The following is a 72089-nucleotide window of genomic DNA, read 5'->3' on the forward strand; positions in this document are numbered from 1 at the left end:
TTTGTGCTCAGCGAGGGAAAGAAAAAATGTACAGTAGCCTCTATTCCTCTATTTATTCTACTTGGTTTTGCCAAGGGAAGGAAGGGCAAGTGCGGCCGCACAATTCATGTGCGGTCCGCACTCTGTTACCTGATGACCTTAACTCAACACCTCGTCTGCGGTTCACAGATTTCATATTGCGGCCGCAGATTTCCTTTTTTGTAGTCGCACATCAACCTTTTCTCGGACAGACTAAACTTCAGAGAGTTGACATTTTTCACCTTCCATTTGTGCGATCCGCAAGATAATTATGCGGCCGCATTGCACTTTTGCTGCAACAACCATAAATGTGCGGTCCACACTTCTTTCAACACTTGGCCATATTTTTGTCCACAGCTCCTGTAAGTCACACTCAGCCCTGTAGCACACTTCAAATCAAGTTAGAACAAAAATAACACCTATCTACCAAAGGGAAAAGAAAAGAAACATGGGTTGCCTCCCAAAAAGTGTCTGATTTAACGTCGCGGCATGACACAAAATACCATTAATTGAAATGAATGACCGCCACGATGTGGCTATCTCCAACTTTTCTCAAGTCACCATTAATTGAAATGAATGACCGCCACGATGTGGCTATCTCCAACTTTTCTCAAGTAGTGCTTCACCCGGTGACTATTGACTCGGAATACTTCATTGTTTTTATTCTTCAAGTCCAATGCACCAAAAGGTGTCACACCCATAATTTCAAAAGGGCAACTCCATTTAGACTTTAGCTTCCCAGGAAACATCCTCAAAGTTAAACAACAATACAAGATCGCCCACCTTGAACTCTTTATTCCAAATGTACTTGTCATGAAGATATTTCAATTTTTCTTTGAAAATGGACGAATTTGCATAAGCATGGTACCAGAACTCATCCAATTCATTCAAATGTGCAACCTTCAAGTTTGCGGCTATATCCCAATCAAGATTCAACTTCTTTAGAGCCCACATGGTCTTGTGCTCAAGTTCTACCTGAAGGTGACAAGCTTTCCCAAACACCAACTGATATGGTGACATTCCGATAGGTGTTTATAGGCCGTCCGATAAGCCCATAGTGCATCATCAAGCTTCTTGGCCCAATCCATCCGATTAGCATTCACCATTTTGGACAAAATATTCTTTATCTCCCAGTTGGAAACTTCCCCTTGACTGCTAGCTTGTGGATGATAGGGAGTCGTGAGTTTATGAGTAACACCATAGTTGCTAAGTAAAGTATGGAAAGCCTTGTTGAAAAAATGTGACCCCACATCGCTTATAATTGCCCGCGGAGTACCAAACTTTGTGAAAACATTCATTTTCAAGAACGCCACCACACTTTTCGCCTCATTGTTGGGTAGAGCAACGGCCTTAACCCATTTGGACACATAATCTACCACGACCAAGATGTAGGTATTTCCACAAGAACTCACAAAAGGACCCATGAAGTCAATACCCCACACATCAAAAATATCAATCTCCAAAATATTAGTGAGAGGCATTTCATTTTTCTTTGAGATTCCACCGGCCCGTTGACATTCATCACATCTTTTCACTAGCTCACTAGCATCCTTGTAAAGAGTGTGCCAATAAAAACCGCAACTCAGCATTTTGGCTGCCATTCTTGCACCACCATGATGTCCACCACATGGTGAAGAATGACAAGCCCCGAGAATTTCACCTTCCATTTCTTCCGGTACACATCTTCTAATCACCCCATCCGTACAAATTCGTAAGAGGTATGGTTCATCCCAATAATAATCTTGACAATCCCGTTTGAGCTTTTTCCTTTGGATTGAAGAGAACTCATCAGGGATAATTCCACACAAAAGGAAATTTGCTAAATACGCGAACCATGACACCTCTTTCATTGAAATAGCCAAGAGCTGCTCATCGGGAATGAGTCATTGATTTCAAGTCCATCATGCGGCCTCCCTTACTCCTCAAAATGAGACAAGTGGTCTGTCACTTGATTTTCACTCCCTTTTCTATCTTGGACATGAATATCAAACTCTTGCAACAAAAGCACTCATCTTATCAACCGAGCTTTGAAGTCCTTCTTTCTCATAAGATAACGAAGTGTCACATGATCCGTGTGGCCAATGACCTTTGCACCCATCAAGTACGGGAGAAACTTCTCAATTGCAAACACAATGGCAATGAGATCTTTCTCCGTAACGTTGTAGTTGACATGTGCAATATTCATGGTGTTACTAGCATATTAGACCGGATGAAAAATCTTGTTGATGCGTTGCCCCAAAACAGCCGCAACCGCTATGTCACTTGCATCACACATAAGTTCAAAAGGGACACTCCAATTTGGAGTGGTGATGATGGGAGTAGTTGTCAACTTGAACTTCAACAATTCAAAAGCTCTCATGCAATCATCATTGAAGTTGAACTTAGCATCTTTCTCAAGAAGCTTGCACAACGGATTCACCACCTTAGAGAAATCTTTGATGAAGCGCCGGTAGAAACCCGCGTGGCCTAAGAGACTCCGCACACTATTTACCGAAGTTGGAGGTGGAAGTTTAGAAATCACCTCAATATTTGCCTTGTCAACTTCAATTCTATTCTTTGAGATTTTGTGGCCAAGGACAATGCCTTCCTCGACCATGAAATGACACTTCTCCCAATTGAGCACCAAATTTGTTTCTTCACATCTTGCCAACACTTTATCCAAATTTGCAAGACAATCATCAAAAGAATCTCCAACTACCAAGAAGTCATCCATGAAAATTTTAAGGTAGTCCTCCACCATGTCCGTGAAAATAGCCATCATACACCTTTGAAAAGTCATCGGTGCATTACACAAACCAAATGGCATCCGCTTGAAGGCGAAAGTATCATAGGGACATGTAAAGGTAATTTTCTCTTGATCCTGAGGAGCAATAAGAATTTGGTTGTAGCCCGAATACCCATCAAGAAAGCAATAGAAAGCACGACCGACTAATCTATCAAGCATTTAATCTAAGAAAGGAAGTGGAAAATGATCCTTCCTTGTGACTTTGTTGAGCTTGCGATAGTCCATACACACCCTCCATCCGGTCACCGTTCTTGTAAGAATCAACTCGTTCTTGTCATTGGTGACCACCGTCATGCCCCTTTCTTTGGGACACATTGAACTAGAGAAGTCCACGAACTATCGGAGATGGGGTAGACAACCCCGACATCTAACCACTTGACAATCTCCTTCTTGACAACTTCTTGCATAGCCTCATTGAGTCTCGTTTGATGTTCAATAGATGGTTTGGTGCCTTCCTCCAAGTTGATCTTATGCATGCAAAATGCGGGACTTATCCCCTGAATATCCTCCAAAGTCCACCCAATAGCCTTCTTCCTCTTTTGTAGCACTACCAAAGTGGAGTCTACCTGCACGTTAGTCAAACAAGAGGAAAGAATAGCTGGTAAGGTAGACCAAGGACCAAGAAATTTATACCAAAGTTGTGGAGACAATGGCTTCAAATCCAAGGTAGGAGGCCCTTCAATAGAAGGCTTTGTAGGAGGAGTTGTCCTATTTTCAAGATCCAAGGATAATTTTCGAAGTGGATAGTTGTATGACCCTATTCCTTGCTAAAAGTTCACACATTTCATGAAGCCATCCATCTCGTCATCATCAAAGTTGAGCAAGACGACCTCCAACATATCACCAACATTGATCATAGCACTTGATTCATCAACAATAACATCGGTCACCAAGTCTACAAAAAAGCACACCTCATTGCTATTTGGTTGCCGCATGGACTTACACACATGGAAAACCACTTTTTCATCACAAGCCCGGAATGTAAGTTCTCTAGTTTCAACATCACAAAGAGCCTTCCCCGTAACAAGGAAAGATCTTCCAAGAATAATCGACACCTCATAATCAACTTCACAATCTAGAATGACAAAATCCGTCGAAAGAATGAATTAATCAACACGAACCAAGACATCTTCAATCTCTCCCAAAGGTCTTCATAGTATGATCGGCCATTTGCAATCTCATAGAGGTGGGTCTTGGTTTCCCAATTCCCAAGATCTTGAAAACCAAATAGGGCATCAAATTGATACTTGCCCCAAGACCACAAAGAGCTTTTGCAAACTCGGCACTTCCAACTGTACAAGGAATCGTGAAAGTGGCGGGATCTTCCAACTTATGAGCCATTGAGTGCACAATTGCACTCACTTGATGAGTGACTTTGATAGTTTTAAAATTCATTGACCGCTTCTTTGTCACGATATCTTTCATAAACTTTACATAGCCGGACATTTGTTCCAAAGCTTCAACTAATGGCACATTGATTGAGAGACTCTTCATCATTTGAATGAACTTCTTGAATTGATTCTCGCCATTTTGCTTGGCAAGTCTTTGAGGGTATGGACGTGGAGTCTTAGGCAATGGTGCCTTAGCCTTTTGCACTACCGGCTTAGGTATGCCAATAATGTGATCCCTAGACGGGTTTACCTCCTATTGAGTCTCTTCCACACTATCATCAATATAAATTCGAACTTCATCATTTGATTGAACCACATTGTTCGGGACCTCTTCTTCTTGTACCATTTGCTCATCATCCACGAGTTGCCTTTGACTTGAGGTGGGTGCATTCCCACCTCTTTCACTTCTTGTAGTAACGGCCATGGCACGCCCCATGTTGTTTCCACCCTTTGGGTTTACTACCGTGTCACTTGGTAATGCCCCCTTAGCACAAGAATTTAGAGTTTGAGAGATTTGCCCCATTTGCACTTCTAAATTGCGAATCGATGTGTTGTGTGAGGCAAGTTGGGCGTCCAAATCGACATTATTTTTCATCATTTGCTTGAACATATTCTCAATACGCCCCATCGCATTGTTTGAAGAACTTGGACCATGGGAAGGATAAAGAGGTGGGTTGTTCAGTTGTTGATACATCGGGGGCCTTTGAAAACCCAACCCTCGGTTGCCTTGATTATTGTTCCATCCACCTTGATTGTTACCCCCCTCCCCCCCAATTTCCTTGATTATTGCCAATTTCCTTGATAGTTATTGTTATGCTAATTCCCTTGATTGTTTCCACCACTCCAATTTAATTCCAATTGCCTTGGTTGTTTTGAGGTCGTCATTGTTGTTGGTTGGGGCCTTGAAAGTTGTTTTTTTGCCCTTGAAAGTTGTTCACATATTGCACCTCCTCTTCTTGTTCATTATAAGAATCTTGTTGATCAAAACCACTATCTTCTTGCACATAATTATCCACTCGATTTTGCACTTGTGGACCTTTAGTCCTTTTGTTTACTAACATGTTCACCGCCTCCATGGTATTGACTTGCTTAGGATTTTGCACTTGTTGAAGTTGAGCCTTTGCTAGTTGATTCATGGTGGTATTCAATTCGGCATTGGCTTGCCAATGGTCATGCAACTCTTTATGAAGGTGGATCACGTTCGGATTACCTTGTGGAACATTAGCCCGAGATTGCCACGCCGATGATATTTCCGCCATTTCATCCAAAATCTCACACGCCTCCACATACGGCGTAGTCATAAAGTTACTACCGGCAAGTTGATTCACTACACATTGGTTGGTTGTGTTAATCCCACGATAGAAGGTTTGTTGAATCATGTTTTACGCCATATCGTTGTTGGGACATTCCTTGACCATTGTTCTATACCGCTCCCAAATCTCATGTAGTAGTTCATTCGGCTCTTGCTTGAATGCCAAAATCTCATCTCAAAGTGTAGCCATGTACCCGGGAGAGAAGAACTTAGAAATGAACTTTTCCGCCAACTCATCCCAAATACGAATGGAATGGTTCGACAATTGTTCTAACCAATCTAAGGCTTTCCCCCCATAGAGATAAGGGAAAAAGACTTAGCCTCAATACATCCTCGGAGACATTTATTTGTTTGATCCCCCAACAAGTGTCCACAAACTCCTTCAAATGTTTGTATGCATTTTGACTTAGAGCACCGGTGAAGAAACCTCGTTGCTCTAGCAAAGTGAGCATCACATTGGTGATTTGAAAGTTACCCGCCCTAATACTGGAAGGGACTATTGCACTAGCATATCTTTCATTCAGTAACACCTGGTGTGGAGCCGCTCGTGGTGGAAGTGGGGGTGGAGCGGGGACATTGTCATGAGGCACTCGGCCTCTTCTATTGGCTTGAGGTTCAAGAGGAACCCCATCAACTTGCTCATCCTCAAAGTCTACATCCCCAAAGGAAAATTTCCGTGCTCATTGTTCGCCATGGTTGTACCTACGATTTCTCAAACAAGTTAGTAACACAGAAAGAAAATAAGGTATTCCAAAAACACACCCAAATATATAGCTAACACCGTTTTAACCCCCGGCAACGGTGCCAAAAATTGATCACGTCCACAACACACCTCAATAAGAGATATAACACGGTCGTATACAATAATAATTACCCAACTAGGAGTCGGAATCGAATCCACTGGGAGTTATGATGGGAGTTGGGAGTATATATTTGAAACAAATAAATGGGTTAATCTAAGATTGTACTTCCACAACAAAATTTTGTTTTCTATTTCTACTGTTACTCTAATGAATGCAAGATAAAGAAAATAGATTATAAATAAATATTTTTAGGTTTTTCCAATTGAATTAAAGGCCTAGGGCTGTGACCATAACCTAAGTGTTTGCCTAATGGGATAAAGACATTAATGCTTATTTTGTTGATTGGGATGTCTTATAACTCTCAACTCTACATTACCCACTCAATACCTCTCGGTAAGAGAGTGATTTTACCCAATTTGGCTTTCTCAAGTCCAAATGGGTATCAACCAAAACAGCTGATAAGAGCTCAAGTCGGGTTATTACTATCTCTAAGATGAACCCTTTAATTAGGTTAATCAATCTCTCAATTAACCTAATTGCTTGTTAGCTAAGTTATCCTAGACTAGGTCTCTCTTTCTCAAGTAAAGACTAAGTCAAATAGGCATGAATCAATGTTTGCAATCATTAATTCTAAAATTGAAGCATGAACTAAGCTAAATAATCAACACCCAATTAAACTCATAATGGAAGATTAAAATGATGAAATCTAATGTTAAAACACCAAAATAATGTAAACTTCCTAAAGTAGTAAAGAAAAATGGCTACACCGGCTTCAAATGTTAAAAACATGACTTAATTTTGTGAAACTCGTCTATTTATACAGGGCTAAAAATTTCGAACATAAATGCCCCTTGGGAGGTTCTGCGGCCACACAATTCCATGTGTGGTCCGCAGATTTCTTCAGCTAGCAAGAAGTGGAGTTCTACAGCAGCATATTTATGAACTGCGGCCGCGAGGCAAACATTTCTGGACTGCGGCCGCGAGGCAAACATTTCTGCGACCGCACATTTCTGGTATGCGGCCGCGATGCAATTCACAAAGGCTCCTGGACTTGGTATTTTTGCATATTCTCTGATCTTCGACTCTTAACCCATTTCTGTCGTGCGGTCCGCACATTGCTGAAAGTTCTGCAAAAGTTTTCATCCTGGTTTGTGGCCGCAGATGGAATTTTGCGACTCGCAATTTCTTCAGCGGACCGCACATTTGTGCTTCTGCGCCTTTTATTGCCTTGTATTTCGGAACACTCCTTTTTGAGTCGGATTTCATCTCGGGAGACCAAACTTCCAGCATTCCTGCAATTTTGCATGATTTTATTAGTTCCGGGAACACAATTCAATACTTTCGAACTAAAACAAAAGCTAAAAGGTGCTATAAGTATTCAAAAGCCACACTTATCACCAACAATGATCATGTTGATGGTATGAGCTGGTGAAGGGGACTTTGGTGGGCCTGGGCATTCTCGACCCATAGTTAAAGTGTTCTTGCCTTTGTCGCAGAGTAATTCTTTGAGGTGTCCTTGCTGCAACAAATTTGCTACTTCTAGTCTTAGAGTGTGGCAATCTTCCGTTTTATGTCCACGTTCTTAGCGGAACTCGCATAGGGCGTCAGACTTCCTGGTGCTCCAGTCAGACCTCATCTTTGGTGGCCACTTCACCTTCGTTCTGACCTTCTCAAGGGCATAGACCACCTCTGTAAGTGACACACAAAGTTGTGAGCACATAGTAAGGGGGCATACCTCGATCATTCATGTGACTGCTTGATCTCGGCCTAGAGGGGACAACTTCGTAGCGGAAGGAGGGGACGGGTTCCCTGCCTGGCCGCGATAATGGATGGTCTCTCCTCGTGTTGTCCCTGCATTCCTTTCTAGGTTCGAATTGTATCAAGATGAGTCGTCGAGTTGGCCCATAAAGGTCTTTGTTGTCTACCCTGGCCTCGGCACAGTAGGCATTGTGGATCTCGTCCCAAGTCGCCGGTGGGTACTTCATTAACCGACTCAGTAGCTTTATGGTCCCCCTCGAACCTTCTCTGCTCAACCAATTCAGAAAGGCTGGTACAACCATCCCTTTAGTGATGTTTGGTGAGGTCATCATCACCCTGTTAAATCGGGCGAGGAAGTCCCTCCCCTTGGGATTGCTTGGTGGCAAAGATGTCGTTCACCCTCGTTTCAGCTTTCTTGGCCCTGACATGCGCCGTTACGAACTTGTCGTCCATCTCTTCGAATATTTCTATGGAATAGGCTGGTAGCTGTGAATACCACATCAACGCCCCTCTAGTGAGAGTTTCACCAAATTGTTTCAACAAGATGGAGGACACTTGCTCTTTAGTAAGGTTGTTGACTTTTACGGCGGTGACGCAATGAGTTATATGATCTTGGGGATCGGTCGTTCCGTTGTAGATTCTGAGATATAGAGGTGTCTTAAAGGTTTTTAGTATGGCATGAGGAGCCACTTCTTCACTATATGGCTGTTCCACAAACCTACCGACGTCTCTTTTTGGTAACAATTTGGGGGCACATGGTATTTTGTCTACCTGTTCCTGGTGCTCCTTCATTTGTTCCTTGAGCGCCTTGTTCCCATTTTCCATTTCTTTCATTCTTTTCAACACGGCGACTAAGACGTTGTCACCTGCACTATCAAAAGTCGCGTGAGTGTTACCTCAAATACGAGGATTCGGTTGGTCTTGTTCATTCCTACGTTGTGCTGCATTGTCCCTCGTGTTTTCTGTGGTCGTGCACAGGGCTTGTTTACTAATCAGGCTGACTAGAGTGTAAGTCAACCATGCTTCGAGGAACTTTTTCATAGCGGGTGGCGCCCCTCTCCCGTGGACGTAGAGGCCCCCTTCCCATTTGGTTTGGTTGTGCTGTAGAAAGGTGTGGGCGACTTCCCTAGTTTGGGGGATGCCATGGGAGTCACCTTCTCATCATGGGTGTTGTACCCTTCATCTGTGGCACTCATGAGGTTGAGCGTGACATATTCCGTCGCTTTTGTTCTGTTTCCCTGGTTACCTGCCATGGAGTTTTTATATACACACAAAGAAAAAAAGGATAACCTTTGTGATTTGTTAGATTAGCAAATCACGTGAGTTATAGATCTGATGGAAACTAAAAATTTGACTAAGAAATACCCATAGACGGTGCCACACTGTATGACCCAAAATTTAGATCTAGGTTTTAATATAGCTAAATTTGTAGTGAAAAGGGTTAATCCAAATCAATATTAATACTCAAATGATATATCTGGTATATTTATAAAGAATACCACACGTGTTCTATTGGATAGTAATAAATAAGGGCAATAATGGAGTAATGAATGATTCAAGAATATGAAAGAAAGCAATAAATGATAATAAATGGCATTTGAGTAAATAAATGGATAAAGGTCACCCGAAAGTAAGGGTGGGCGTTTGGTACGGTATTTGAAAACTATGCTTCGGTACTTCGGTATTCGGCATATCAATTGTGCATACCAAAATACTGTACCAAAGTAGTTTGGTACGGTTCGATATCTTCTTGTATGGTCCGGTATGATTTCGGTATCGTACCAAGTCTTTGTAAACGAAACGTTGATGAACTACTGAACCCTAACTCATTAGAAAATTTCTAATAACATGATAAATGAGCATAGCAACAACAGAATATGAGCAGTTCCTTCTAATAATTTCTAATAAAAATCACGACATGAGCATAGCAACAGAATATGTCCTTTGATTCTAATAAATTTATAACAAAAATCACATCATTATTTATTTTTTCGAGCACTTAGTAATTGAATTTTGCATCACAATTAGGCATAGGGGGCCTTCCAGTGTGCTGCCGAAAGCAATCAGCTAAATTCCAAGAAAGCCTAAACTATCATTAGGTTGGGGTGTTAGGCTTAGTTTTAGTGGGCTACTGGCTAGGGGTAAGAACTAATAAGTTGAAATTTTGGGCTGGAAATTGATAGTTTGGGCTAGGTAGTGAAAGAAGGTGCACTTGTATAAATCGGTATTTCGGTATATCGAAATATCGAAACCTTCATACCGAGAACCATACCGAAATACCAAAGAACCGAAATTCATATACTGAAATACCGAACTAATTCGGTTCGGTTCAGAATTCGATTTTTTGGATTTTATGCCCACCCCTACCCGAAAGGTGTGGGGTTTCCCCAATGATTCTTCTGACTATGATGGAATAAGCTTTGGAATATTCTGATTCTTCTTGGATCGGGGAAGAAAAGATAGATATAGATGTAAAAAGGCAAGCTTTGTATGTGTCACACCCCCTTTGTTTTTTTTACCTTAACCCTCTTTAAAAGAGATAAGTATTCAGTAAAAGCTCACAGGGTTTTTAATTCTAAAAGTGACAAAAATATAGTGTTTCAAAAGAATTTTTAAGAGTTGTCACTTTACATTTATTTCGATGTGTCAAGTCACCATTTTTGTTGAAAAATGATTCTCTTTTAAAACATATTGATACTCCAAAACCTAATCTACACCAGAAATTTCAAGTAAGGGGGTTGACTCGGAGAGAAGGTATTAGGCATTCCCCGAGTCCCGTTAAAATCACGGTTGCGTACATGATCTAATTGGCTTTAAGAGTACTCTAATTGAGGTAAAAACACACATATGCAAAATAAACACCAAAAGGGGATCGAGGTCGTCCCCACCTAAATAAATAAAAAATTAAAAGAAAAGAAAATTAAAGTTCTAAAAAAAACCTACGCTAGCCTATGTTAATGCTTCTTCCATGATGATGTCGCCGCAACCTCCTTTTACATTTACTTTGGGGCATCCCCGGATAAAGAGTATAAAAGTATATATATATACAAGCTATACGGGCATTCCCCTGATGAATTATTTAACTAAGAGGTGACCTCTCACCTCGAAATCAAAACCAAAATAAAAAAATCTTAAGATTGTCTATACAAGTGTGGTCAGCCTAAACATGCTACTAGCGAATACTATAATAAAATAAAGTAAATAAAAAGAATTAAATAAAAGAAAAATTCTAAATCATGCTCATGTTCTTTTAACTTTTTTATTTTTTATTTATTTAGACCGAGCCCAATTCCTAAGCATGCAACTAAAGTTTAATAGCTAACGGGCTCGATCTTTCCCATCTCCCACGGCCTCATATTCATCATAACAAATTTAAACTAAATACAATAATCATCCAAAACAAATATAAGGTCCAAAGCACATAGGAATAGTGAATGAAAGAAACTAATAGTAATGGATAAAGTAAAAGAAAGTGGATAAAAATATAATGAGATCCATTCAAGATTAATCTAACCAACTCTACGTGTGTTGTAATGCGACCTTTATGAATACCTTACTCCTAAACGACACTCTTTATTCACCTAAATACATCTAAGTGATCCCTGAAAATGGAACTGACTAAAACTATAATGCCAAAAAAAAAAAAAAAGAATCCCCTCTACACTCTAATAGGTCAATGGAAACTCACAACGAACAGCAAAGAAATTAAGAAAACTTTCTTGTGCAATGGATGATGCAAGCAATTACTTACTCATAATTAAACTGGGTTCTAATGTGTCGAGGAAATTTTCAGCAGTATATATTAAAATATAACATGCTAACAATATATTTACAATAGATATCTCATAGTACCATGCTAATCCTAATTTCAATCCAAATACGTGATGACAAGATTGAATTACCCCACAAAGTTATATACAACTAAGATTTTCCAAAAAATAAAACAAATACTGTTTTTCAAGAACGAACAGAACGAGAACAAAAGAAACAAGTAGTAGGAAAAGATATCTTAAAAACGAAACATTTAGAATCAGTTATATGACAAGATATGTGGCAAACATTAAGATTAATTAACCAAACACGGACTCATGGGAATCGCGCAATCATCAGAAACACATATTACTCATAATAGCTTTGAATGTATTGAACATATATTAAACATTCAGAGCCAAAACCTGTCAGATTCAGATCACACTAAACCAAAGTGAATGTGCTCTAAACAAATATATATTAAGAAAGTGACACCAATGGAATTTACGAACTATGATATTATTTTAGAAATCTTTATTCTTTCTGTTTTCAACAAAGAATTTGACTCAGAAGCTCATGTTCCTTCTATGAGTATAAAATTAATAACCCCGACCCTATCTTAAACGGCTCTCACCATATTTTAATCACACTATCATAAATCAATATCGAAGAGAGAGAGATGAGATGAACCTGTTGAAAAAGAAAATCTTTGATAACAAAATATGAAAAAAGCTGGCTACAGAGCTTCGAATCCAAAATCCAAGTGAGAAAAAAGTAATAATTGCACCAAGAACTGCGTGCTCCATCGTCGGACGGCAACTCGGATTGGCTTCAAATCTCAACTAAACTCCATTGTTGAACAAAAATTTCAAGAAGAAACCAAGATCTTTTTGTATTTTTCAGTTTATCAAATGAAATAAAACTGATTTTTTTTTCCTTCTGAAAATTTTGCGAAGAGCTTGAAATTAGAACCAAAAGGGGAAGAAAGACCCTAGCACTCCAAATCCTAGAACCTTTCTACCTCTCACTCCTCTTCAATTTTTTTCCTCTAAAACCCTCGCAAAAATCTGAAATTAACCTTCCTATATACTCACCTCTTGAAACTTTTATGCTTCTGCTCCAAGAAAACTATGTGGGGACCCTCTCCAAATGAAATCCGAAAATTCTACCAAAATCCAAAAATTACTTGAATTGGCGAGATAAGACAGATGGAGGGAGTAGATCGAGTGTAACTCGATCCTACGCACTCCATTTTTCCTACTTTCACGAAAAATACACATATCCGAAAAGGAAATAAGAGAAAACGCGTGAATGAGGGATAACGAGGCTCGTGTGTGTGTCAGGCCACGTGGAGGGAAGAGAAGGGAAGTAGGGGAGCATGAGAGAGCTAGGGCTGACGTAGATCGCCTGTTTTGATAATTTCCGGCTGGTTTGAGGCGGCTGGCGGCAACATGGGCGAGAAGAAGGGGCTGATAGGTTTAGGATTAGGGTTTTTGTAGTATTAGCGTTTATATGGGGTAGCGAATTCACTATGGCCTTTAGATTTAGTGGGAATGGAGGGCTGAGATTAAAAACAAAAAAAAGGGTCTGGCGGGTCTATAGGTCTTGGGGCGGGTCAATTGGGTAAAAGGGGTCATGGACTTGGCCGAATTGGGCCTCTGATGGTTCAATTTTGGGACTTCTCTATTGGATCTATGATTTAGGCAAGAACTTAAGAAAGACTTGGCCCCAAACCAAATATTCTTGGGATTTTTTCATTGCTATACATGTTTTGGTATTTATCCGACATAAATAATTTTAGTTATAAAATATATAAAATTCACCTCACAGTACATTATTTGTGCCTTTAATCAAGGAATTTAGTTACACCCTTTTCATTTTTTCTCTCCTCTCTCCCCTCTTCTCTCTAGATTTACAGTGTCTATTGTTTCCTTTTCTTTTAACATTTTTCCATTCCTTTTAATTTCTCGAACTGGATGTTTAATTCATAGAAGATTTTCTTCTTTGGGTTGATACTGAAGTTGCTGTATTTTGTGAATGAAATAAACTCGTTTTTATAAGCAGCAACTCTTACTAGGACCTATAATGGAGATTTATGTATTTGTATAACAGTAGGATAGCAATTAATTATCTTAATGCCTTGCAAGTTTAAGGGGAGTTAACAGTATCTTTCAAATTGACCCGAAAACTGAACGTCTCCCTATTTATGCTGCTTCAATCTGGAAATTTATACAATTCACATATAATCCATTTACCCAACTCGTCACCAATACATCCACCGAAGACAAGAGAAAACTTTATCTGGGCAATCATAATTTGGATATAAGCATATACTTAATTAGACTAACACGTACAAACAGAACAAGAGATACCTATTAGTACAATTTTATAAAGCAATTGTGAGATAAGTAAATTTCTTTTGTATATTTTGTATTTGATTTATACATAATAATTATATATTATACAACTTATTTACAATTTATCTACAACTTTCATACATTATTTCTACTCAGTTAAATATAACTACAATATCATACAACTTAAATACAACTTTTATACAAATTTTATACAATATGTCTTTTGTATATTTTGTATCCGGTTTATACATAGTAAAAACAAATTTCATACAACTAATTATATATTATACAACTTATCTACAACTTTTATACATTATTTCTACCGAGATATATACAACTATGATATCATACAACTTAAATACAAATTTTATACAACATTACTGGAATTAGGGATTGAGAGATAGAGAGACGTAGAGAGAGAGAGAGAGAGAGAGAGAGAGAGAGAGAGAGAGAGAGAGTAGGAGGGAGAGAGAATAAGAATGAGAAATTGTAACGACTCGGTCGGTCGTTTTGAGATTTAGAGCCCCAAACCCCTATTAACTTCTTTCCCCATATCTATTTCTGCTATTGTGACTTGCCGGGATGATTGGTTTTGAGTTTCGGAAGTGTTTTGGGACACTTAGTCCCTAAATGAGAGCTTAAATCTTAGAATTTGGACCGTAGTCGGAATTATGTGAAGACGGATCCAGAATGGAATTTAGTCGACTTTGTTAGCTCCGTTGAGTGATTTTGAGCTTAAGAGCGCGTCCGGAATGTGTTTTGGAGGTCTATAGTAGTTTTAGGCTTGAATTGGCGAAAGTTAGATTTTCGGAGATTTCGGCCGATAGTGAAAATTTTGATATTGAGCTCGGAATGGAATTTCCGAAAGTGATTGTAGGTTTGTAATGTCATTTGTGATCTGTGTGTAAAATTTGAGGTAATTCGGAATAGATTTGACGTGGTTCGGCGTCGTTTGTAGAATTTGGAAAATTATAAGTTCTTAGGCTTGAATTCGGGCTTAATTCATGATTTTGGGTGTTGTTTGATGTGGTTTGAAGGCTCGACTAAGTTCGCATGGTGTTATAGGATTGGTTGAGGACCCGGGGGGCTCGGGTGTGTTTCTGATGCTTAACGGAATGAAATTGGACTTAGGAAAATCTGGTGCTTTTGTAGGTTCTGCTGTAATCGCACATGTGCAAGGCTGCCCACAGGTGCGAGCAAATTGGCGCAGAAGCGGGAAAATGGAGGAGTGCCGGGGGTCGCTGGTGCGAGGTGATTTTCGCATCCGCGATGCCCGCAGATGCGTTAGGGGTCTTCGCAGGTGCGCAAGGTCCGCAGAAGCGGAAGGGAATTCCGCAGGCGCGCACGCGCAGATGCGGGCCTTTCATCGCAAGTGCGAAGGCAGAGGGGGATAAGTGATTTGCGCAGATGCGCACATTTTTTCGCACAAGCGTACCCGCAGGTGCAAGCCCAGGCTCCGCAAGTACGGAAATACCTGGGCAGTGGTTAAAACCGAAGGGTTTCGCGATTTTTATCATTTTTGGACTTTGCAACTCGGTTTAAGGCGATTTTTGAGAGCATTTTCGAGGGATTTCTTGAGGTAAGTCCCTTGTGCTTATTTTTGATCAATAATCATGCTTTTTCATGTATTTTTCCACGTAGTTAGTGTGTATTTAAGGTGGAAATTAGAAATTGGAGGCTAAAGATTTGGGAGTTTGAATTTTAGATTTGGAAGACCATTTGGTGTCGTATTTTAGTAAAATTAAAATGGTTAGACTCGTGAGTGAATAGACTTTCGGATTTTGTAACTTTTACCTGATTCTGCGACGTGGGACCCACAGGTAATTTTGAGTTAATTTCGGAATTTTTGTTAAAGTATTGATTTAATTAATTAGATGAGTCTATCATGGTTATAATTATGATATGTAATTGCTTTTGACTAGATTTGGGTCATTCAGAGCCGGATATTCGTGGAAAGGGCATTCTTACGCATTGATTGAGCTTGACTCGAGGTAAGTGGCTTGCCTAACTTTGTGTGGGGAAATCCTTTTAAGATTTAGAACTATTATGATATGTGAGCCGTATACGTAAGGTGACGAGTACGTACACGGGCTAGTTGTGGAAAACCCGATTTTCTTACTCAGCAGCAACATGTTTTTCCTGTTATTTTGAGTTATACCATTTTAATGAGTACTAATCTATTTTCATTCTTAATTGAGTTATTCCAATATGTGGCGCTATCATGTTTAGTTTAATACAACATGTCTACGCGTCTTAATTGTTTATATGAATTATGTGCAGCATGCTTAATGAATTTCCTGCTTCTTCCCTAACTAGTACCTAGTCTAAATTGTAAGAATTTCGTGATGTAGTTGCATTTCTATCATTCGCGCTGCATATTTACTTTGGGACTACGGAACGGTATTCCGGGAGATCCCCTTGTCTTGCATATTTATTTTGAGACTACGGAACGGTATTCCGGGAGATCCCCATGCACATTTATTTTGGGACCACGTAATGGTATTCCGGGAGATCTCCCATGCACATTTATTTTGGGACTACAGAACGGTATTCCTAGAGATCCCCCTGCACATTTATGTTTGGGACTACGGGACGGTATCTCGGGAGATCCCGTGTTGTGTTTCTATGTACTAAACTGTTACCTTCTATGATTTCATTGTTGTTAAATTTCAGCCTTTATTTTATTGCGGTATTACACTCTGTATTATTTTATTACATACTTACCAGTAAGGCCATGACCTGACCTCGTCACTACTCGACCGAGGTTAGGCTTGGCACTTACTAGGTACCGATTATGGTATACTCCGGCTACTCTCTGCACATGTTTTTCGTGTGCAGATCCAGGTGTACCTTATTAGCCATACTGTCAGTGAGCCGGGACAGCTTTGGAGACTTCAAGCTATATCTGTCACGTCCGCAGATCTCGGAGTTCCCTTCTACTCTTTCTCATGCCCATTATCTTCTGTATTTTTTCTTGTTAGACTCTGATATGTAGAGACACTAGATTTTTCTTCTATAGTTTGTGATTCACGATGTTCCGGGGGTTGGGATTTGTTGTGTATTTTTGAATAATTGGTTAAATTTATATTTTTATTTAATTATTTCGCAAAATATTAGGCTTACCTAGTTGTACAGACTAGGTATCATCACGATGTCACACGGAGGGGAAATTGGGTCGTGATAAGTTGGTATCAGAGCTCTAGGTTCGTAGGTGTCGTGAGTCATAAACCGATTTATTAGAGTCTCGCATATCGGTACGGAGACGCATGTACTTATCTTCGGGAGGCTATGGAACTGTTAGAAAAATTTCACTACTTTGATTCCTTGTCGTTTGAAAATTGTTGACTTCAGAGATTCTAAATTTCTGTATTCTATTCTCTCACAGATAGTGAGGATACGTACAAGCGGATCTGATGGCCAGGCACCCGTGCCCCTGATAGAGCCGCGAGAGGCCGATGCCGGGGATGGGGTAGAGGCTGAGGACGTCTACGTGGTGCAGCCAGAGCACCCGCACGAGCTGCTACAGAGGAGCTCCCAGTAGCTCAAGCTGGAGGGCAGGCACCTGATATACCTGTTGCTGCACCAGCCCTCCAGGAGACTCCAGCCCAGTTTCTAGGCATATTTAGCACCTTAGCTCAGGCTGGATTGATTTCACTTGCTCCTGCCACATCTCAGGCAGGGGGAGGAGCACCGACTCCCATCGCCGGTACTCCAGAGCAGCGGGTTCAGGTCGACCAGGTTCCAGAGATTGTACCAATGCAGCCGGTAGCTCCAACTCAGCTCGAGGTTAGGGCAGCAGCTTCTGAGGCGGAGCAGCTCAGACTTGAGAGGTACAAAAAGTACCACCCACCTACTTTTAGCGGATTGGCTACAGATGACACTCAGGGTTTTCTGGAGGAGTGTCATCGTATTCTCCGTACTATGGGCGTAGCGGAGACAAGCGGTTTTTTTTAAACCACATTCCAGCTTAGAGGAGCAGCCTATCAGTGGTGGCGTGCTTATGAGTTGCGTAGTCCGGCTGAGGCAGCTTCACTTATATGGACTCAGTTCTCGGACATGTTTTTGAGAGAGTATGTCCCTTAGAGCCTCAGGGACTCATGGCGTGTGGAGTTTGAGCAGCTGCGCCAGGGTGCTATGACTGTGTCAGAGTATGCAGTTTGCTTCAGTGATTTGGCCCGACATGCACCGGCCTTAGTTGCCACAGTTCGAGAGAGGGTTCAACGGTTTATTGAGGGACTCCATCCCAGCATCCGGAGTAGTATAGCGAGGGAGTTGGAGATGGATATTTCTTTTTAACAGGTTGTGAGTATTGCCAGGAGATTTGAGGGCATGGTTGCTCGGGATAGAGAAGAGAGGGAGGCCAAGAGGTCTCGAGAGACTGGTTATTATTCTAGAGCTCTTGTCCCGGTAGCTCGCCATGGTAGGGGTTATATGAGTCGCCCCGTTCATTCAGCTCTTCTAGCCGCCAGCGGTGTTCCATCTCCTTTTAGACCCTAGGAGCCTTATTATGCACTGCTAGTATCTAGTGTGGCTCTTGCACGGGGTTTTCCTAGCGGCCAGTCCAACAGACCTGGACCGATCCAGTCATAACAGCCACGCCCTCCCAGAGCTTGTTTTGAGTGTGGCGACACTCGCCACATGGTGGGGGATTGCCCCAGGATTAGGAGGGATGCACCTCCACAGACTTTTCATCCACATCGTGCTCCACCGGTTCCTCAATCTATGACTACAGCACCAGTTACCACCCCACCTGCTCAACCAGCTCGAGGTGGAGGTCGGGGAGGTAGAGGTCGCCCTAGAGGGGGAGGCCAGGCCAGATATTATGCACTTCCTGCTCGTACAGAGGCAGTTGCTTTTGATTATGTCATTACAGGTATTGTTCCGGTCTGTCATAGAGATGCATCAGTATTATTTGACCCAGGCTTTACATATTCCTATGTGTCCTCTTATTTTGCTCCGTATTTGGGCGTATCTCAGGATTCTTTGCGTTCCCCTATTTATGTATCCACTCCTGTGAGAGATTCTCTTGTTGTGGACCGCGTGTATCGGTCGTGTTTGATTGCTCTTAGTGGTTTTGAGACCAAAGCCGATTTATTATTGCTCAGCATGGTGGACTTTGATATTATTTTGAACATGGACTGATTGTCGCCCCATGATGTTATTCTTGATTGTCACGCTAAAACCGTGACGCTAGCTATGCCAGGTTTACAGCGATTAGAGTGGAGAGGTACCTTAGAGTATACTCCCAGCAGAGTTATTTTTTTTCTTAAAGCTCAACGAATGGTTGAGAAGGGGTGTGACGTGTATCTAGCTTATGTGAGAGATGTCAGTATTGATACCCCTACAGTTGAGTCAGTTCCAATAGTGAGGGACTTTCCAGGTGTGTTTCCAGCTGATCTTCCGGGCATACCGCCTAACAGAGATATTGATTTTGGCATTGATTTATTGTCGGGCACTCAGCCCATCTCTATTCCTCCATATCGTATGGCTCCTCCTGAATTGAAGGAGTTGAAAGAGCAGATACATGAATTGCTTGATAAGGGCTTTATTCGGCCCAGTGTGTCACCTTGGGGGTGCTCCTATCTTAATTGTGAAGAAGAATGATGGTTCTATGCGAATGTGTATTGATTATCGCCAGTTGAACAAAGTCATAGTGAAGAACAGGTATCCAATGCCACGTATTGATGACTTATTTGATCAGTTATAGGGTGCCAGAGTATTTTCCAAGATTGACTTACGTTCAGGTTATCATCAGTTAAAGATTCGGGAGCCGGATATCCCGAAAACTACTTTCAGGACCAGATATGTGACCTGTGTATAAAATTTGAGGTAATTCGAACTAGATTTGACGTGGTTCGGCGTCGTTTGTAGAATTTGGAAAATTCTAAGTTCTTAGGCTTGAATCCGTGCTTAATTCTTGATTTTTGGTGTTATTCAATGTGGTTTGAAGGCTCGACTAAGTTCGTATGGTATTATAGGATTGGTTGGTAGGTTTGGTTGAGGTCCCGATGGCCTCGGGTGTCTTTCGGATGCTTAACATAATGAAATTGGACTTAGAAAAATCTGGTGCTTTTGCTGGTTCTGCTGTAATCACGCTTGTGCAAGGCTGCCCGCAGGTGCGAGCAAATTGGCGCAGAAGCGGGAAAATGGAGGAGTGCCCGGGGTCGCAGGTGCGAGGTGATTTTCACATCTGCGATGCCCGCATATGCGTTAGGGGTCTTCGCAGGTACGCAAGGTCCGCAGAAGCGGAAGGGAATTCCGCAAGCGCGCACGTGCAGATACGGCCCTTTCATTGCAAGTGCGAAGGTAGAGGGGGGTAAGTGATTTGCGCAGATGCGCACATTTTTCCACACAAGCGCACCCGCAGGTGCGAGCCCAGGCTCCGCAGGTGCGGTAATGCCTAGGCAGTGGTTAAAACTGAAGGGCTTCGCGATTTTTATCATTTTTGGACTTTGCAACTCGGTTTAGGGCAATTTTTGAGAGCATTTTTGATGGATTTCTTAAGGTAAGTCCCTTGTGCTTATTTTGGATCAATAATCATGCTTCCCCGTGTATATTCCCATCTAGTTAGTGTGTATTTAAGGTAAAAATTGGAAGTTGGAGGCTAAGAATTTGGGAGTTTGAATTGTGGATTTGGAGGACCATTTGGTGTCGGATTTTAGTAAAATTAATATGGTTAGACTTGTGAGTGAATAATCTTTCGGATTTTATAACTTTTACTCGATTTCGAGACGTGGTCCCCATGGGCGATTTTGAGTTAATTTCGGAATTTTTGTTAAAGTATTAATTTAATTAATTAGATGAGTCTATTATGGTTGCAATTATGATATGTAATTGCTTTTGGCTAGATTTGGGTCATTTAGAGCCGGATATTCGTGGAAAGGGCATTTTTACGGATTAATTGAGCTTAACTCGAGGTAAGTGGCTTGCCTAACTTTGTGTAGGGGAAATCCCCTTAAGATTTGGAACTATTGTGATATGTGAGCCGTGTACGTAAGGTGACGAGTACGTACACGGGCTAGTTGTGGAAAATCTGATTTTCTTACTGAGCAGCAACATATTTTTCCTGTTATTTTGAGTTATACCATTTTAATGAGTACTAATCTATTTTCATTCTTAATTGAGTTATTCCAATAAATGGCGCTATCATGTTTAGTCTAATACAACATGTCTACGTATCTTAATTGTTTATGTGAATTATGTGCCGCATGCTTAATGAATTTCCTGCTTCTTCCCTGACTAGTACTTAGTCTAAATTGTATGAATTTCGTGATGTAGTTGTATTTCTATCATTCGCGCTACATATTTACTTTGGGACTACGGAACGGTATTTTGGGAGATCCCCATGTCATGCATAGTTACTTTGGGACTACGGAACAGTATTCCGGGAGATCTCCATGCATATTTATTTTGGGACTACGGAACGGTATTTGCGGGAGATCCCCCTACACATTTATTTTGGGACTACGAAATGGTATTCCGGGAGATCCCCCTGCATATTTATTTTGGGACTACGGAACGGTATTCCGGGAGATCCCTCTACACATTTACGTTTGGGATTATGGGACGATATCTCGAGAGATCCCGTATTGTGTTTCTGTGTACTAAACTGTTACCTTCTATGATTTCATTGTTGTTAAATTTCAGCCTTTATTTTATTGCGGTATTACACTCTATATTATTTTATTTCATACTTACCAGTAGGGCCTTGACCTGACCTCGTCACTACTCGATCGAGGTTAGGCTTGGCACTTACTGGATACCGATTGTGGTGTACTCAGGCTACTCTTTGCACATGTTTTTCGTGTGCAGATCCAGGTGTACCTTATCAGCCGCACTGTTAGTGAGCGGTACAGCTTTGGAGACTTCAAGGTATATCTGCCGCGTCCGCAGACCTCAGAGTCCCCTTCTACTCTTTTTCATGCCAATTTATCTTTAGTATTTTTCCTTGTTAGACTCTGATGTATAGAGACACTAGATTTTCCTTCTGTAGTTTGTGATTCACGATGTTTCGGGTTTTGAAATTTGTTGTGTATTTTTGAATAATTGGTTAAATTTATATTTTATTTTATTATTCCGCAAAATGTTAGGCTTACCTAGTTGTAGAGACTAGGTACCGTCACGATGTCACACGGAGGGGAAATTGGGTCGTGACCGAAATAATTGATTCCTAATATAAAGGGATACTCATTTAATTCCTAAAGTGTATATAATTGGTAAATTTATATATATGATGTAATTAAATTAAAACTTGAGTAAGGAGGGTAATAAAGTTTCAAATAGTCTATAGGAATGTAAAAATTTTAATATTCTTTTCCTTCTTTTAAACAAAGTAAAGATATTACAAATCAAAAATAATAATAAATATCTAGCCAAAATATTTAAATAAAGTATATCATAAAGCAAAACTATTTTGGCATTTTCTAAAGATTGTAAAAATAAAAATAGAAGTAGACGAAACAATATTTACTAAAATCAAAATTAACACAATAGTACAAAAATACTATAAAAATATTATAAAGATGAAATTATTTTTTGTATTTTTTGATATTTTAAATACTAAAATAATAAAATTAAATACTACACTAGAGTCCTAGAAAAATTAGCATAAACTCAAATAAATAAATATATATATATATATATATATATATATATATATATATATATATATATATATATATATAGCTCAAAAATATGACATGTAAAAAATTATGTGCTTACAGTATGTATACGATAAAAGAGAGAATCTTGAGAGAATGTCAATATTGTTGTTTACAAAAGGTGTCCAAATCCCTTCTATAACTACATATCTTCATATTCATAAGGGTACATGGACCACAAAACCCTAGATAGTACAACCGGGATGAATATTCACTAGAATATTCTCTAGGGGATATAAATCCTGGAACTAGCCGTTGTTGCACGCCGAAAAAAGGTGCTCGTCCTCGTCCTTATCTTCGTCTTTATCGAACTACCTCGACTTCGTCGACGACCTGTCATCTTCTCGTGACGTCGATCTTTTGAAATCAAGTTAACATGTCATATCGACGACACGTGGCAACCTCCAAAAATTTTATTTCCGATGACTTAGTCAACATATGATATGAAGTTTTTTACCATAAAATCTGCTCTTTCAAGGAATTGACAGAGAAAGAATTGGACGGGGAAAAAGAGAGGAAATAAATTCGTATCATATAAAATCTACAATCTTCATATTTCATTTCACCACTTCAATGATCTAAATTTGCAATTATAAGAAAAAATCAAAACAAATTAAACCAATGCGCATCCATTTATTAACAGTATTATTTGGGATTATTTTTCAAAACTTTGACAATCTCAGTTGATTTTTTGCAACAACCCATGGAATTAACTTCCATTCTTGGACAAACTGTGTATTATGGTTGATGATCTCAAGAATGATGCAATGGAAAGGTGGTTGAGAGTTGAGACTTATAATATGATTTCACTCAAAAAGTCTCATGCAATATTAGTGAAAGAATAAAAGATACAAGTTGTTAATTAATTAAGAACTTAACCCTTCATTGGCTTCTATTGACCAAATCACTAGCATAAACAGTGCAAAATGATGTAATACATTATACGACCTAAGATCTTGTTGGTAATCAAGAAACACTTGTATATGTCTACCTTTCTTTTTTAAGTTAGGGAATATATAAGAATTAGAATAAACAAATTTAAGTCATTTTCATTTGTAATTGTAGCATATAAAAAATGTAAAGAGCATGTCGATGTCATTTCAGAAAGATTACAAGATTGCATGTTGTCATCACGAAGCATGGAATCAAGTTTTGAAGAAAAGAAAAAACGCGAAATTTTTGTTTATGTCAATAATAAAAATAAAATTATTATTATTATTATTATTATTATTTTAAACTATACATGTGAGTACATGAAAATTTGACACAAATCACATCAACGTTTACGTCATTGAATTAGTGAACTACAAAGTGTAACTTAATTATAGGTTAACGATATTAATACTTATCCCAAAAGCCTAAGTCATCCTCCTCCTCCTTTTGTTTCTAGTTTAACATATGATATTTGGAATTTACCTGCACGACTATGTAATTCGTGTTAGGTAAAGCTTATTTAAGAGGGAAGTATTTTCTATTACCACGGTTTAAACTCGAAATTTTTAATTAAAGAAGAAAAGATCTCATTCATCCGACTATATCTATTTTTGATATGAGTTACCCTTCTTATTCCATGACACGTTTATCTTAAAGCAAAAGTACAACTCCTCTCCACCACCAAATTAGTCCTCCACCTAACTTGACAAAAACAAATTACTTTTACTATATAAAATTATTATTAAATGCCTTTTTCCTAACGTTGAAGTGCATAAGCAAACATAGTGAGAAGAAAAAGTGAATCAAGTACGTAATAAAGCATGCTAGAAAAATTAAGTGTCACATTTTGATTAGCTAGCTCTAACTAATAGAAAAGTTCTAATCAAGAATGGGATGCGCTAAGTGACATTATTTGCAGCTTTAATGTAAAGTTCTTTAACTGAAAATACAAGTTTGCTCTATCATTGACCATTTGAGGCGGCCCCTTATGCCCAATAAGAGCCGTATATATATTTTTTATTCAAGATAACTCCCCCTTAAATTAATATTAATACTATGATCTTTTTCATTGGTGAGGTCATGAGGAAGGATTTAGGAAGCATCAAAACATCATATTCCTCATGATCACCAACAATAATTTTCTTTCTTATTGTTTTTGTTTTCTTTTGCATAATTCTTGTTTGTATTTCTTAAGTGAAATTTTTTCCCCCTAATTCCTAAAAGTTCATGATGTAAAGTGAAATTTACTTTAAACTCATTGATTTCGTCCTCGTCCATTATTATTGGTGATTGGCCTTGGGGCATTTCAATTGAACATAGAGTTGGTCAGGAAGCTATTATGGGTCAAACAATATGAAGAATTTGGGTGTCGGTGTTGTTTATTCGGGGCTTTTGTGCGCGATTTTGGGGTTATAATTGAAGTTGTGCCCACTTTGCAAAATTATTTACAAGCCTATTCATTTTATGATCAACTTCAGATTTATCGGGTCTGAAGTTAAAAAAAATTAGTCTGAAGTGCAATGCCCTTAAGGTCAATTAAGTCTAAAGTGCAAAAATTACACTTAAGATGCACTTAAGGCCAAATAGGTATGAAAGTCAACCAATGATTTCATGCACTTAAGGCCAAATAAGTCTAAAGTGAAAAAATTGCACTTCAGATGCATTTAATGCCAAATAGGCCTGAAGTTGCAAATTGCCAAAATATAAATTTGTTCTTCGAATTTTAACAATCCAATATATGATTTAACACCTACATCTACTCCAAATGAGCTCAAATTTGAAACATAACCTTCATAAAAAATAAACTCTCAGTCATCAGTTTGACAAAACAACAATAAATCTAGCAAACTCATTTTGCAATTAAGAAAAAGAAGAATAATAAGATGAAGAAACCCTAAACAATAGTAAAAAATAAAGCGTCGCAGCAACTCACCATTGTAAAACATCATAAACTACCTTAAAATATGTTCACAGATATTATATAAAATCACTGTCACCGGAAAAGAAGAAGGAGGAGGAGGAGAAAAAATTCTGAAATTATTTAAACTTTGGGTACTAGTTAAAAAAATTCTAAAAAGTTGATACAGGTTAAATAGTCATATTAAGGATACTTTTCTTTGAACAAAATGATTTTAAATTATATTTACTATAGAGTAAAAAATATATATATAATCATTTGTTCATTTAAAAGACAATTGCAAATTATTCTATTTAATAAGTATTACTAGTTCTAGTTGATAATCTAAAATAAATATAAGTAATCTATAATGTTACAACAATAATAACATACCCAGTATAATTTCATATTATGGAGTCTAAGAAGGGTACAATGTATATCTTGCTCCTACCTCGAGAATAAAAAGACTATTTTCGAAAGGTCCCGACTAAAAAAGTAATTTTTAGCAAGTTTGAACAAGTAATCTATAATGTTAGCGTATGTAATTTAAATCGGATCAAAATATTAGACAAGACATTATGTTTTTGTTGTAAAGATGTCGACATTTCTAAAGGATATATTTTATTTGTCAATTTGCAGGCATTGCATATACGTGTGAGGCATTCTCTATGCTTCTTCTTTGTCAGTCTCCTTTATGGTTCTATTACGTACTTCCTAGTCCCTACTTCCCTGTGAATTTTGGTTGCAGACAACATTAATAAAACAATAGATCGTAACGTTAGGCTGATAAATCAATGGTTTAATAAATTAATGGAAAACATTTTCCTTTGAAGAAATACTAATTACCAAGTTCAATATCAGACACCCTACTGAATCGAATATATAGTTTTCTTCTTTATCACCCACGCTAGTTTTCGTTTTCTATGTTTTTGAACACTAAAAGCTGAAGCTGCATTACTATCTAATTTGACACAGTCTTGCTATATTTGACTTGTTAATTCGTAAGACTTTATTAATGAGTCTATTGCATTTTCTTAATAATTATTTTAATGGTGCATGAATACTTTATTTGAATGATTGTAGTAGAAATGAGAAGTTACTACAAGGCAATTTGACATGGATGCTTTTTTTTTTGTGAGAAGAACGAAGAAGCTCAACTTATCGGCTCAAAATCGAAATATTCAATTCGATTAATCCAAAATTTAACTTTAAAAATTTGATCCAATCGGATCTTACTAGGATTGATTTTAAATTATAAATTCTTTAATTCGAAAATCAAAAATTCAAACCGAAATTTTCATATCGAATCCAAAGCAACTAAACGCCCACCCTTACATGACATAGAGGATCCTCGCATGACAGACTTCCATAATCCACCGTCAACTCTTCCCCAACCATCCAATATCCTATGGCCTATCTGATGATGTCTTCCATTGTTTTCTTGCCTGGCCATAATTTATGTTACAATTACTTTTCACATGGTTTGTCTTTCTTCCTTTCTTTATTGTTTTCTTTCTTTCATTTTCTTGGAAATAACGGTCGTGGACTACTTCTCTTTATTATTTTTTTGTTTTTTTTAAATTTTATATTACATCCGGTTCATAATAAGTAACATTTTGGCATTTGACACATCCCTTAAAGAAAATACTAACTCCTAGAAAAAGTCAAAAGGTCACTTATTATGAACTGGAGGGAACACTTATAGAGGCATTTTTATATATACCCACTTTTGGGGATACCATTGAAATTATACTCGCATTGCATAATATTTTGCAAAATGTATCCGTTCGGATATGAAGTAGTTCGATCTTTTCAATACAACTTCAGAAATCAAATCTGAAGTTCTTCTATATTTCAAAAGCAACTGCAGAAATTCGAATCTGAAGTAGTTCAATCTCTTCAGTGCCACTTTAGAAATCAAATATGAAGTTCTTCTATCTTTCAAATGCAACTTCAGAAATTCGAATCTTAAGTAGTTCATTGAATGCAACATAAACTTATTCTGAAACATAAACTTATTCTTCGAATTTCAACAATCAAATACATGATCCAATGCCCAAATCTACTCCAAATGAGCTCAAATTTGAAACGTAACTTTCAAATATGATAAAGAACAAATCTCAATCATTAAAATGATAAAACAACAACAAATTTAACAAACTCATTTTGCAATTAATAAGAAGATGAAACTCTAAGCATAAAAAAAGAAGAAAACAACAATAATAATAATGAAGAAGAGAAAAAGTGTATATATCTGAAGTTATCCAAAAGTAGGATATCAATTAAACTTTTTAAAAACTGTGTACAAATTCAATGGGTGGCGCAAACTATACGCCACATGAAAATTTTACTTGCTTATACTAAACTTACTTGACCGGGTAATCATGAATAAACTCAACCAAAGGGAGGGGGGAGGTAACACGCTCCCTCGTCTCAGATGATAATGATCAACTACTATCCAACGGTTTCTTGCCAATAGCCAACCAAAAATAAAGAAAGCATAACGTCCAAGCATGTCCACAACATAAAGTATGCAATAATATTGTAGGAAAAAAGAATTCACATAAATAATTCCAAACAAATATAATTTAAAAAATGAACATGTATAATGGGCTAATGGACAGTGGAGCTCCTGACCTAATAAAAATTAACCAATCATATATAATGCTGACAAGATTAATTTTTAGATTCTGGTTTCCAAAGATAAAATGCAGGTTGCCCACTCCTATATGGTTATATCGTTTATCCAATTGCCCAATCTGATTCAGTTGGTTAGTTGGCAGTTGCCCATGCTATCTGGCCTTGACTTTGTCCAACAATATATTGACAAGTTTTGTTTTGATTTTGAGGCTAGGGTTAATTTCTCAATATTTTTTCACAAATGGGATCTTGGGAGTTCCTTTGATTCTATTTTCAAACTGTGGTCACTTTCTTTTCTGAATAGAAGTGATAAAACGAGTAATAACATGCCAAACATGAGAAAATAACATATTCATTGGAACAAATGAGACAAGTTAAAGGTATGACGACGAAGGCAGTGTTATTATGATCGAAATAATCAGGTGTCATACGGAAAATAACGAAACATTCTTTTAATGACAATAAATTAAATAACAAAAGATAAATATATGAAAAGAAATACAAATATTTAACGTGATCCGGTCAAGTGACCTACATCCAGTGGGGAAGGCAGAATTTCTGTTAAGGGGGTTCAAAAAAGAAAAAAAATGAAACTCAAAAGAAATCGTAGAAAGTGAGAATTGAAACACAAAGGTTTTGAACCCCCTTGATCATTAAGCTATGTTTTTGGGTTGTGTCAAGGGGATTCAAAACATAATATATAGAGGTAAAAAACGGATTTTACCTTATACATACAGTATAATTTTTCGGCGAAAGGGGTTAGGGTGAACCCCCTTTTGTCCCCCTAAATCCGCCTCTGCCTACATCTAGAGGCAGCTATGAACATTTCACTATATAAAAGAGAGTACAAAATATCAAAAGAATAACCTTACAAAGAGGCACGCACGAGTGACATGCTAATACTTGTCTCAAAAGATTTCCCCTTGAATAAGACTCAACCCGCTTATAGCTACATTGTGGATGCTGTTAAATGATAAGGGATGCTCCTCAATTTATAGAAATCCAAAACATTTTCCTCCAAGAAAAAAGATTAGTCAAATATGGAAGAATTATATTTTTCTTTTCGTAAAAGGTAAAATTAATTATGGTAAATATGTTATCATTCCTTAGACATAAGAAAATCAAGACAAACACCTAACAAATAGATGATTGGCACGTCACTAGTTTTAAAATATTAGAACCAAAAGAACTCTGAGCTTGTTTTTGATGATCTTGGGTGACATAAATAGCGCCTAGTTTATTTTTGTGTGCTAAATTTTGATATAACATAACACATCTAGTGTACATATTTGATATCAATGCCAAGATGTCTAGGACATAAATACATATATTTTGTTTTTGGGAGTTAATATACGATGTAGGGATCTATCAAAGATGAAAAAGATGAATGCTCTAGCAATGATAGAAGACACGCTAGGAATAAGCTTAAAATTAAGTGTATTATGTTATTTTTTTGGTCCGTTTTAATTGATTTTTTAGTTTTTTTTTTTAGATATTAAGAAGGGATTAACTTCTTTTTTTCAAAATTACTTTTGGAGTAAAGAACCTAGAAATATTTGCTATATTTTCAATGAATAAATTAAGATTAATAGAGTCAATTTTATTATTAATTAATGTTAAAAAATGAATTCTTTAATAAAGTGTAAAAATACGAAAAAGAAAATCAATTAAAATAGATGAGGTGTAATGCATGTGCCTGTAACACGCGCACACACTTTTGTGTTTGGTTTCTTACATGCAATGATGGAATTTAAAATCTGTCATTCAAGTGGTATAATAAGACTTTCTTAATACTCGTCTATGCCCAGGCTTCATAACTCAAAATTTCAATAATAAGCATTAAAAATTTTAATGTTCATAATTTGGGCGGTAATATAACAAAAAACTAGAATTAAACTTAATGCAAATACTAATTCCAAAATTTAATTAGAAGAAGAATTCAAATAAAGACAGGAGTTAGGACACACTTGTCCAAAATCCTAAAGATTGGAGTAAGGACACACTTAGTCCAAAATACTAACTTCTATCGTAACTAACCCTTATAGGTCGTTTGGTTGCTAAAGAAGTTATATCATTAGTAATTATTTTGGAGTTAGTTATTCTGGGGTTAATTATTTCACCATATCATAAGGATAAAAATATTATAATCTTTTAATAACTAATCCCGAGATTAGTTATATCACAATTTTATTCTAACCAAACATGGGATAAACTTATCTCAAATTTAATCCCAGAATAAATTATCCATAGTCCCTAGTACCAAACGAGACCTTATTATTTATTTATTTTTTTGCCTGGATCCTTTTTCTCTCTCCTCAAAAAAGAAAAAAGAAAGACAAAGTTGCTTCATAGTTTGCACACTTTGACTAAACAATGGGGTAATTGCAATAATTGGCATTTCTTTAAATGACCATAAGGACAAATAAATAATAAGAATGTGGCATGAGCTGTGTGGTCATTAAAGAATAGAAAGACTTGCATACCAACCTGTACATGTGAATTATATTGAATTCTTATTTTTCTAATGTTTTTAATATTTTATATTAGTAATAATTAGAACCAAAGGCAGGCTGATTATTTTGGTAAGATAATTAGTGGAGGGCCGTAGCCTTTAGGAACTCTAAAAAGTGGCTATTTAATTCAAACACGCACAATTAATAAAATCAATTACTCTTAATTAGGTATTCGAAAACGACTTTTGGAAAATCGTTAGTAGATTATTTCATATTTGTCTTTGATTTTAACGAGCTCCACGTCTCAAGATAATTCGAAAAAAATATTCAAATTTATCCCTCTACTTTGAATATGATAAAAAAATTTCCCTTTATTATATATCAATTTGGAGCTTTGTTAGAATTAAGGACAAATGCGAGAGGACTTAATAACGACAATAGCATGAATGAGCCTAAAGTATAACAGATGCTAAAATTAAAATATTTCATAAAATAAAAAAGTATTGTTAATATTTGACCAAAAAATATAGACTTTTGATTAAACTAATTAATTTAGTATGATGAAGGGCTAAACCTAGTCAATGATAATAACTTCAGATCTATAATCGATTAACATAAATAGCGCAAGAACAATGTTGAGAGAAGATTAAATGTGATATACATTCAATGTACATAGATCATTAATGATGGGGGATATCAAGCAATAAATAATCGATAAATGGCATTAAAGTAAATAAGAAGAATGATTCACCCAATATTGAATGAGATGGATGATTCCTCCTTCTCACAATGATGAATGATAGACAAATACTAGAATGTTGGGATTCTTCGCAGATCTAACAGAAAAAGTATGGAATAGTAGACAATCGAATCTCTTTAGAAAGGTAGTGATTGTCTTTAATCTAAGAGAAAGTCTGTTTTTCCAAGAATGTACTTATTAGAGAATAATACATACCTCTCCCCCTATCTCTTTTTCTATTTATATGAGACATTCCCCAATCAACCCTAAAAGTACAAACACCAAGAATATTCAATAGAATATTCTCCTGAATATTTTATTACAAAAACTAGTCATTAGCACTGCCATTGATACTCGACCTCGGCCGTTATTGACTACTCGCCTAAGAGCCTCGTTATCTACTAATCGACCTCGACTATATCGCTTTCCATGATACTGCTTCATGCTAAATCCCACTGAGATAGATTTTGACCCATACAGTTAGTCCATCCGCTTATTGATATTGACCCTGGGCGACCTTGATGAGCGGACTCTGTCAATTAAGGTCATATTTTGTGCAAGCAGGTCGAGTAGTAGCGGTTCGGACGGGAAGGAAATGTGGCATTCCGTGAGCCACAACCTAGGGTCACGTCGTTTCAGAGTGACGTCATGTCATCATACGTAATTATTACGCATTTTTACGATACCCTGTATCGTTTCCCTCGCCTCTGCCATTTCGATTCTTGAGCTGGGTAAGTGTGGTTTGCTTCCTCGATATTGATGCCCTAACTCTTATAAATGGGGATACTTAATCCTTCGACTCACTCTTTGCCTTCTAAGAATCGGATTTCCATATCTTCTTCTTCCTCAATCAGAATTTTTGCTTTCTTGGTGGTTCCTGCTACTCGGCTCTTCTGCATTTACATCCCCTTTATTCATAAACCGAAATGGTTAATGTGTCTTCCAGTTCTGGGGGGTACTTGACCCTGTTCATTTGGCAGTGTGCATGCCTTCCCATGAAGGTGAGGTTGCCATTATTGCAGAAGATGAAAGCTTTCCTACGGTATAGGAAATAATTCCCCGTAGCGAGAAGGCTAGAACTGACTTCTCAAAGCTCGAGGATTACCCTGAGGCCGTAGAGTCTGAGATGGATACGACGACCCTTGCTAATTTCAGAGCGAAGTTTAAAATTCCAGTTCACATCGATCTGCTCCCGGCTGGACGCGATGTGGTGCAGATTCATCGCCCTAGATATAGCGCGTTCTACGCATATCCATTCTACGTGGGCTACTCTTTTCCCATTCTCCCATTGAAAGAGGAATTCTGCCGTTACTACGGTGTCTGCCCGGCTCAGCTTTCTCCTTATATCTACAAGCTCATCCTCATGCTGACGAAGTACGCGTAATTGGCTGGACGCTTCGCCACCGATGCACATTTTCGCGCCGAGTTTCCATAGAGGGATGCTATTGCACCTTCGTCACCGTGGAGGCAAAAGCTTGGTAGTAAAGATAGACGATAAAGCAAATTATCGATTCTGGTTTATTACTTCTACGTCAAGACTGAGGACGTGGTGGCGAACGTAAATGGATTTTCTAAGGCGTGGAATTACGCCTGTAAGTATTTTCACCAAGTGCTTATTTTGCTCGTTTTGGTCGTAGTTTAACCGTTCTGTCTTTTTCTCCAAATGAGACCGACCCCCTCTTTTGGTCGCACATATTCACTAATGGGCTAGCCAGATCTTTCCCCACACAGTGGGGATTCGTGGGTGGCCGACCTTTTTCTAGAAGTTCGGGCCCAAGCTTTTAGCGACCAGTGAGTTTGTCCATCTATGTAGTGACTTTTTACGTATGCCGTCCTAACCTTGTGGTCGCGTTTCATCATAAATTCGGGAGTCGCCGTTCTATCACTTTTGCAGGCCGAGGGTCTTCGAAAAGGCAGAAAGCTCTTGCTTCGGCATTCCGTAAGAGGAAGGCCATTTCTGTTCCTATTGCTGTGGTGATACCTGCTCGGTCATCGACTACTGCGGCGGGTGTTTCCACTTTTCTTCTGCATCTAGTTGACGAGGACGATGAGGAAGGATCTGTTAGTATCGGCGAGGGAAGTGTCCGCGTGGGAAGTTCGGTGATGGATGGTTTCGTCACCAGAGAAACGACGACCATAGATCTCGGAGTTGGTACCAAGTTGTTGTCCACGATCCCGCCGTCGTCGGGGGCCTAGGAATGTACGTTGCTCCTTGAGACCGGAACGGGTATTGAAGGGTCGTCAACATAAGTCCCTGATGCCTTACAAGGGGGTGAGATATCGACGTTGTTACCGGACGGGGATCCTTCCTCTCGGGTCGATACCAAGGGCAAAAGTGTTACCGAAGAGGATTATGAGACGGGCTCCGATATAGACACCGAGGAGGTTAGGATGATGGGGGAAGGACTCACCCGGCTTGAGGTGAGGTTGGAAGAGAGCACGCGGAATATTGCGATCCCTCTAGACCTAGATCTATTAGTTGACACAGAGGACATGGTCCCTTCCCTTGGCCCACTCTGTTCCGATGTGAAGGGTAAGACCCTCGAGAAGCTAAAGGATTCCACTTTGTCGAAGAGCATATGCGGTCTTGCTCTTAGGGTATGTTTGGTATTCCGTTTCCATATTCGTTTTTTTATGTTGATTCTGACTTTGTTCTTACCCGCTCTGGCTTTATTTTCAGACTGTGATCTTGGAGATTGAAAATTCCCGCCGAGAGGAGAGGCGTAAGGCTATCTTCCAAAAGATGGAGCGGAAATATTGCAAATATAAGCACCGTGAGCATTGTCGGCGACTTGATGGTAGTAGAAACTTTCGGGCAATTTGAAACGAGCTAAAGGAGAAGGATGACGAATTGGTGAAGGTCATCATTAAATGTAGTGAGCTCGAGGGGGAGTTGAAGGATAAAGAGGAGGAGCTCGAGGTGAGTAGGGGGTTGAGGCCCAATGCGCCGACCTTCAGGCCCAAGTGGTCTCGCTGCGTGCCGAGCTGGATGAGTGTTAACTTCGAGCGGCCGTTTTGAGTGGCGAGGTCGCTGAGAAGGTAGCGGATTTTAAGAAGGTGGAGTCGGCCCAGTTATCAGCTGCGCGTAAAGCGGCAGCTTTAGAAGATATGATTTGTGTTATCCGTTCTGAACGGGATTGTGCCATGGAAAAGGCTAGTCTCAGAGAGGAGCAGCTTGATGATCGGATTGAGGAGTTAGACAAAGAGGTTGCGGACCTTAATGATCGAGTTATTGGCCTCGAGGCTGAGAAGGCACAGTTATTGGCGCATCCGTCCTCATCCAATACTGCTTTTCCTAATGTTCCTCGGGATCTTTATGAGGAATGGATTCACACCTAGGCCCAGCTGGATATATTCAGGGATCTGATGAGGACGATGGCTATTTCGGAAGCCGATTAGAGAATGCCCATGCTAATGCACGTGAAGCTCGGTTTTCTTGCGGCTATGACCCTGCTACACCACAAACTGGTGATACTGAGGAAGATGTGGAAGGGATTGAGCATGATGCCTGGTACGAGGATGAGTATCCCGGCGCCGACGGCGATGGTGGGGAGACGGGTGGAGATGGTGCTGCCGAGTTAGGTAGCACGTAGTTGATTTTTCTTTCTTTTGCTTGTAATTCTTGTACATACTTTTGTTGGCATCTGCTTTAGCCTTTGTAAGGGATATTTGAAGTAAGAAATGCCATTTTTGTTGTTTCGTATGTAATTCTTTTCTTTTCTGTTCGGGCTTGCATGCTTCTTTCTTTTGTTTTGTCGTTTTAATCATAAAACATTGGTTTTGGTCATGGCCATGGATCGGTAGGTGCTAATTCGAATGAGGTCGAATGTAATCTGTATTGAGTTGATTCGAGTGAGGTCAAATGTGAGTTGATTAGAACGAGTCGAATGTGAGTTAATTCGGGCGAGGTCAAATGTGAGTTAATTCGGGCGAGGTCAAATGTGAGTTAATTCAAACGAGGTCAAATGTGTGCTAATTCGAACGAGGTCGAATGTGAGCTAATTCGAACGAGGTCGAATGTGAGCTAATTCGAACGAGGTCGAATGTGAGTTAATTCGAACGAGATCGAATGTGAGTTAACTGAATGAGGTTGAATGTGAGTTAATTCGAGCGAGGTCGAATGTGAGTTAATTTGTGCGAGGTCAAATGTGAGTTAATTCGAGCGAGGTCGAATGTGAGTTAATTCGAGGGAGGTCGAATGTGAGTTAATTCGAATGAGGTCGAATGTGAGTTAATCCGATCGAGGTCGAACGTGAGTTAATTCGAACGAGGTCAAACGGGAGTTAATTCGAACGAGGTCGAATGTGAGTTAATTCGAATGCGGTCGAATGTGAGTTAATTCGAACGGGGTTGAATGTGAGTTAATTTGAGCGAGGTCGAATGTGAGTTAATTCGAACGAGGTCGAATGTGAGTTAATTCGAACGAGGTCGAATGTGAGTTAATTCGAACGAGGTCGAATGTGATTTACTTAATTGTGGTCGGGGGTCGGGTAGATATTGAGGCGATGTTGTTTTGGCGAAACCATGGGCGAACTTCATACACTTGTGTTTTGCTCATATACTTGGAGAAATTTACATGTTTTTTTGGGCTGGCATTCTAGTCCCAGTCTATCCAGTCCTTTCATTGGGTGACCTAGAGACGTGTTGAGAGTTTGGGCAATGAAATAACCGTCTGGTGTCTCTTTTCACCCGTAATTCGCCTTGGAAGTGTCCCCCTTGTCGCCTCATTAAAAACCTCATCGAGAAAATCCAATTGGGACAAACTAAAGTGAGGGAAAAAGAGTGCGACTTGGAGGACGCTTTTTCTTAAAAGTTGAAATACTTGAGGTGGGCGATATTCCATTTGTTTGGCAGTAGTTTTCCTTCCATTGTTTATAGTTGAAATGACCCTTTATTTGCTGCTACCATGATTTTGTATGGGCCGTCCCAATTCGTCCCTAGTTTGCCTTCCCACAGGTCTTTACTTGCTTGTGTTTTGGCCTTCAGCACGTAGTCCCCGACTTTGAGTGGTCTGATCTTGGCCTTTTTGTTATAATAGCGTGTTGCCTGCTATTTTTGGGCAACCATCCTTATGTAGGCCATATCTCTCCGTTCTTTCGTTTCGTTGAGCTCTTGCCTTCTGCTTTCATCATTTCTCGGGCCGCTCTCATGGGAATATCGTAAACTGGGCTCTCCGACTTTGACCGGTATAACCGCATCAATCCCATAAACTAAAGAGTAGGGTGTCTCTCATGTGCTCGTCCTGGGCCGCCCAAAGCACTTCTGGTAATAGCTCCGGCCATAATCCCTTGGTGTCCTTAAGTTTTTTCTTTATGATTTTCAGTATTGATTTATTGAAGGATTCTGCTTGCCTATTTCCCGCGGGGTGGTATGGTGTAGAGAGTATTCTTTTGATATGCCACTTCTCAAAAATTTCGGCGACCTTTTGTTTCCAGTAAATTAGGGTCTGTTGTCACAACTGATCTCTTTAGGGAGGCCGAAGTGGCACACAATGCTTTTCCATATGAAGGTGATCAACTCATGTTCGCGTATTTGGGCGAATGCTCCTGCTTCTACCCATATAGAGAAATAGTCAGTTAACATCAAAAGAAGTCGTACGTTACCTCGACCCGCAGGGAAAGGGCCGACAATGTCCATTTCGCATTTGATCAAAGGCCAAGGGGAGGTGACCGAGTGGAGATGATCGCCCGCTTAATGGTTCATTGGGGCGTATTTTTGGCATTGTTCGCTTTTTTTACGAAGTATGCGGCCTCTATTTTCATGATAGGCTAGTAGTAACCTGCCCGTATGAGACATCTAACCAGAGCTCGATTGCTTGAGTGAGCTCAGCAGTGGCCTTCATGGAATTCTTCTAGGACGCGTCGCGTCTGATTCGGGCCTAAGCATTTCGCTAGGGGGCCGTCATATGTCCTTTTGTATAGGTCGTTGTCAATGATGTTGTACCTGGCCGCTTGTATCCGTAGCTTCTTGAATTCCATTTTATCATCTGGGAGTATGTCGTCCTGCAAGTATGTAACAATATGGTTGCGCCAATCCCAAGTTAGATTTATAATCCTTACCTCAATTTGATCTATCTATGAGTGGAGGGTGACCATGTTTCCTTCTCCACTTATGCTTTTAGTTGCTCTCGCTAATTTGGTGAGGTCATCTGCTTCAATGTTTTATGCTCGAAGGATTTGGTCGAGCTAGCACTCGTCGAACTCGGGCAGTAGTTTACAGATCTCGGCCTGGTACTTTTGTAACCTTTGCTCTTTGATCTAGAAAGTCCCCATGACTTGGGTGACGACGAGTTGAGAGTCGCAGCGTAGGATGACCCGCCTCGCCCCGTACTTGAGTGCTAGCCTTAACCCTGCAATCACGGCCTCATACTCGGCCTCGTTGTTAGTCATGTCCGGGAACCTTATGGAGTGGCGAACCACTTCGCATGTCGGGACTTCGAGCACAAGTCCCAGTCCGACCCCTGACGCATTGTAAGCACCGTCGGTGTACAAAAATTATAGATCTTGTGTTCATGGAGAAGCGTGGGCAGCTTCTTTTTCGACTTCGGGCATTATTTTTGCGACGAAGTCGGCAAGGACTTGTGATTTTATCGCCTTCTGCGGTTGATAAGTGATATCATGCTCGCTCAGTTCTATGGCCCACTTGGCTAACATGCCCGATATCTCAGGCTTACGCAAAATACTCCGCAAGGGGAAAGTTATGACTACCGAGATGGGGTGGCAATGAAAGTAGGGTCTAAGATTTCGTAAAGCTACGACCAAGGACTGTGCCAATTTATGGAGGTGGGGACACCTCGTCTCGGCGTTGATTAAGGTTCTACTAATGTAATAGATGGGGGATTGCGTACCTTTATCATCTTGGACCAGGACTGCACTTACCGATACTTCAGATACGGCAAGGTAGACAAGAAGGTGTTCCCCCGATTCCGCTTTGGAAAGCAACGGCAGTGACGACAGATAAGCCTTTAATTCCTTCAAGGCTTGAACGCACTCGGAAGTCCATAGGAGGTCGTTGTCTTCTCTTGAGTACGTCGAAAAACTTATGGCATCTATCGGATGATCGTGAGATGAATCTCGATAGGGCGGCGATGTGGCCGGTCAGCCTCTGAACATGTTTTTTGCTGGTTAGGTGCTCTGGTATTCCTTCTATTGCTTTGATTTGGTCGGGATCGACCTCAATTCCCCTTTGCGATACTAGGAAGCCCATGAATTTTCCTGAGGTCACGCCGAATGCACACTTTTCGAGATTCAGCTTCATTCCGTACCGCCTGAGTATATCGAAGGCTTCTTTCAGGTGGTTGATGTGATCTTCTTTACTTTTGGACTTGACCAACATATTGTCTATGTAGACTTTCATGGTCTTGCTGAGTTGGTCTTTGAACATTTTGGTCACCAACCTTTGGTATGTCGCCCCCGAAATTTTCAGTTCGAATGGCATCACCCTGTAGCAGTACGTTCCTTGGTGGGTGATAAAGGTGGTCTTCTCTTGGTCCTCCTCTTCCATGAGGATCTGATTGTAGCCCGAGTAGGCATCCAAGAAGCTCAGCAGTTCATGCCAGGTCGTTGCGTCAATGAACTGGTCAATGTGAGGTAGCGGAAATGAATCTTTGGTGCATGCTTTGTTTAAATCCGTAAAGTCTACGCATATCCGCCACTTTCCGTTCTATTTTTTCACTATGACCACATTGGCGACCCATTGGGGGTATTTTGATTCCCTGATGGAGTAGTTTTCTAACAATTTTTCGACCTCCTCGCGGACTGCATCATTTATTGCGGAATTTAACTTTCGCCTAACGTGCCTTACTGGGGAGTAGAATGGATTGACGTTCAACTTATGTATGGTGACCTCCTTCGTGATACCTGGCATGTCTGCATGGGAAAAAGCAAACAAGTTCCCGTTACCAATTAAGAATTGACGGAATTTACCTGGTTCTTGGAGCTTGCGGTCGACGTAGGCTTTCTTGATGTGGTCGTTATCATCAAGTTGGACGGGGTCGAGGTCTTCTACGATTGATCCTATGGCATCTATAGTTTCGGGATCTCTGATGACGTCCGCTTTTTCATCACAGCTCGACCTCGACCCTATTAATTGCTATGCATCCTCTGCTTTGCCATTCATTTGTTGGGTATATGTACAATCCAAGGCGATGTGATAGCATTCTTGAGATGTGCGTTGTTCTCCTCGTATGCTGAATACTCCCCATGGGGTTGGAAATTTGATAATTTGGTACAAGCTGGAGGGGATAACCCTCATGGCGTGTATCCAAGGTCGACCTATTACAGCATTGTACACCGTATCCTGGTCCATGATATGGAATGTGGTTTCTAGAGTGACGCCGCCGGCCAAGACGGGGAGTGTGATTTCCCCGGACGCTCGTTCAACTGCATTGTTAAAACCTGTTAGCGTGATGCAGCATGGCACTATCTTATCCTTGAGTTTCATTTGTGCAAGTACTCGAGGATGGACAATGCACGCGCCGCTCCCATCGTCCACCATAATGCATCTTACATATGTATCTAATATTCGTAATGTAATAACAAGGCATCGTAGTGAGGGAAAACCAAACCGTGGGTATCTGATTTATCGAAGATGATACTTTCTTCGAGTTCGTCGTACCGTTCATAAGTGATTGACCGTTTGAGCTTGTGGATTGTGGTGAACTTTACAATGTTGATCGAAACGTCGTTGCCGGCCCCGATGATCATTTGAATAGTGTGAGTCGGTGAGGGTGGTTTCTGCGATCCCTGGTGTTATTCATATCCTCGGGCAAAGTTAGTCCTCCCTCGATCGCTCAACAATTATTTGAGGTGTCCTTGATGAAGCATGTTCACGACCTCCTGCCTTAGTGCAATGCAGTCCTTAGTTCTGTGACCTCGCTCTTAGTGGAACTCGCAGAGGGCGTTTGATTTTCTAGTGCTTGGGTCTGACCTCAACTTTTGTGGCCACTTTACTTTTGGTCCGAGCTTCTCTAATGCATAGACAATTTCTGAGGGTGACACACAAAAATTGTGAGCGGATAGTAAATGGGGCATACCTCTCTCGTTCCGGTGAATCTCTGTCCTTGACCTAGATGGGCCCTCTTTGTGGCGGGAGGGGGGCATGATAGCGATTCTGACATATGGCTGATGCCTTTCTCGATTGGATCGTGGAGCTGCGAAATCTCTCCTGGCATCATTTCTTCGATCCTTCCTAGTTTTGGCTTGCAACGAGATCAATCAATGGGTTGGCCCATTCAGGTCGTCTTCGTCGACACAGACCTCGGCATAGTAGGCGTTGTGTATTTCATCCTAAGTGGTTGTAAGATATTTCATAAGCCGACTTAATTGTTTACTGGTCGCCCTTGAGCCATTCTTGTTCAGCCCATTCTAGAAAGCTGCTATAGCCATTCCTTCTGATACACTCGGTAAGGTCATCCTTACTCTATTGAATCGAGTGAGAAAGTCCCTAAATCACTCTCCGGGTGATTGTTTGATGACAAATATATTATTCACTCTTGCCTCCTCCTTCTTAGTCCCAGCATGGGCCGTTACGAACTTGTCGGCCATCTCTTCAAATGTTTTAATGGAGCGCGCAGGCAGCTGTGAATACCAAGTTAATACTCCTCCGGTAAGGGTCTCGCCGAACTTTTTTCAACAAGATGGAGGAGACTTGTTCTTTGGCGAGATCATTGCCCTTTACCGCAGTGACATAATGAGTTACATGATCTTCGGGGTCGGTCGTACCGTCATAAATTTTCAGATAAGGCGACATCTTGAAGGTCCTAGGTATGGCATGTGGGGCGGCTTCATCACTGTAGGGTTGCTCAACGAACCGACCAGCGTCTCTTTTTGGCAAGAGTTTTGGGGCACTCGGTATTTTATCGACTCTTTCTTGGTGTTCTCTCATTTGATCCCGAAGCATTTTGTTTTTATTTTCCATTTCTTCCATTTTCCTCAGAATGGCCGTGAGGGTATCGTTACCTGCATTATTAATATTATGAGTGATACCTGTTACCGGAGGGGCAGGGTCGTGCTGCATGGCCGTTGCTGGTGCAATGCAAGTCCTTGCATTTTCTCTGCCTGCCTCCTGAGTGGGCTTGTCGAGGATGCCGATCAGCGTATTTGTCAAGCCTCGAGTAGATTCTTCACCGCTGGTGGCGCCGCTTCCGCTATGGACGTGGAAGCTCCTTTACCACGGGATGTTGTGATACTACCGTGAGGGGGGCGACCCACTTCGCCGGGGACAGGTGTTAGGTGTTATGTCTTCGCCTTCTGTTTCGGAGACCTCATTAATGGTGTTTAAGAGGTTGGTAGTGAGATCGGCCACTGCCTTTCATTCTTTCTTCTCAATTACTTGCCATGTCAGATCTGTGTGTACAAGTAGGAGCTCTTTTTTTTTATAGACTGTGCCAGTTATAGATCTAGAAGAAACTAAAAACTTAACTAGATAATCCCACCGACGACGCCAAATTGTTTGACCAAAAAATGTAGACGTTTGATTAAACTAATTAATTTAATATGGCGAAGGGCTAAACCTAATTAGTGATAATAACTTCAGATCTATAATCGATTAACATAAATAGCGCAAGAACAGTGTTGAGAGAAGATTAAATGTGATGTACATTCAATGTACATAGATCATTAATGATGTGGGATATCAAGCAATAAATAATCGATAAATTGCATTAAAAAAAATAAGGAGAATGATTCACCCAATATTGAATGAGGTGGATGATTACTCCTTCTAACAATGATGAATGATAGACAAATACTAGAATGCTGGGATCCTTCTCGGATCTAACGGAAAAAATATGGAATAGTAAACAATCGAATCTATTTAGAAAGGTAGTGATTGCCTTTAGTCTAGAGAGAAAGTCTTGCTTTTCCAAGAATGTTCTTATCATAGAATATTACATACCTCTTCCCCTATTTCTTTTTCTATTTATATGGGATATTACTCAGTCAACCCTAAAAGTATAGACACCAAGAATATTTAATAGAATATTCTCCTGAACATTCTATTACAAAACTAGTCATTAGCACTACCCTTGATACTCGACCTCGGCCATTATTGACTATTCGGTTAAGAGCCCCGTTATCTACTAATCGACCTCGACCATATCGCTTTCAACGATACTGCTTCACGCTAAATTCCACTAAGATAGATTCTGACCCATACACAAGTATTTTTTTCTAGATTCTATAGTAATGGATTATGAACGAATGAGATATGGGAAAAAAGAATCGTGAGAATTGAACTCAATTATTGTGTGAATAGTCTCACCGATCCAATGAGACTGTATGCCTTGATAGTGAGAGGACATAAATTTTTGATAGGTCTCTTTTGCTTACGAGCATTTGTAAGAAATGTTCATGTTAACGTAAACATTCTTTTATTGTAATAAGAACTCAACCATTTTAACTAATTTTCTAGAACCGAATAAAAAAGTACAAATGACAAATTAAAAAAAAAATCGTTTCCATTTGAAGCAAATTCAATATACAATGAATCAATCCACTTAGTTTGACTCAGTCTGGTCATAATTCACATCATGTATTCAAAAACTACCTCCTATACAAATCAAATACATGTAAAAACTGTCTTCCTTTTGGCAAATTCCCCCCAAAATAAACATCAAAATTACACAAATACTAAAAAAAAAAAAATCCTATTTAAAACTACTCTCACACGTGAGCACATGTACCCCGTCCCCACTTCATCGAAAGATAAATAATTTTTTCCATTTTTCTTTCATTGTGACTCGAAGTTCTATTTTGTACATAACTTAGAGGGTTAGAATTGGGTAATTGGAAAACCCGACCCGATCAATAGGAATAAGTAACCCGATTGATGACCCGACCCTTGAGCATAGAATTGTAGAGGGCCACTCTATTTGCTGGCATTTCTTGCACTTTCCCACTCTTCTTTAATGCATTTGAATCCGAATTAGAAGAAGATGAAGAAGCAGCTTCATATCCATTTTCATGGCTAAAATTATTATTACAATGAAGTTTTCTGTATTCTTCACTATTCCCACTTGGCTCCACCACATCTTCTGCAAATTTCACTCTCTTCTTCTTTTTCTCCTTCTTCTTCCCATCTAAAAAAAAAAAATTTAATATATGAATTTAACTCATCTGCACCAACAATATAAAAAAAATTACACTGCTTATACATTTTAATTTGTTATAACATGTATTTCTTTGTTATCATTTTATAAGGTGGTATTTAACTGAACATGAAATTTAAAAAAATTAATAAAGAAACACAGACTTTTGGCACATACTAAAACTACCCTTAAAACTTATAATTTAAAGCATGTCATGACATTTTCTATAGCCATGAGAGTATTTCGTTAAGAATATAATGAGAATTTTAAAAATTAAAAAAAATTCAAAATATACAAAAACACATTAATTTTTTTTTGAAATAGATAAAAAAGAAAGAGTGTCATCTAAAATGAAACAGACATAACTAAAAAAAGACGATAATACATACCTGTGGAGATGCAAGATCGAGGATGATGGAGAATTGGGTTGAAAGAAAATTGATCTGTAGATTTTTGAAGTTTAAGAGCAGCTAAAAAGATCATGGTCCCAGAAACTGCCATGGCTGTGGCTAATACCATACCTTGAGAAGTTAAAATAGAAGACATGGTTGTAGTTAAAAGATGAAGAAAAAGTAGAAAACCAAGAAACTATAGAAAGAAGAGAAGAAATGGTGGGGCTTGGTAAAATGGAGACAAGATAAATAGTGTAAAATTTTGGAATTTTTTAATTAATTAATCATGTAGCTGAATAAAGTAATGAGGAGGAAGGATTAATTATTGATACTTTATCTAGTTGCTTAGTTTGTTGGACTAAATCTTTATTTGTAGAATTGAAAGACTATTTGATGATGGCAAAAGCCAAAATAGACGAATGGAAATGAATATGTAAGCATATGGAATTCCAAATTTATAGGCTTTTGGGAAGAACAGAGGGTAGTATACCATTATTTGTCCTTCCTCGTTATTTCAGGTGATGCTCCAAATTCAAAAATAAAAAGATTGCAATATTAATTCTTAACTGTAGTATAATTATTTATAATAGAAAGTAATACAGAAATAATTAAGATATAATTAAAAATTAATGTGATTTAGATTATCACATGAGACATTAAATTTAACTAGTCAAGTAATCTAACAATTTAAGATTTTGTACAAATATATAACTACATATTTCTAAGAATTCTGCGGAATATTTAAGAATATTACAAAGCCAAAAAAACTGTTATATAAATTAAACAGGTGAAATGTCCTTTCGTTGATCAAGTACAATTCAATAATGCCATGTTTGAAAATTATAGTGTGAATGTATGATGTATTGCTTGCCAAACAAGATTTTTTTTCTTAATTCATTGTTCTTTTCTCTTGTTTCTTTTTTTGGATTATCTTTTGCCTAAAAAAAAAAGACAATCTAATTCATAAAGCTCCTATTATGTGTGCTATCCTAAAAAGATGGAGTTGTAACTAGATCTATTTTATCGTTGATGAATTCTCATTTAGATGTAAGAGAAAAGTGCGTGCTCTTCTAGAACCTTGAGTAAATATCTAATTTTTCCTTGTCTTTTACTATGGAGTGAATCAATATTCCCTAATTCTGAAAACAAGATATTATATGATTTAACAAATATAAGACAACAATGATCTTAAAATTGAAGTTGAAATTGTGTCACATATGTAAGTAATTAAGGGCGGCTCTATAAATTTAGTGACTTAAAACCAAATTTTAATTAGAGGCCTTATACCTTTTTATATTTGAATTCATATATCCACATATGGAAAAACAAGTTATAGCATTGCTACTTTTTCCGTACTTGTTGTTTATAGTATAATATTTTTAAATGATATAAACCTTTTAACTTCACATAGTAATATTATTATTTATATAGTAAGGGGTAATTTAAATAAATAAGATGTTAGGCATGTATTTATAATGTGTTGCTTTTGATATTATGGTAAAGAATTGTATTTACTAATATGAAGATTTAAGTATTTTAGTTTAAAGTTCTAAAAATAATTACCGTTAAAGAGTAGGCAATATTTCTTTCTTTCTTTTTTTACAATTTTTTTGCATTTTTTATTTTTTCTGCAAATTTTAATATTGTCTAAACTAAAATAAAATTATAAAATTCACTTTTAAAATTTTTTGGGGCATCAAAAATATTTTCAATCAAATTTTGTAGTCTCAATTAAGATAAGATAACAATGACAAGAACATTAAAGGCAGTGAATATGCCATTCAATTACCAATATGCATGAAACTGATTGAACAACATGTAGCATGTGATCTCAATGAAACTGGTGGTCTAAAATCAAAATATATTAAAAAATACTTAAATTTCTTTTACAAAATTCACATAATAACGAGAGACAAAAAAAAACGATATATGGCTTTGGTCTAGTGGTGATGGTGCAACACATGATATGTGGGCTAGGCGCTCATTATGGTATTGAACTCTTCCCTATATAAAAATATGTATTAAGTGAAAATGATAAAGAAGTGAGCATATTATTCATTAAGTTCTTAACCTTGCGATACTTGACTCTAGGATTTCTTAGTTAAAAAGGATAAGACACAAAAGAACCTACTTTATGATGTATGAATCAATCAAAAGTGAAAAAAATAGCTAATTTAGAGAATATGAGTTGAAATTAGAGTGTAAAATCGTGAGTAATATGAAAAAGACTATATTTAGAGGAACAAAAATAGAATTAATGAGAAGGTAAATATATTGCTTAATTTAATGAGAGAAAAAATTATCCTACAAACTCACTCAATCCTAACTCAATCAAATTTAAAAAATATTAAAATTTGATTTTTATTTAATAATTATATAAATATAAATTATAGTATAATATATTATAGGAAAAATGCCCCAAAATGACCTTGTGGTATTCGAAATGGATCAATTATAACCCCCGTTTAAGCTTGAGTCCACAAATGACCCTGTCGTTATAGAATGGGGCGAATAATGCCTTTGTGTTATTCGAAATTGATCAATTATAACCCTCATTTAAATTTGAGCCCACTAATGATCATGCCGTTAAAGAATGAGTCTAATAATGCTATTTTCCTTAGTTAGTAATGATTAGGGGTGTAAATGAATATTTAAAAACCGACTAAACCGACAGAATCGTACTGTGCCGAACTGATTTTTAGGTTTCTTTTAATAAAATCGTAGATTTTTATATAAATTTATAACCGTACCGATAATTAGTGTATGTTTTTTATTTTATAAAAATAAATCGAAAAAATATCGAGTCGTACCGAATAAATTTACATGTAAATATACCGAATCTATTATTAGATCCGGTATAAATATATATTTCACATATAAATTTATTCTGTACGGTTCGATATTTATGAATCAATTATAATCATGTTTAAAATTGAGTTCACAAATGACTTAGAATGGGTCTAGTCCACAAATTAATTTGTACCTCCTCGATACTTTATGAATTACTATCGAGGATTGCAAACTTATCGTTACTAAAATTGTACTTTCTTAGAAGTTGCTAGTAGACTTTGTTATTCTCGAGAAGGTCGTCGCTAGACTTGAGCAAGTCATGTATTTTACTAAGAGCCCGTTTGAACATAAGATTTTTTTAAAAAAAATAATTTTTTTTTTTCAAAATTAACGTTTGTTTGTAAAAATTTTAATTTTTATTTGAAGATGCATTTTGGAAATTTTTAAAAATTTAAAAAAAATTTAAAAACTGTTTTTCAAAATTTTCACTCAAATCACTCACAAAACTTAAAAAATAATCAAAAATTATATTCATGTCCAAACACAACTCTAAATTTCAAATATAATTTTTAATTAAAAATTATTTTCCCCTTATTTTAGTATTTTACAATTCTTATGTCCGAAACGCCCACTAAATCTTTTCCTTTAAACGTGGTTTTTTGTTTTTTGTTTTTTTTTGGGTTCTTTTCAATTTGTAGAATTTACTTTTCCATGTGTTCGTTAACATATTTCCACAACCGCACTTAAAGCCAAAATATAAAAATGTTAATAAAAATATACAATTTTCTGGTCAAGATTGGTCAACCTATTTTTTAACGTTAAAACAATTATCATTTGCTCTTATTTATCCAACCTGTTTAACATTTTTTTTGTCCTCAAAAACACAAACTCTGCTGCTTCTTTTTGTAAATATTAATATTAATATTGAAGCGTATTAATATATTGTATTGAATCTCCAATTAATTCATAAATTTTCAGTGTTTATCTAAAATAAACTATCTATAATTCTCTCAAAATAAGAGCTTACTTTTTGTTCAGTACTCGTTACTAACTTCAGGTACTTGGCAGTGGTGAAAAATAAAAATAAATATTCACAAACCATATTTATTTTCTCTAATATGCCGGTCTATGTCTCTTGTCTAAAATTTTCAACCTTAAGTACATTGACAGATTGACTTGTTCTAAATTGTATAGTCAATTACTCCAATGAACGCATTAATAGGAACAGTTGACTGACTATTGAAGAAATTTGATTTAAAGAAACATTTGATTACGCATTCATATGCATGCATTAATTTTAATGTCATTCATGACCTTGTGGACTTATAGTAGCTTTGAAGTCAACTAGAAATTCAGATAGTACTGTTTTTTTGTTTCCCACTTAGTATCTAATATTCCTATCTCCATTAAAACCCCGACTAATCTGGTTTTGCATCGCGTAAGGTTCGTCATAGGGAAGCGCTTCTTACAAGATTATTTGTTCATTTTCAAGGTTCTAATCCAAAATTCTAAGGAGGGAGGGATCCAATATATCATATCACAATCCTCGATAGTAATTCATAAAATCTTCTTCTTATTATTTGACGATATCAATATGTACCTCCACAACGTGTTGTGGAGTTTTAATAAGAGTACATACTTGCAGGGGCGGATCCACAGTATCGGGTGTGGGTTCCCGCAGAGGCGGGTCCAGGATTCGAAAGTTGCGGGTGCCACCATGTTATGCATACAGTATACATGTCAGTAGCTACAAAGACAGATTAGGAATAATGTGTCGGTTCGTTTAGTTTTTGGTTAATTTGAATAGGCCTTTCATTCACAAAGCAAATAAGTTATTTTAGTTTAAATTTTTAACGCTTAATTTAAACACATTATAAATAAAAATACAAAAGAAAAATAATATTTCATGAAAGAGCGCCTCCAACATAAATATTTGCTTAAAGAGTAGTTTAACTACACTATATATTCTTTGTTTGACTAGATTAATTTACTTGTATTGTTCTTTGTTTATTTTTCCATCTTAATTGTTGAGTTATATGACAATTATTTTCAAAGAAAAACCTTCAACATTCAACCTATGATATTCGACTCAAAACGACTATCAATCAAGCCATTTAATTTTTTTTCAAAACCCAATAGGAGATATTGCTAAAATTATATCCCAATATATAAATTAATATCATTTCATTAAAAATAAAAAAAAAATTATATGCTAATTAAAATCAATTCAAATTACCTATAAAAAATAATTATTCATAAAGTAAGGTATAATGATAGAAACAAAATGAGGACTGAAAGTTAAAAAAATAAAGAAGAGAGACTTAGCAAGTAATAAAAGGAAGAAAACGAGGGAAAGAGCCGAAAAAGAAGGAAAAGAGGTGAGGCCTTAGGGCTCAACTGAAAATAAAGGAAATCTTAATAAGTAGAAAAAATGAAAAATCAAATGAGCTGCTCCAACAAGGAATCGAACTTGCATTCATGAGGCCAAAAAAAGCCTTCAAAGGGAAGGCTGAACCAATGGCACCCGCTTTCACTTTGTGACTTTTGGGTGCTACTCTATCCATATATACGTTTCTTCACAGAGATATTATGTACATAGTAAGAATTTTAGCGAAGCGAGCGGGTGCCGTGGTACCCCTACCTCATAAGGTAGATCCGCCCCTGGGTTCCCGGGAACTCAATAACTTTTACCCAAATTTTGTATTTGTATTGATAAATTTATTCATATAAGTATTTTTAGTTTTAGTTTGGAACCCAAAAGCAAAATTAGGTGTTGGTCGAGTGGCAAACGAAGGAACCAACTTAAGTTATGTTGGCGGGGGTTCGAATCCCTTTGAACACTTATAAATGTCACTTTTGTTTTTTTCACCAAACAACACCCATTTTTTTGTTTCTTTTTTTCTTTTAAAATCTGACCAGCCAACATTAAAATAACTTTCACTTGCTTAAAGTATCACTTTTGCCCAAATACCGGAACCCATAAGGTTCAAATCATATGCATACTTGTCAACAATAAAGTTTGTAAAGAAAAAAATATTCCCTTACTTACCAGTACATATGAAAATCTTTGGATACATTGATTAACGAAAAAGAGATGACAATTTCCTCACTTTTGCAGTTTCTTTTCAAACCAAATAATGATATTTAAAAGTAAAAGAAAAGGAAACTTCGTCTATGAGATTTCTTTTCTTTCCCTTTATTTTCCTCTCTCTTTACTTCTATTTTCCACACTTTTTCCTTAATTTTTCTTACATCAACACACAAAAAATGTCTGAACAAATGCAATGAATTTTGTCGAACTTGCCGCGTCTAGTTAAGGCCGTCACTGAATTGTATTAAGCCTTTAATTTTCTTCGTATTTTGATTCATTAGATCCCGAATAATTTGGTATTTGCATTATATTCTAAAGTGATGGAATGGACATAATATACTTAATATTTGTTAAGTTTCACATTTTTCTCGTCATTTATATATTCTAGAAAGACATATGTTTTTCTTAATTTTGCGTCTGTCTTGGATGCTTTTTCAGAGTATAATTTGTGTTACGATTCATCGTAAACTTGACCCCAGGGGCAGATTTAGTGTAATGTTACCAGGTCTAGTTAAAAAGTCCCTATGAATTATGATACTCCCCTTCTGTTTTTTTAACCAGGGAAATGAAAGTGTATTTGGTCCTTTGAAAATTGTAAGAAGTTATGTATGACAGGATATTTTACTCTAATTTTCTCTATGAAAATTGAAAACTAGGTTTGCGTTAAAGTTAAAATTTCAAATTTTCAAAACAAACGGCTACACTTTTCCCTTTGGAGAATGGACCTACAATATAAAACGGAAACATAGAGAAATTTAGTATGGGCAACAACTATTCCAGGGGTATTATCACTTTTAGCCCACGACAGAAACTATTTATATCTGTTGGCCGAAATAGTGTATAAAATTTATATAATTTTTGTATATAACATACAATATATATATATATATATATATATACAAAAAAAATATAAATTTTATATATTTTTCGGCTATTATTTTTACAGCGGCTATACAGTATCATTTTTCCACTATTTTACGGCAAAATGGAAAGAAACACTCCAAAGAAACCAAAAAGGGAAAAAGCTTGAGCTTGAACAAATGAATATGGGCTATTATAGCCCAAGAAGCTAACAAACTCGGACAAGAAGGCCCACAAAAAGCTAATACCACTCTGTTATGTTTTCTTGGTAAAAATTTCATGTCCAATTTGGTCGCTACTATTTAATTTGTGTCCACTTTTTCTAAAATATTTAAGTGGTACCTAATTTTGTGAACCAAAATCGAACCATTAAACACCATGAAAACCATCTGAAACCAGTTGCGAGTTCCATCGTGAAAACATCTGAAAATACCATTGTCCATCTCCAAAGCCAAACTGGACCACCAAGCTGTGTCCACCAACTTCATATCCTGATTTTGAAGTTTGCGCTTTGCAATAGAAGAACTTCATATCCGATACTGACGTTGCGCTTTGAAGCGATAAGAACTTTAGATGCCAATTCTAAAGTTGCACTTTGAAGTGATAAGAACTTCATATCCGATTCTGTATTTGCACTTTGAAACGATTGAAAACTTCAGATCCGATTGAAATTGCATTTGAAACGATATAAAAATTTCATATCCGATTCAGAATCCTAAATTTGTAACTTCAAATTCGAATTCTAAAGTGAACACATGCAAATTCTGAAGTGTGTTGTAAAGTGGGTAAATTTAAATTAAAAAAAATTCAACTTTGGATACAGCTCAAACAGTGGCCCTAAAATCAGGTATTTGTGCACTTGGCCTATTTTCCTCGCATTTTCTTTTGACCCAAAATTCAAATCTCATATTACTACATCTATCAGAATTGTAGGCAAAGAAATAAGTTTTGACCTCCTAGACAACAATACTGCCATATAAATGACGGAGAAAATTATATTTTTTTTACGTATATTATACTACAGCAAACAGTACTAGGAAATAGCTGGTTTACGTACCAGAATTTCTTCATCTATTGGCACAGTCCAACTTTGTAATCCAAGGACTCTTTAACAAGCCGAATATGGAGACATTTCTAAATTTCTTGACTCCATTTATCACAATTCACAATATTAAACATTCCTATAATGTACAATTACAAAATTATTTTTGTCACAGTAATGTAATTAAACTATGTGTGAATTGTTTCAAGAAAAACAAATAATTTTATGATTTTTTATTTATAATGAATAAAGTTCAGTGATCATTCGTAAAATTAATCTTACAATCATTTTGCTTATCTAGTGATAGTTCCACTGGCTCAAGAAATCAGCTAATAGAGGATACTCCTCAATATCTACAATTCAGAACACGTCAAACAATGTAGAAACTACAATTTGAATCAACTAATTAAAGTATAAAAATAGAAAAACTAACACAAGGAGTCCCATTAATAGGTAAACAAGACATTCAAAACTACAAGATTTACAATTGCTAAACATACTTCTGAAAGCTACAACATACATCTTATTATTTCTGTTGGACTAGACTAATTAATCTACAATTCTCTCACATGTTGACTTTAAACAAAATCAGATACAATTTTCTTACACTTATAACATGACTGATCAGCATAAGCAAGAATAAGCCCAGTGCGATTTCTTGGAAATGTAGGGAGATACATACTCCATTGCAACAGATGAAGTAGAAACTTTTTGTGTTGGAACAAGTACCTCTGTCTTTCCTGAGGCAATTCTTTTTGCCACAACATTAGTGTAGAAAAGATTGGAAATTGTTGGTACAAAAACATCAGCTTGTGTACATATTTGGAAGTCGATAACTTTCTCGAATTCAGGACTTTTGGTTATCTGGTATTTAGCCTTCTCATATGCTGGAATTATAGCATCCTGTTGCAAGTGCATGACATGATGAAGAGTTGTTCAATAATCAAGAAATCAAGGGATTGCTTGTTTTGATTATTAAACTAATGTATTTTAACTATATAATCTTTACTTCAAATATTCATTCACTTATATATTCATAATTAGGTTATACTCAAAATCGAATTGGCAAGTTCTTTTTTCCTATTGCATCGGGTGATGGAGTCGGTAAGTGGTAATGGAACAATAAGAATTGAACCGACACCTATTGTATAAGAGACTCTGATCAATACCACTATACTATAAGCATTGGTGGACAAATAGTCAACTTTTTCAACTTTTTTTTTCTTTTATTGAATAGAGGGAGGGGGACAGTGAGAATCGAACCGACACCTATTGTATAAGAGAATCTCATCGGTACCACTATACTGTAATCCTTGGTGGACAAATGGTCACCTTTTTTCAACTTTTTCCCCCTATTGAATTGGCGGAGGGGGACAGTGAGAATTGAACCGACATTTATTGTATAAGAGAATCTCATCGGTACCACTATACTGTAAGCCTTGGTGGACAAATGGTCACCTTTTTTCAACTATTTTTTTCTATTGAATTGGGGAGGGGGATAGTGAGAATTGAACAACATTCAACTCTTTTTTCCTATTGAATTGGTTGAGGGGGGACAGTGAGAATTGAACTCACACGTATTGTGCAGGAAACTCCTGTCGGTACCACTAAACGGTAAGTTTTGGTACCACTAGACTATAGTTTTGGTGGTCAAATGGGGACATAGAAACAAGAAAATCAACATTTTTAAAAATAACTAATTCTAACCTTTTAGGTTTATTAGTTACTTAATATATAGCCAATGTAAATAGGTAGAGAAGTTTACCTTGGTGAAAGTATTGGGGAAGATCTCTCTCAAAGCATCAATACTGCTATGCCATCCATTTTGAGTCAAGTAAATAGTAGTGTGCCTTTGAAAACCAATCTTCTTCAAAAACTCACCAATCTCTTTGGCATTATAACATTGCTTAGTTTTAATCACATTTCCTTTGCACATACTTCCCAAAGCCTCAACCTTCAAATCCACAGCAACAAATTGTCCATTTGTTTTATAGCTCAAACTTCTTAGTGTCCCAACCATTGTACTAACCAATTGATTTAACTCTTGTTGCAACTCAAGACTTCCAAATATTGCTAAACATGCAAAAGGGTCCATCTTTATATTTTGATCTATCTCTTTGGCCTTTGCCAAATTTGAAGATTGGAATTCAGTTGAAAGAAATAAGTTTCTTTTGGCTTTGAAAATTGGCTGAATTTTGGATGCAATGAAGTCTTTGGTCACCATACTTGGCACCTTTATGTTAGTGATGTTCACTTTTGATGATTCCGTTGGTGGATCTCTTACAATTTGAACTATGCCATCTAAACTTGTCATGAATCTCTTTATGTCATAAATATCTCCAAATTGCCTAAAAAAATGTTTGTCAAGTTAGTCAAAATATAGACCACAAATAACAGAAGAATGACATTAAATAAATAATTTAAGTTATGGCTTATGACTCAAAAGAAAAAAAAAATGTATATATGCCTTTCAACCAAGACTAGAGCTTGAGAAAGATTCTTTAAGAAATTCTTCATTATTCTTAAATGAATTTTCCTTTCAATTTTGTACTATTTTCATACTCATTTTATTAACAAAAAAAAAAAATTAGTCAATTTATAAAATTCTACATCTACCTTATTAAATAATTTTTTTCCTTTTTTTCTTTTCGTTGTTGAGTCGCTAAATAAGTAAATATATATAAAGAAGAATTAACCCAAATAGCCGTCTACCTAATTGCTTAAACTAAAAATAGCAGGAGGATGTATAATAATATGTATAATTCATGTATAATATGTGTATAATAAATGTATAATCTATATTTACCGGCTAGAAAAAGTAAACAGTAAATCTGACCGGCTATTTGTGTAACAACCCTCTTCTAAATAATAATCCAAGAAAACTGAAAATAAACGACTAATTTACCTCTTGTGTCCTGTTTTGGTTCCTCTTATTTCAGGAAGGACTAGAGTTGCTCCGAGGTATCTGGCCACAACCACTGCATCAGCAATCTGAGATGTATATTGGATATGTAAATACAACTATAGGCGTAGAAAATATGATGTAAAAAAAAATTAAAATAAAAAGCATCTGCTCATTACTATTGATTCGTATTACTCATTCGAGATAACCTTCCTTGAATTAATAAGTGAATTAAATAAACTCAAAAGTTGGGCAAATTACGTTTTATAGTAATTTAAATTATAGTAATGGAGTAAAATTTTATTTACGATATAAGCAATGTGAAGTAAATACGTCCGGTGAAAAAAAAAAAAGACACGATTTTTTTATTTGTGAAAAAATTTGATATTTTTCTAAATTTGAATTAATTTGAAGTTCTTATTTTTATCCTTAATATCAAATTTTTACATGCGCACAAATATTATATTATTTTTTATCATAAGTTTCAAAAATATTATACTCGTACAGATTTTATAACATATTTAAGATCTTATTTTTAGAAATTTTTATTAAATTTTGTGTCCGACAAGATTACAGTCATATAAAAATTGTTCGCTTCTTTACGAAAGAAAAACAAAAATAATGCCAGCAAGTTGACTCGTGGCTTCCCTTTGCCTTGACAGGTGTGCAAATCCCCTTCCCCGTTATAAGTTTTTTTTTTTTAAATTTTAAAAGAAGCTTCTTCCTTATTTTTGTTCTTTGTGATTAGTTTTTTAATTTGATGTCTAAAATGGTATAACCTTGTAGACTTACCTGTTTTGCTAAGCTTCTTTTGAATTAAAAAGGTGTTTTTCTGGTCAAAAGTGTTTGTTTTTTTTAAAATTAAAGTGTTTGACCAAACTTTTGAAAGGAAAAAAGTGTTTTTGAGAAGAAACAGAAGCAATTTTGGAAAAGTAGAAAAAAAATAGCTTTTATCTAAAAGAAAATATATTTAGAAGCAGTTTTTTAAAGCTTGCAAACACTAATTGCTGCTCAAAAGTATTTTTTAAATTAATTAGTTAAACAAAAACTGCTTCTCATCAAAAGTGAAAAAAAACACTTATCAAAATAAGCTGATTTTTGCAGCTTAACCAAACAGGATATAACTTTCACAACTGAAAAAAAGAAAGAAACAACAGAAAAAAAGAACTGAAAATAAAGAAAATTGAAGTTACTTGTGACACATGATCTTCAAAGCTTTCTGTAAGAGTGAAGAAGATGTAGCCTTTAGATTGCTCTTCATTTACTGAAAAATCACAAAGAACAAAAAACAAGTTAAAATTGAAAGAAAACTGTGATTTTGGATAACTTTCACTCATTCAAACAGTGAAAGTTTTTTTTACTATGGTTAAGTAATAAATTGATGTGAAAATATATATTAACTAACCATGTTAAAATAATAAAAGTGTATATAGAAGACACATGTCATGTTATTATAAGTTTAGTGTAAACATCAATGTGATAAATTCTATCTGTTCAACTTTAGGGTTATTTTTCTTTTTATTTCTTGCTTTAGTTGATTTCGCTTTTTCCAGCAAAGTTATACATTTGATCGCTCGGTAAAAAATATTTATAATCTCTAACCAATATAAATAAACTATATACTACTTATACATATATTATATATATATATATATACTTGTTATTTTATTGAGTGAGCGGATATTTAGATTAATTTCTCTTTTCCTTTTGGTGCAAAGTAACGTGAACTTACTTGTCAATGGCTTCCTCCAGCAAGGTTTGAGGGAATGATTTTCCATCAGAAGTGATCCTCTACTTGTATCTGACAGTTTAATAAGGCTTTGCTTCGAAACTTTAATCACATCATATTGGACAGATAGATTTTCCTACAAAAAACAATTATGGAATAACATAAAGTCATTTGGATAAAAGAGAACGAAACATAGCTCAATTAACTCTTGTCATACGAATATTTGAATGAGTTTAACTAATTAATATCTATCCATGGTCTAACATTTTTTATACTGATCATCTTTACTTTTTTATAGTAGGCAACTTGCCTTATATTCAAGATTATAAATTTTAATTTTTATAGACTATTACCATTATACTTCTTTTGAGTAACGTGATAGTGTAAAAGTATCTTCATTGTACATAAGTTAAACTATATCTAAATATACGTCAAGATCAAAGGAATACAGCAAGGTTTAACTTCTATATACTCTTTATACATTGTCAGCTCATTTTAAAGATGACTATTCATAATCAGTAAAATCAATAATTTAAAAATAAAACAACTAACTTTCTACGGCAGATTAAATTGCACCGATAATGTGAAAAAATCACTTATATATGTCATCACTACATATATGATAAATCTATGTATTTAGTTAATGATAATTAAGAAGGTGCAGTTCGAATCCTGCCACCTTTCTTGTAAATTATCATGTAGTTACCGGATAATTGGAATAATAAAACTAAATTATTGGATTATATTAAATTAATTAAGTGCAATGACTTATAATGCACCTAATTCTTCATATCCTTTTTCTTATTTTTGTGAATCTTTCTTGTACTTTCCTCTTCATAATTGAGCGTCTGAAAGAAGTTACCAAATTTCTTTTGATTTCTTTGTTTGAGTCCCTACAATTTTTCAGAAACTTTGGCCTTTTGAAAGGAAAAAGAAAAGATAAAGTTGAGAGTTTTCATGAATTAGAAAACGTCACGAAGTTAAACTGCTCAGGGAAATGAAACCAGGTACTATTTCTTAAAGATAGCGTTAGATATACTCTAAAACAAGTCTACTACGTTAAACTATAGTACTATATATCACAAGTATAGAACCATGTGTTGGGACTTTTCATGTGCCATATCAAATAAAAACTACTCTAAAATTCTTCTATTTATATCATTTTCAAATTTAGTTAATCAAGTTACCTAATAATAAAAAGGTTTGACCTTAATGACGGAATACAACAACAACAACAATACAGTATAATCCCATTAGTGGGGTTTGGGGAGGGTAGTTTGTATGCAGACCTTATCCCTACTCTGGGGTAGATGAGTTGTTTTCGATAGACCCTCGGTTCATTCCCTCCAAAAACTCCCAACTGAATAAAAGAGACTATATACCTCATAGAGCAAGATTGTATTCTAAAAAATACGTAGTAAACCATGTTCATAAAAACTTATCAATTTTACCCAAAAATAGTGCAATAGGCAAATATTAATTTAGTTTTTGTTTTTCTCCTTTTTATTTTCTTTTTCTTATGCGAGACTCAACCATAGTCATCTTTACTTTTTCAGAAGGCAATGCTAACCTCATAAAACCTAGTTTGCCAACTAATTGATGCACAATTTCTAACGGTTAACTGTAAAAGCAGTGGTCATATAGTCAAAAAATAAAAATTAAAAAATTAAAAAATAAGAAGAAAAGAAAAGTCATATAGTCTCCTCCTCTCTTCCTCTTCTTCTTCTGATGAATCTAATCTTCTTGTTCCTCTCGTTGTGTCTCCCCACTCCTTGTTATTTCATTTACATTTGGATTTTTAAAACATACTTAAAACCCCAGTTTTACGAATTAAATTCTGTTTTTCTTGCTAAAAACATACGTTCAAAAAATTCTCATTTGCAAGTATAAAGTTATATTCACCTCCAAAAAAGGGTTCAAGATTGAATGGCTTCTTTTTAATCATCTAGTTCGACTTTATATATAGCTTGAAAATCACTAACTAATACTAAGTATAAATGGAGAAGTTGTAAAGATAAACGGAAGGGAAGAACACAAATTAAAGGAGAGATTAATAAAACTAGGGTTTAATTCTTACCACAACAAGTGGATCAAAATGGTCTCTTTTAACCATATTGCAAAGCATCATAAGCATAGAACCTGTTAGTAAACCAGCAACCACTTGCCTTACATCTCTTGCCATTTCCTTCTCTTTAGTCTCTCCTCTCTCTTTTTCTCTCTCTAGTAAGCCATATATATAGAAGAAGATCATACACTTGTCTCTATCCCATTTTATATGACTTTTTTCTTTTTTAATCTATTCTAAAAAGATATATTTTAAGCACTTTAATTTAACCTTCTCATTTTAACCAAAATTTTACAATCACTGAAATATCATTATAAATTAAGATCACAAGTTCTCAGGTTGTTTTAGTATATAGCAAAAGTCTTTCTTTTATTCTTATGTAGTCAAACATTGTCATATAAAATGATATGGAAAGAATATTGTGCTCCCTCTCGTCCATTTCAAATGTCATGTTAGCCACTTAACACTTTTTTCTTCCTTTCTAAATAGTGCACCCATGTTCTAGAAATTTTAGATCATCCTCTGAGCGAAACTAATATGGTCTACAATAATTGTAGTTTTAGAAAATCAAGAATGCATTAATTATTATTTTTAAATCTACCTTTTCTTCAATAAAATGACCTATACATACAATTTCTAAGAATCCTTTCCATGTTTATTTCCATTTACTAGATTAAATGGGGGTAATTATATTTAATTTGATCAAAGTACCCTTATAATTTAAGTTTAATCGATATATGAAAATTTTGAACGATACTTATTTTTGATTGTAGGTATATATATATATATATATATGATATTGTGGTGGATGGAATAATCCTTTCACTCTTAACCAAAATGTTGGTTCGAGTTCTAAGAATAGAGAAATATTTGGTAGGAAATTATTTTTTCTTAAATGGACCTACGAAATTTGAATTTGAATTAGTCGAAACAGTGAATTCCGGATATCATATGGTTAAATCTAAAAAGAAAAGTAAGGAGGGAAGGAAAGGACAATTGAATGCCGAAAACAGGTAGCTAAGAGAATGAGGTAAAGAGAAGACCATAAATTAAGAGGAGGAAAGTGACAAATAAAAGACAGCTCGCAAAATGCAATGCATGCGCTATGTATTCCTATTTCTATTCTACAGATAGAGCATTGTATTCTTTTACGTAATATGAGATGAAGAGGGGATCAGCACAGACCGCTAGCTCTTTAAAGAGAAATTGCTGGTGTCATGAATTCTTATTGATTTCTTTTTTTATTTTTGTATTGACCATGTAGCTAGAGTCAATGAGAATATTCAAATTAATAAATAAAAAGAGCAAGACTGAAATTGAAAATTGTATAAACACTGAGATGATCATCTGGTCTAACTATCGGATTTGGCCATAAGTTTTTTTCACTTAAAGATTGAAAATATTGTTTGGTTATAAAAAGTGATCGGTGTTGGGGCAGTTTTTGAAGATGAATTTTTCAAGTTTCAAAAGTGATTTAGACTAGTTTTTAAGTTTTTCAAGTTTTTTCCTCACAAAATTGCAACTTCTTTTCAAGTAAAATGCATGTACAAACACAATTTCAACTTCAAAAAATTATTTTTCATTTCATCTTCAAAATATCTTTTTTTTCGGTTTCAACCAAATCTATTTCCAAATGCTTAATTGTTCTCTCTTGTTTCAATTTTCTTTTCTCTTTTCTCTCAATCTAGATACACAATCTTGAGTTAATTTCTCAAATGGTTGTCACTAAGCTAATTTATATCACTTCTTCTGATTGGTTACTTAGAAAATAAATTTGATGGAAGAACCCATGAAATCTTAATAGAAAGTCAAGTAAATATGTAAAATCAACTAAAACGCTAAATTGACTTTGTACGTTAGCAAGGAAAGCCAAATATTTAACCACTTGTTTACCCTCAAAATCGGATAACAATTGAATTTATAAGTGGTTTTAAGGATATGCAGATTAATTTGATACAAAACAAAAAATTAAGTTACTATTGAACAAACAAAGATAAAATAGATTCAAACCACATGAGGAAGATAGTCCCAGCCTTAGTGAAATATTCACCCTCAATCCGGGCTCGCTGTGGCCAGCACTAGTGAACAAGAGAGAGAGAGAGAGCTAATAATAGATAAAATAATAATATATTACTTTGAAATACGTGTTACAATGTCATTAATGAATTATCAGACCCCCTTTATATAGTAGGGGAATCATACTTTAGGTACAACTCTATAAAAGGTAAAAAAAACTTCTGATTAACTGACTACCGGTTCCTTATCGATACGTGTCGAGATCCCCGCCGTGATATCCGATCAGTCACAGATATTTCGGCCTTCTGTTGGCTATGCTTGATTGTCCGACAATGTTCTTCGAAGTCGTTCGAGGCTAGGACCAATTCCGAAATGATGACCTCGACATTCTCGAGGGCAGGCATCATGCCCCCGTATTCTGGCTCGGTGGGACCTTTGGCTCGATTTCGGTCCCTTGCCACCATGTCTCAAGCCTGGCTTATCTTGTCGGAGGCCGAGATGCACCATGAGCTCGATTTCACCCGTATACAGATAGTCCCCTCGTTTCTCGAAGAGTAAACAACGATAAACGATATGAGCTTTCGATTCTTACTTTGACACATCACAACAGAAACGACAAAATATTCGAAACGTCTCGTCAGTCAAGTCATAATGGCATTAAATACATGTCAGCCACCGGTCGACCGTCCCTGAATGTGAAACGTCGCTGAACTACTATAAATACCCCCTCCTTTGTTCATTTTTACTTTACATCAAATCTTTACCCTTGTACCCTCAGGATTTCAATACTCTTTAGTACTTTTACCCCGGTTACTCGAGGTCCTTTGCAAGAATTTTTACCTATCTTCTTCTCAAGCCACAAGTCTAATCCTTCAACTTCCTTTCTTTCTTCATTTTTTCCAGATTTTACTCCATTTTTACTTTCTAAAGGAATGGTAAAGACTTCCAAAACTGTTTCCCAAAAAGAAGCTCCTTCTACTTCGCGGTCGGCTGCTGAGGCCCAGGATATCGCTTAGAGCATGGCTGTTGATGGACCAGTACCCGAACCCCGCTTGAAAATGTTCATCCCCGGGGGATGCTCGGTCAATGATGATTTCAAGGTTGAAAAGCCTTCCTCCGTACAGGGTCGGTGTGAGGAGGTCTCGATATACATTTGCTCGATTACCGAAGAGGTCCTCCTTACAATCCGAAAAGACTACAACTGGGCTGATAAAGACATAGTAGTCCCCGACCCCGAAGAGGCCATTACCACCTATGTCGAGGGATATCTAAGTATTTACACTTATCTCTTTACATTGGGCCTGGTAGACCCGGTCATTTTAGATTTCTGCAAGAGGTACAACGTGTGCCTAGGCCAGATTCACCCATTACTCTAGAGAATCGTGATCCTCCTCCGATTTTTTGTGAACAAAATCGATGGGTGCTCGTTCACCATTGATCATCTACTCCGCTTATACAGTCCTCGAATCTTCTAGGGGGCTGATAAAGCTTATGCGTCAGGCCAGCAAAGCCCCATTCTCAAGTATCGATGAGGACCGGGATCGAGGTTGTCACGACCCAAAATCTATTAAAGGTCGTGATGGCGTCGGACACCGTTGTCATGCAAGCCAACAATAAATACTCATTTTGGTTCTCGTCTTAATATTTCGAAATCATATTTTCCTTCCATTAATTAGTAAAAGATGGAATTTACAAAGTAAATGATAATATTTTTAACAATTTCAATACATAACAACTCATAACCACCCCAAAACCCGGTGTCACAAGAACATGAGCATCAACTAGGAATGTAAAATAAAATACAGCATCTATATGAAATACAAATTTGGACAGGAGAAATATAAATACTCTGAAGGAGACTCTGCCAGCTGCGGGTCGTAATGTGGAATGCAACTCACGTAAGTCCCCGCATGCATACACGCCTCTGCTCTCACAAGGCCACTAGTCACATATGTACCTGCACAAAAATATGCAGCAAGTGTAGCATGAGTACGTAATCAACGTGTACCCAGTAAGTATCTAGCCTAACCCCGGAAGAGTAGTGACGAGGGGTCGACATAGACACTCACTAGTGGTCCAATAACATCAGGTACAGTAAAGCCTCTCTAACACCTCAAACCGATGCTCGTCGCTTCAAAACTAGTCAAATAAGATGTAACCCAATCAAAATATACTATAATACTCATAATTAATCAATTTATAATAATTTTTAACTTCGCTCGAAAAATCGATAAAGCAACCCTCGGGCCCATGTGCCTGGATTCCGAAAGTTTTTGAAGATAACCATTACCCATAACCTCATAAACTCAAATATATAATTTATTTTCAATTCCATGCCCAAATTCGTAATCAAAATCCAAAAATATAAATTTCTAGGTTTCTTTCAAAATCCCACAATTTCTATCAATTTTCATGCTTGAATCCATGTAAAAACCATCTATTAACTCACATTGTAAAGAAATCACTAACCCCATTATAGTTAATGAATATGGCACTCCAAAAGTGCTCCAAAATCGGCTCTCATGGACGAAATGAAGTGAAAATGAGACAAACCCCCGATTTAAAGAAAGCACACTGCCCAGCGTTCATCGCACATGCGGTGACCTGACCGCTTCTGCGGCTCCACAGGTGCGGTCCAAATTCCGCTCCTGCGGTCCTCACTGCCCAGCCAAGAAATCGCACCTGCGAGAGTCCTTTCGCTTCTGCGGGCATCGCAGGTGCGACCTGCTCTCGCGCATCTGCGCACATTTACGCACCAGCGGCAGATGCCTCGCTCCTGCGCACTCGCAGGTGCGCTTCTCCAGTCCGCTTCTGCGGCTCCCCCAACTCCAGTCCATTCTCACTTCTGCGAGCAATTCACCGCACCCGCGATCTCGCACCTGTGGCCAAGTTTACGCATGTGCGATTACACGAGAAGTATTAAGCTTAAAAAATTCTTAATTCCCAAAAATCGATCCATTAACCTTTCAGAATCCACCCGAAACCCTCGGGACCTCAACAAAATATACCAACATGTCCCAAAACATATTACGAACTTAGTCGAGGCCTCAAATCATGCCCAACAATATCGAAATTACAGATCACCCTCCAATTCAAACTTAATGAACTTTGAAATTCCAAACTTCTACAATCGATGCCAAAACCTGTCAAATCACGTCCGATTGGGTTCAAAATTTGCACACAAGCATTGATTGACATTACAGACCTATTCCAACTTCTGGAATCAGAATCCGACCTCTACATCAAAAGTCCACTCCCGATCAAACATTTCAAAAACCTTCAAATTCCAGCTTTCGTCAAATGACCTCAAAATGACCTACGGACCTCCAAATCCACATCCGGACACGCTCCCAATACCAGAATCACCAAACAGAGCTATTCCCAGGCTCAGAATCCCAAATGGACATTGATAACCTTGAAATGCACTTCAACTCAAATTTATGAAATTCTTCCAAAATGCCAACTTCCATAATAGGCGCTGAAACGCTCCCAGGTCATCAAAAACCCGATCCGGACATACGCCCAAGTCCAAAATCATCATACGAACCTGTTGGAACCTTCAATAGGGTGATAGGGTGTTTATATGATCATGTTGATATTATGGTCTTCGAAAAATTTACTTACTTTGCTGCCGATAAACTTCTTACCATTGTCGCACACGATCTCGACCGGCATTCCAAACGGGCATATTATGTAGTCCCAAATGAAATCAGTGACTTCCTTCTCACTGACTTTCTCAAACGCCTAGGCTTCCACCCATTTAGAAAACTAGTCAGTCATAAACAATATAAATTGAGCCTTACCGAGAGCCCATAGAAGGGGGCCGACGATGTCCATTCCCCATTTCATGAACGACCAGGGTGACAAGACGGAATATAGCAACTCCCCGGGCTGATGAATCATCGAGCATGCCTCTGACATCCGTCGCATTTTCGTACGAACTCATTCGCGTCTTTTTCCATGTCAATCAAGTAGTAGTCGGCTCTGATTATTTTTCGAACTAATGATTCGACTCCTGAATGATTTTCGCATGTGCCTTCGTGGACTTCACTCAGAACATACTCGGTGTCTCCTGGTCCTAAACATATTGCGAATGGGCCATCGAACATTCTCTGGATTAGGGTACCATCTTCGGACAAGCTGAACCGGGCCACCTTCGTACGCAGTGTCCTCGATTCCTTAGGGTCTGAGGGTAGTTTTTCGGTCTTCAGATACTCGATATATGTTTTTCTCTAGTCCCAAGTCAGGCTTGTTGAGTTTATCTCGGCGTGACCTTCTTCCACTACCGATCTCATGAGTTGAACGACCGCCCCCGAATTGAACTCATCGTCATTGACCGACGATCCCAAGTTAGCGAGAGCATCGGCCTCGCTGTTTTGATCTCGAGGTACATGTTGTAGAGTCCACTCCTCGAACCGATGTAACGTTACTTGTAGTTTATCCAGGTATCTTTGCATTCTTTCCTCTCTGACTTCGAATGTCCCATTAACTTGGTTCACCACAAGGAGGGAGTCTCACTTAGCTTCGATCACCTCTAGCCCCAAGCTTTTAGCCAGTTTGAGACCTGCAATCATGGCCTCATACTTGGCCTCGTTGTTAATTAATTTTACAGTCCTAATAGATTATCTAACTACATTACCTGTTGGTGGCTTCAATAAAATGCCAAGTCCGGAACCCTTTGTGTTCGAGGCGCCGTCCGTAAAGAGGGTCCAAATTCCCGAAGAAGTCCTCGAGTTCAACAACAACTCTCTTTCGACCTCAAGTATTGGGGCCGGTGTAAAGTTGGCCACGAAGTCTGCTAAAATTTGAGACTTGATGGTGGTCCGGGGCCTATATTCTATATCGTACCCTCTGATCTCAATGACCCATTTGGCCAATCGTCCCGAGAGCTCGGGTTTATGCATTATGTTTCTCAATGGGTAAGTAGTTACAACATATATGGGGTGACATTGAAAGTGTCACGACCCAAGCCGATGGGCCGTGACGAGTGCCCGAGTTCTACCTATCGAACACCCCTAAGCATTCGTCTAAGATATAAACAAGAAATAAGTGTAGGTCATGCATAAAGTTTGAAAATAAACTACTAATTCATATGAACAACCTACGCGAGAAAACATGCCCAAAAGACATATATATATATATATATATGGGGATACGGTAGGGCTAGCCGACAAGGCCACATACTATCTACTATACATGACTATCTACAGACCTCTATTAGAGTGTACAACTGTATAAAGGACGGGACTGAGCCCCGTCGTACCCATATATATATGTAAACACATAATACCAAAACTATATATATATATATATATATATATATATATATATGTAAACACATCGTATAAAAACTCAAAACAGCTCCGGATCAAATGGAGCACACCAACTCTCGCTGATCAAGGATCCTAAGAAGGGGGACCGTCAACCTGTCTACCTGCACATGCGGGCATGAAATGCAGCGTCCGCAGGCAAAAAGGGACGTCAGTACGAATAATGTACTGAGTATGTAAAGCATGAAAATCAGTACATAAAAGACAGATGAAAAATGGGGTAAAGAATTCCACCTGTGAGTCTAAATAACTTTATGAATCCTGAAACATTTATAATATTATGCACGTGCGTGTAAATGTCGTATCATGCATAGGTATAGGTGTACATAATATCATCAAGCCTCTGAGAGCATCCCATCATATCATTTCGGCCACTGTGGGCAAACCATCAATGTATATCAGCTGATCAGGTGGTGGTGCATATATAACGCCTTAACCCTTTTCTATATCCCATATACATATAATATATGCGTATATAATGCCTTCTGGTCATGGGTCAATGTACATGTATAAATGCATGAAATGCATAGGAAATACGTTAATAAGATTTCTCTAATATCATAAAATCAATATGCCTTCCGGACAAACTTTATCAAATACATATTTTTCTGAGACCCATGAACAGAGAATATAATAATAATTCACATGGGGAATCAAGAATATAGACACCCCTAGTATTTCTATGAATAGAGTCATTTATGAATGTTGTGTATTTTGCTCGTTTCGTCTGTATTATTTGGATCATGCCAAAAAAAAAGGATAGTCTTAACATACCTCAAGTTGTCAATGCAACTCAACAACAAGCTTATGACAACTAGCGCACCAACCCTATAGCAAAGAAATACGTGTACAATTTAGATGGCGGTAGTATATTACGTATCTCAAACGATAACTCGATTCAAAAATAAAACGGGCAGCATTTCCCCCAGATTTTACTGCCCCCTCAAGCCTACTATAGGCGAGATACAAACATAATACAATCAGCAACTCAAAACCAACCTAATTACGACCCGGGACCTTCAATACAACAAAACCCCCAAATATACCATAATATACCCAATCAACAAATTATCAATTAACCTGCAACTACTACGACGAGCGACCAACCTACTACCCTACCACATGTGGCATTTCTCCATGCCATTTTTATCCTTCCAAACTCCATAAATCAACATCACAATAGAAATCCCAAAAGCAACACAAAGCAGCCCACAAAACAGTCTACTACAAATCAAATAACTCGAACTCACGGCTTTCGATCATCGTCCCGTGAGGTCTAACTATTAGGAAATGAATTTATCAACTTTTCTTGATATTTTAAAGCTTAAATACAGAAATTAAAATTTTTATTATCTATTAAATACATTGCAAAACTCAAACTACAAAGAAAAAGAGAGGTGATATAGTGATACTTACGTACCCGGGATGTTAGTATTATTTGAAGCTATTAGAGAGATCAAGGACCATTTTTTATGGTGCCTCTGGTCAGATTCTAAGTAAAATGAAGAGAGATAGATGAGTTAAAACATATTTATCAACACTTTTGAAAAGTCAAAAGGTGCTAGCTTGGCACCCTCTTATTCGCCCATCTTACGACGCTTATATCTTTTTATCCAGATGTAGTATGAATGAACGATTAAGAGCATTGGAAACTACATTTCAAGACCTTCAATTTAGTATATAATATATCCGAAAAATACCTAATATAGCACACGAAATTTATTTCTCAAAAGCTATGGTATAGGGCAAATTCTTAGTCGGTTTTTTCGCAACTTTAATTCGATTTTCCCCAAACTTTATGTGTTTTGTCCAAACATTATATATAGTCATATTATGACTTTAAAATCATTTAAATCATTATTAACAAGTCTCATATTCATTATACGTCACCTTGGGACGTACAAGGTGTAATAGAAAGTACGGTTTCAGCTTCCTAAGGCGCTTAGCAAAGCGAGTGCCAGTATTTCTAGGTGAGGGTATCTAGTTTCGGCCTCGTCTAGGGTCCTGCTAACATAGATTGGAAATTGCGTACCTTCCTCTTCTTGGATCAGGACTCCACTAACCGCTATGTCAGATAAGTATAAATGTTCGTCTTTCTTCGGAGTATAAAGCAGAGATGGGCTCGAGAGATACCGCTTGAGTTCCTCCAAGGCCCGTTGGCACTTTGAGGTCCATGAGAGGTTTTTTTTTTTAACTGTGATAAGAAACTGTGGCTCTTGTCGGAGGACCTTTAGATGAATCGCCCCAGGTCGGCTATGTGTCCGATTAACCTTTGAACGACCTTGATGTTATCCACAACAGTGATATCTTTGATGTCCTTGATCTTATCGGCATTAATCTCGATTTCCCGGTTGGATACCATGAACCCGAGGAATTTCCCTGATCAGACTCCAAATGCACATTTCTTCGGGTTCAGCTTCATATTGTACTTCTTCAATATGCTGGAAGTTTCCTGCAAATATTTCAAATAGTTCACTGCTCGTAGGGACTTAACCAACATATCGTCAATGTAAACCTCCATTGATTTTCCTATTTGTTCTTCGAACATCAGATTTACTTGGCGTTGGTAATTGTCACCGGCATTTTTAGTCTGAATGGAATCATATTATAGCAGTAGGTATCGTACTTAGTGATGAAGGAAGTCTTTTCCTGATCGTCCGGGTCCATCCGAATTTGGTTGTACCCAGAATAAACGTCGAGAAAACTGAGGATCTCGTGGCCGGCCGTTGCATCGATCATGCGATCGATATTAGGCAAAGGGAAAGAGTCCTTGGGACACGCCTTATTCAAGTCTTTATAGTCTATGCACATTTTTAATTTCCCCCCTTTTTGGGGACTACTACTATGTTTGCTAACCAGGGCGGGTACTTAACCTCCCGGATGGACCCTATTTTAAGGAGTTTAGATACCTCGTCCTTGATGAACGTGTGCTTGACCTCGGACTGGGGTCTCCTCTTCTGCTTGATCGAGTAGAACTTTGGGTCCAGGCTTAGCTTGTGAGTTGTTATTTACGACGGGATCCCTGTCATATCAAGGTGGGACAAAGCGAAACAATCTATGTTAGCCATAAGGAATTGAATGAGTTTTTTCCTGAGTTCAGGACACAACCCCGTGCCCAGGTATATCTTTCGATCGAGCAAGTTCTCGATCAATACAACTTGCTCCAGTTCCTCGGCTGTCAATTTGGTAACATCGGAATCGTCGGGGGCTATAAAAGACCTGGGAACCCCGTAATCATCTTCTTCATTGTTCCCCTGCTTCTCCGGTCGGATCAGGGCCGATGTAGGTAACTGCTATTTGGCTTCTTGCTTGGCATCCAAACCCAGACCTTTTGTCGTTGTAAGTGCGGATACCGGAACTACCTCGTCGACCGCAAACATCTCTTTTGCAACTAGTTGTTCTCCGTAAATTATTTTTATCCTTCTTGGTGATGGGAATTTTATCACTTGGTGGAGAGTCGAGGGTATTGCCCTCATTTGTGGATCCATGGCCTTCCGAACAGAGCGTTGTACCTCATGTCTTCTTCGATTACATAGAACTTGGCTTTCTGAATGGTCCCGGCGATGTTTACCGGTAATGTTATCTCCCCTTTAGTGGTCTCACATGCCATGTTTAATCCGTTTAGAACTTAGACTGCGGCTACGATATGATCTTGTAGACCGAGCTGTTCAACGACCCTCGATCTGATGATGTTGGCTGAGCTACCTGGATCAATCAACACACGTTTAACTCGAGATTTATTTATGAGTATAGATATTACCAGTGCATCGTTGTGGGGCTGCATGATCCCTTCAGTATCCCCGTTGTTAAAAGACAAGGTTCCCTCCGGCACGTAATCCTGAGTCTATTTTTCCCTTGTGATGGATACTTTGGTGCGCTTCAGCGTCGGCCCCCAGGGAACGTCGACCCCGCCGATGATCATGTTAATGACGTGCTGAGGTTCCTCCTGCTTGATTTGTTTATTAGAATCTCTATTCCTGAAATGATTCTTGGCTCGATCACTCAGGAACTCTCGGAGATGTCTTTTGTTGAATAAATGGGCTACTTCCTCTCTTAATTGTCTGCAGTCCTCCGTTCTGTGGCCGTGAGTGCCATGATATTTGCAGCAGAGAAGATGAGGAAACAGTCATTCAATGCCTTCACAGATTCTACATCCCCCCTAGGCCCTAGCAAATAAGAGTAGGTCATCTGCGAAACATAGATGAGTAACATCTAGTTTTCCACATCTTTGATGGTACTTGAAATGTTTCACTTACTTCAGACCAAGGAGGGTTGTGCTCAAATATTCCATAGCTATGATTTTTACTAACCCTAAAATTGTTTTATATAGTATGATCTATCTGTTAACGTGCAAAAAATTAGTTCGAGTCATTATTTGGGTAAAATGTTAGGGAATATCAAATGATTTTTTTAAAAAAAAATAATAGCCAATAAATATATATATTTTTTTATATGTATATTATATACAAAAATATATGTATTTTATACATTTGTTTGTTTAACAAATGTAATTAATTTCAGTCGATCGTTATTTTTATATTTTGCCCTTAAATGTCGGCTCTGGTTACTGAGGTGGAAAGGCACCTTTAATTGATTTAGCATGCCTATTTGAATGGGATTTCGGATTATATTTATATTTTGAATAATATAAGTTCAGTCATTAGAAAAATGATAAAAATTACTACATTTTAGTAAGAAATTCTTAGGGTAAATGGTTTTTTAAGAAATTAACTCCATAAATACTGGGTACTCGTATATAGATGCAGACTTTGCTCTGCCATCTGTCGATTTGTTTTATTGTACGTACAAAAAGACAGTTATTTTTGGGCATTTTCCTGTTTCCCATTGCTTTTTAGGTAGAAATTAAAGGTCAAGCCATCGCTTATGCCAAGTTAACAGCTGTCTAAAGGCTGACCTACAAGATTCCTTATACGGCTAAGAGTTCTTGAATACAAGGTTCCAAAAACCAAATTAACAACGTAATATCATTAAATTTCACACTTTTGTCTCCTTGAATGCAATTTTTTGTTTTAAAAAAAAAAGAACGAAAGTACTACCTTTGATTCAATTTGTATGAGCTATCTTGATTTGGTAGGGATTTTAAAAAAGAAAAAAATAGAAAGTTTTAAAATTTATAATTTAAAATTAAATTGTTTGAGCATTCTTTTCCAAGTATACTAATAAGGAAGTACTAGCATATATAAAATGAAACGGAAAGAATATATGTTTTACCCAAGTAAGGAAAATCTATAAGTACATTATTAGCAACGCTGTAGTTATTTCTGTTTGACTTATAGGTTAGCAGCCACTAATTTTTACATTAGAGTGAGATGTTTTTATCACGCCTCTTGAAGGTGGGGCTCTTTCCCAAATCTGTGTGAATGCGGAATATTTTATACACCGAACTACTTTTTGTTATTACGCAGAGGATATTACTGTTCCATCTATCTACATGACTACATCCATGGAATAATGTTCTTTAAAGACATAATTAGTAAATTAATGTGGTATAATATATCAATAATAACTAGTATTCTCACTAAGACTATAACTCATTAGAAAAAATGGATGTATAAATGCAACAGATACACACCATATTTTATCCGATTATCAAAAACTTAGCATGCGAATCATGTCACAAATAAGTACATTCCTCCCCATGTAAATTTATATTTCTTTTCTTTTTGTGCGAAATTATTGACCATTTATTAGAAGTAGTTGTGACCTTTTATTTACATAAATATTGTTGTATAACTTTTTAAAAATTGGCTAGCTATGACTCTTTAGATTCTTCTGTAAAATGTTAACGGACCGGATCACAATCTAACTGGCCCATTAAGAAGTGGCCTCGGGCCACTGAATTGGGCCTAGTTATTCCACATTGTAAAGGGACTAGTGTGGACCCAGTTACTCCTTTTTAGAAGACTTAAGCTAAATAGCCGCACTTCTTAAATTAAAGGGATTTTTACCGTCGCACACTATATATGAAACTTTATTACCCTCCCTAATCAAGTTTTAATTTAATTATATGACCAAATACAATTTACCAATTATATACAAATTAGTTTTAAATGAGTATCCCTTTAAATTAGGATTTGAATAAGGAATTAATTATTTCTCATCCATGTTCTCTCTCTCCTGCGCTCTCTCTTTTCATCTCTCTCTATGTAACGACCCGATCGGTCATTTTGATTATCATGGCCCCGTTCCCCCATTTACTGCTCAATTTATGCTTTATAGTTGTTTTATGACTTATCGTATTAGTGAGTTCGGGTCCAGAAGGAATT

The 72089-nt window shown here is 37.3% G+C and overlaps 3 protein-coding genes across 3 annotated transcripts; all 3 read right to left on the reverse strand.

Annotated features, from left to right (window-relative positions):
• Positions 1-39587: 39587 nt before the first annotated feature.
• LOC138901133 (uncharacterized) lies at positions 39588-39992 on the reverse strand. The gene has a single exon (XM_070188874.1). The coding sequence runs from the start codon at positions 39990-39992 to the stop codon at positions 39588-39590; it is 405 nt and encodes a 134-aa protein (XP_070044975.1).
• Positions 39993-43300: 3308 nt separating this feature from the next.
• Positions 43301-44085, reverse strand: LOC104110161 (uncharacterized). The gene is made up of 2 exons (XM_009619604.4): positions 43974-44085; positions 43301-43575 (listed from the first exon to the last, which is right to left on the reverse strand). The coding sequence occupies exons 1-2, from the start codon at positions 44083-44085 to the stop codon at positions 43301-43303; spliced, it is 387 nt and encodes a 128-aa protein (XP_009617899.2).
• An 8095-nt stretch (positions 44086-52180) lies between these two features.
• Positions 52181-58607, reverse strand: LOC104110162 (protein MANNAN SYNTHESIS-RELATED 1-like). Its single transcript, XM_009619606.4, has 6 exons — positions 58469-58607; positions 56395-56527; positions 55856-55926; positions 54666-54751; positions 53526-54108; positions 52181-52663 (listed from the first exon to the last, which is right to left on the reverse strand). Exons 1-6 carry the CDS (start codon positions 58571-58573, stop codon positions 52385-52387), a joined length of 1257 nt encoding a protein of 418 aa, XP_009617901.1. The 5' UTR covers positions 58574-58607; the 3' UTR covers positions 52181-52384.
• Between the last annotated feature and the right edge of the window lie 13482 nt (positions 58608-72089).

Source organism: Nicotiana tomentosiformis, chromosome 11, assembly GCF_000390325.3.
Source record: "Nicotiana tomentosiformis chromosome 11, ASM39032v3, whole genome shotgun sequence".
In the NCBI taxonomy this organism is placed as follows: Eukaryota; Viridiplantae; Streptophyta; class Magnoliopsida; order Solanales; family Solanaceae; genus Nicotiana; species Nicotiana tomentosiformis.

Excerpts from the sequence above, each read along its gene's own strand:
- LOC138901133 (XM_070188874.1), bottom strand. The coding sequence starts at position 39,992 with ATGGTGGACGATGGGAGCGGCGCGTGCATTGTCCATCCTCGAGTACTT.
- LOC104110161 (XM_009619604.4), bottom strand. The coding sequence starts at position 44,085 with ATGGCAGTTTCTGGGACCATGATCTTTTTAGCTGCTCTTAAACTTCAA. Across the intron at positions 43,576-43,973 it reads TCGATCTTGCATCTCCACAG|ATGGGAAGAAGAAGGAGAAA; the intron begins GTATGTATTATC and ends TTTTTTTTTTAG.
- LOC104110162 (XM_009619606.4), bottom strand. The coding sequence starts at position 58,573 with ATGGCAAGAGATGTAAGGCAAGTGGTTGCTGGTTTACTAACAGGTTCT. Across the intron at positions 55,927-56,394 it reads CTGGAGGAAGCCATTGACAA|TAAATGAAGAGCAATCTAAA; the intron begins GTAAGTTCACGT and ends GTGATTTTTCAG. Across the intron at positions 54,109-54,665 it reads ACCAAAACAGGACACAAGAG|GCAATTTGGAGATATTTATG; the intron begins GTAAATTAGTCG and ends ACATTTTTTTAG.